Source organism: Chiloscyllium plagiosum, unplaced genomic scaffold (genome assembly GCF_037043375.1).
Source record: "Chiloscyllium plagiosum isolate Xiang-an unplaced genomic scaffold, Cpla_swu_hap1 HiC_scaffold_14, whole genome shotgun sequence".
NCBI classification, from domain to species: domain Eukaryota; kingdom Metazoa; phylum Chordata; class Chondrichthyes; order Orectolobiformes; family Hemiscylliidae; genus Chiloscyllium; species Chiloscyllium plagiosum.
In genome coordinates, this window is record NW_028270152.1 from 101441111 (window position 1) to 101513199 (window position 72089).

The 72089-nt window shown below is 43.4% G+C and overlaps 1 protein-coding gene across 1 annotated transcript; it reads left to right on the forward strand.

The window, feature by feature from the left end:
- The first annotated feature begins 23949 nt into the window (after positions 1–23949).
- LOC148148072 (G protein-coupled receptor daf-37-like) lies at positions 23950–27499 on the forward strand. The gene is made up of 2 exons (XM_087994009.1): positions 23950–24019; positions 26604–27499. Exons 1-2 carry the CDS (start codon positions 23950–23952, stop codon positions 27497–27499), a joined length of 966 nt encoding a protein of 321 aa, XP_087850135.1.
- The last annotated feature ends 44590 nt before the right edge of the window (positions 27500–72089 follow it).

Below are 72089 nucleotides of genomic sequence, written 5' to 3' on the forward strand. Positions count from 1 at the left end.
CTGCGAAACAAGTACTCATTTTTCATTTCGAAATACAGCCTTTTTCTTACATACACGGGACTCTCACTATAACATCAAGCAACAGAGCATTCAGAAATACTATTTTTATTCGATTTGTAGGTGGTTATTATTTTAAAATAGCTCGTGAAATGTGATCTTTGATCGCTATAGTGGTTGTTCAGTTCTATTCGCCTAAGTGATGGTAAAGGACGACGATCATTGTGACTATTTGCGAGGCCCTGTCAAAACAGACTTGATGCGTTGTTGTTTTGCATCTTGTAGTTATCGTTCATCACTTGTCATATGTGGCATTGGTGAAGGGAGTGAATGTGTTGCAAGTCGAATGAGTTACTTACCCAACACAACTTCGAGATTCTTCAGTGTTACTAGAGGTACAGTTGTCCAGGCAACTGGATGGATTTCCATTCTACCCGTGAGCCACACTATTTGAACATTGGACCTAAATTGCACAGACGGGCAGAATTTCTAGCACTGATGACACAGTACATTTTCTTCACAATGTTTGGGTCATGTTTTTGATACACAGGCATTCGGACAAGGCAGTTTCACAGCAAGGCACTTGGAAACTGGCTGATTGCCGCAATTTGTAATGGCCATTGCCTGACTCCGTCAGGTATGAGTGTTATATGTCAATTATCAGTACAAGCCAGATGCTTTCTTACAGTGTATGAACACACACTCTTTCAATATCTCAGGTGTCGTAAATAGTGCTGAACAATAGCTAGCAAGGTTTTCGACTTTGGAACTGATGCTGGAAGGATGGGCATTGATGGGATGTCTGCAGATTTTGTGTCCAATTTTATGATTCTGAAGATCTGCTGCACAGATGCATGACAACTGCGGCGATTCATCTATAACTGCTCGAATCACCTTCAGTATGAAACCGTAGAGTGTAATAATGTCATTGAGTCTGTTTTACATGGACTCATTATTCTGAAAAATGCATTCATAATTTACATGTTTAAGATCAAAACATTTATTTTAGTTATTAAAAATTAATTTTAAGATACTTACATCTTATTAAGTTAAAGATAATCAAAGCTGTTGTGAATGCAAATGGAACAATTCTGAGTGTGTCACGCTCAGAGTTAACTTAGAGTTTAACACTCAGTGTTTTTAGATTCGAGCACGTATTACTAAATAAAGTGTGTGATAACATTTGCAAACCCGCGTCAAGTCAGCCTGCTTCTCATTGTCGCATTAAATGAAGTGAAAAGATGTAAATTCTGGAAATAAAATTCGTAAGCTTTGTTAGTGATGTGAAATGCACACATGGGGGTAGAATCGAAACGCTTTGACAACGGAAAGTAACTCATTCACGATGCTCTATATTAAATGTAACATGTCCGAATACAAATGTATCCCCTGAACGTCCATCATAATAAACTAAACAACGTCCTCGATTAGGGCATAAAACATGATATTTTTTGTGATAAAAATAGGAAAATCATAGTTCCACAAATGAGACAGATCACGCTAGAGTAATTAATATGGAATTTTCATTACCACTTCGATCCCTCTGTCATGACAGAGTCTTGTATGTTATGGTAAAACACTTTGGGAATTGTCTGTTTGCTGCACTGATATCTCTGTCTGATGCTCTCCAATTCAATCATTAATCATAATGATAATATTGCAGGCGCTGAAGCGAGATACGTTACGAAGAAGGCATCTTTATTCATCATGCTATTTGTATTTTTATTATTCTTATTATATATTTTGTTAAAACTGATTGACGTACATTCCCGATAAAAACGGTTTCATTACAAGGAGAACACGCATGAGATAGCGAAGAGTGACAATCACTGGAAAATTTACTCTGGGAATGTTATGACTTACTGTTTCATAGCTGTTAATCAAAGTCTAATCAGCCATCAAATCTCGATACTTCTAGCTCCATATCGATTTTTATCCAGTCGAAATTATAGACTACAGTCACCACATGTCACAGTGTGTACTAAACGTGCTCTACGATTAATCAGTACGAAATATATTATTTGGGCATACAGAATGTGGCAACGACACGTTTTATTCAATTTGTATAAACGTTCTGCTGTTTTCTGCCCACAAGGAATTTCATATTTTTTGATTTCGAATGGTACATCCTACTTTGTAAACTTAGGATGAAGCGAATTCAATTAATTGTGAAGATTTTCCACATTGCTGTCCATTGTACCCCTAAAAGTCAACGTCAGCTCATTATTGTATAGAACAGAAATAAAGAATCCAACATATACGTATCATGGCATGATTCTTGGCATGTAATTGACCTAGTTACAGTTGCAGCTGGAGACTCCTTTTCATTTTGCTGCACACAAGCAGTTAACTTCTTTGGTCAGAAATACCGCCAAATACGTATGGCCACTGGTTAAGTTTTCCCTCTACACATTCTACCCGTACTGATTGGCAAACTTAGGAAACCCTAATAGATTGTAAATGGCCTTAGTCATTCGGCCATGACTACTTTCTATGCCTATAGCTGTCGTGCTGCCAGTTTATTTGGTTCCGTGGCTACGTGCTCAATGTTAAAAACTGAACAAGGTGAAATGGACTTTCATCAAATTCAATCATTTTTGCAAAGAGTTAGTTTCATTCTCTCCCTCGAGACCTAAAACGCTGCCACATCTCCCTACTAAAGAGATCGTACTTCCAAAGTGTTATCCAGAGATTTAAATGAAATAATATACTTTGGATACTATGGTTATGAATCATAAACAGGAATTGGTGTTTGAATTCAACACCTATGAATGAATTTGTCATTTATACTTAGGGTAAATACAGTGAAAAACTTCAATTGCTGCCATGCTGTGGCGCCATGTTGAAAAAAATCTTGAAAATAATAGAAAATAGATATATTAGTTGGAAGAGAGCCCATATTTGTTCTTGGATGGCTGCATCTGTGGGAAAAGAAACAGAGTTAACGTTTCAAATCAAGCGACTCTGGTTTCGATCTTCAGCAATGTTGTCTCATTTTTCCTCAGGATGTGCGCCGACAGTCGTGGTGCAATGGGCACTCGCTTCAAGCGAGGGAACAGTTGGGAAGAAAGTCCATGTGCAGTAGCCCTGAAAGCGCTCTGATGCTCAAAACTGTTATTAAATCAACATAGAATGACTCAACCAGAAAGGGCAGAAACGTACACTTTGGTGCATGTCGTCCCTTCTGACCAGATATCCCAACCCAACCGTGTTCCATTTGCGAACATTTGCCTCATTTCTCTCGAAACCATTCGCATTCTTATCACATCCAGATGTCTTACCAATTTTATAATTTTACCTGCCTTCACCAATTCTTCTGTTACCTGATTGCAAACTTGCTTCATGCACTGGGTGATCAAGTTACCCCTCAGATCGTTTTTTTTAGATCTTTCCCGTCTCATATTAAAACTACATCCTCTAGTTTTTGACTCCTCCACCTTCGAAAAAGATCTTGGTTACTCACCATGCCAATGGTCCTCCTGATGTTATAATCCTCTATTCTCTGAAATTCCAGAGTAATAAAAAACTCATTCTATTGAGCCTTTCCCTGTTGCTCAAACTCTCCAGTCCTTGCAACACCCTTGTAGATATTTTATGCAGCCTTCCAAACTTAACAACATCCCAGTTGTAGAGGAGCATTCAATTTTTTATGCAATGTTCCAAAAGTGATCAATGTCTTGTGCGACCATAATATCAAATTTCAACTGCTATGTGTAATGCTCGGGCAATTTAGCATGGACAATTCACCTAACCTGCACATCTTTTGGACTGTCGGAGGAAACCGGAGCAACCAAAGGAAACACACGCAGACACGGGGAGAATGCGCAATCTCCACACAGACATTTGCTCGAGGCAGGAAGGGAACACAGGTCTCTGGCGCTGTGAGGCAGCAGTGCTAACCACTGTTCCACCGTGCCACGCGGTAAACCTATCTGAACTAGCCTTACTAACAGGTTTGCTATTCAGAACCTTGTCAAACTCTTTCATGAGTACTATATTGAAACGTCTAACTCTGTGACTTGCTGAATCTTCTTTGGCTTACTTCAAAAAAACTTCAATCGGGCGAGTGAAACACAATTTCCCATGCACAATGACATGTGAAGCTAACTAATCAGTCATTGACTCTCGAAATACATGCATATTATGTCCCTCAGAATCTCCAACTACACGTGGCTTACATAAGGCTCAATCACCAATAGTTCTATGGCTTTTACTTCCAGCCTTCCTTAAACAATAGAAACACATGACACAAACTCCATGCTTTTGACACTAGGTTGTCCAGAACACAAATATTTTGGCAAGGGCCCCAACAATCTCTTCTGCAGCTAAATACAAAATTGTGGGTAACACCTTCTCAGATCTTGGAGATTTGTCTCTCTGAATGAGGATTAAGAACTTCAGCGAATCCTCCTCTTGAATATGGATACGTTTCAAGACATCATTCCTAATTTACAGAAGTTCTCTAGCTTGCATGTTCTCCTCTACTGTAAATCTTGACAGTTACTTGTTTAGTATCTCACCCATTTCCAGTCGTTCCACACTTAAATGACCTCGTTGATTTTCAGGAGTCACTATTTTGTCGATAATTACTCTTTTGTCTTTAATGCGTTTATACAATCTCTTTAGGTTGACCTTAATTTGAGTTCACAACACTATCTGATTTCCGCCTTCAGTGTACACCAATTGCCCTGACACGCTTGCAGGCATCAATTGATGCAAACTGCAATACCTAATTAATGCCTCATTTTTCCTGAAAAGAGACGAAATTTCTCTGGTCATCCAGCATTTCCTCTCTGTAATATCCTTGCCTTCAATTAACATTACCTTTCTGTATCTGAACTCCCGTTATCTCATTCTTCAAGGCCTCCAATTTTTGAAATGGCATCTCACGGGCGAACTGCCTCCCACATTCTCCTTGTGAAAGTTTCAGTTTAATTCCATAAAAATTGGTCTGGATCAAATTTAGTACGTTATTTTATTTGCTCTGTTCCATTCTTCAACATCATTCTTTAAAACGAATATAACTATAGAGCATAGAAGACAGAATAGTCCAGCACAATACAAGCCATTCGACCATGCATGTTTCGCCGGCCTTATAACTTAACATGAGATCAGACTAACGTAAATACCTTTCGTTGTACTATCTTGCATGTACCTATCCAAGAGTCGTTGATATGTCCCTCGTGTAACTGACTTTACTACCAATGCTGGCGATGCAATCCACGTAACCACCAAGTTCTCAGTAAAGAACCTCACTCTGACATATCCCGCAAACATTCCTCCAATCATGTAAAGATTATAACCCCTCGTGCTAGACATTTCTGCGAAGGAAAACGTCTTTGCCTATCCACTCTATACCTCTGAACATTGTGTACACCTCTAATTCTGACGAGGTGATCTAAAGTGCTCCATCCCGAACATTTTAATCACTTGCCTAAGCTTATGTCTCAACAGAATGTCAAGTATTCCTACTTCACTGGTAGTTACATCTATAATCTGAGTAAAAGGGAAAAAATAATAACTCTGTTACACTCTTAAAGAATTCATCTGCATCCAAGTCCTTGACACTACCATGCCCTTCCTGCATATCTGGAAATCTAAAATCCCCAACCATCACGTGTTTGCTTTCCAATTTGCTGCTAACCGCCGAAGGTTTATGTTAGAAACGTTGATTCTTCTGCTCCTCCGATGCTGCCTGATAGGTTGTGCTTTTCCCGCACCATATTGTATGACTCTGATGTACAGTATCTGCAGTGCTCAATTTTTCCCTACACTATCAGACTACCTATCCGACCAATCCGAGCTGTCAACCATTTCGCTGACTGCGTCCGTGGTGCCTCCACCTGCCGGAAAATGTTATCCATCGCATCCCGTTGCAATTTTTATATTTCACAGTTTCACGACTCTGTTAGTGTTGAAATTCCCTCTCAGTTCAGCAATGGATCGACATCCTCGAACTCTGAGGCTATGTTCTCTTGTCTTAGTTTCGTCTGCCAGTGAGAACATCAGTTTACTTAGAACTTTACGAGTGGATTCAATAAGATATAGAATTTTGAATGGATTAGACAAGATGTATGTTTCTATAAGATCCTATTTCATTCGATCAAATTCCAATGACTACAATCACTGTCTCATCTGCCTTTCCACATAAGCAAAAGCCCTCAGCTCCAAACTCAACTTATCAACCTCCTCTTCAACCCATCTAGTGCTGCTTTATCATTTATCATTTACCAAAACTGCGTACGGTACCGCATGTGTGGCCTCACGAGCACACTATATATCTGTCAGATAACCTCCCTGTTTTTAATGTCAGTCTCTTTAGCAATGAAGGTCAAAAATACATTTTCTTCCTTAGTCACTTACCGCACCTGCAGAACAGCATTCTATGAGTCATGCTCAAGGGGACCCGTTCCTTCTGCACTGCAGCATGCTGATTTTATTTTCAAATATTCGCACGTGTTATTGCTGTTCCTACTAATATGGATGACTTCGCATTTATTAACATCATACGCCGCCTGCAAGACGTTTTCACACTCATTCATAAAATCTATGTTCAGATCTATATTACAACATTGAACTGATTTTCTTGCACCCCTACTTGCTGAATATCACAGCCTTGTGTGTTAATGCTGTACAGTTCGCGAAAGGGGAGAACAAAGAACAAAGAATGTTACTGAACAGGAACAAACCCTTTCATTCTCCATGCCTTCACTGATCCAGATCCTCTACTTTAAGCTACTACCTATTTTGTCAGGATCTGCATCCTTCTGATCCCTGCCCATTCATGCATCTGTCTCGATAAATCTTTAATGACGATATCGTGCCCGCCTCTACAACCTCCACTGTGAACACTTTCAATACACCCAGCACCCTCTGCACGAACATATTTCCAAACATATCTGTTTTAAACTTTCCCCCTCACAGCTTGCAATCGTATCCCCGAGTTAATGATTCACCCACTCCAGGAAAAATGATTCTTGCTATTCATCCTGTCCTTTATTCCCACAATGTTGTCGACCATAATCAGCACCCCTATACTACCGCCGTAATTGTAATCAGAAAAATTAAAATCTACTCAACTTCTCTTCATAGCTAGCGCCCTCTGTACAAGGAAGCATCATGGTGACCATCCTCTATACGCTTTCCAGATCATCCACATCCATTTGGTAATGTACACAGTATACCAAATGCTGGCCGAAATAAAGTCCGACACAACTGGAACTTGATCTGCTAACTCTTGTATTCAATACCCAGTCTGATGTAGAAAAGCATGTTCTACGCCTCCTTGACCACCCTCTCTACTGACGTTGACTCCTTCTGGATGCAATGGACCTGACCACCCAGATCTCTCTGTAGATCGATTTTTTCCAGGCCTTTTCCATTTTCTGTAGAGTTCGCACTTGAACCGGATCTTCCAAAATGTATCTCATCGTATTTACCCTTGCTGAACTCCATCTGTCATTTCTCTGCCCAACTCTCCAGTCCATCTGTAAAATAATGCATTTTCTGACAGTCCCCTTCACTATCTGTTTCTTCTGCAAATTTGCTTATCAGACTACCGAATACTTCCTCCAGATCATTTCTGTATCTCACAAGCAAGAGGTTTCGCAACATGGGTCCCTGTGTAACATCACTGTCACAGTTCTCCATTTTCAGACGCTCCTTCATACTACTCTCCGTCTCCAGCTGCCCAATCTGATCTCTATAAATCTAGCCATTACAACATGGAACACATGCGTCTTCACTTTCTCCATCAGATTCCGGTGGGAACCTTATCAAATGCCTTACTGACATCCATGTATAAGACATCTGCACCACTTATCTCATTAATGCACGTGTTCACCTCCTCATGGAATTCTATTAAGTAGGCAAAAAATGAATTTCCATGTACCAAACCACGTTGCCTATCACTGGTAAGCCCATTTTCTTCCAAATGTAAGTAGATTCTGTCCCTCAGTATCTTATCCAGCAATTTTCATATCTTGACGTCAGGCTCTTTAGTCGATAAATTCCTCTATTGTCCCTGCGAAACTTTTTAATCAAGGGGAGAACATTAGCAATTCTCCAGCCCTCTGGGACTTCATCTGTGTTCAAAGATGCTGCACAAATAACTGTTAAGGCTCCAACTATTTCCTCCCTTACTTTCGTCGGAAACGTGGGATAGATCCCATCTGGATATGGGCACTTGTCCCCTTAATCACCTTCAGAATACCGAATGCTTCCCCCTCCTTATGCCAACGTGAACGAAACTAATCAAACATTTATCCTTCACCTCAACATTCGTCGGGTCCCTCCTCTCGGTGAATGCCAACGCAAAGTACTCATTAAGAATCTCACCTATTTTCTCTGACTCCATGCAAGACTTTCGTCGTTGTCCATGAATGGATCAATCCTTTATCGAGTTGCCCTCTTGTTCCTTATATACGAACGAAACGCTTTAGGATATTCCTTAACTCTGTTTTCTGAAGATATCTCATGACCGCTTTTAACTCTATACTTCCCCGATGTAGTTCCAAAGCTTCGTCTGTTTTCACTCGCCCAGGATTGATGTATGCTTCCTTTTCCCTCATAGATCGACACACAATTTCACCGTTTCGCTCTCTCAAAGTACTCACATGTTTCTTTTTCTGAACCTTCAAATTGAAATGGTTCGAAGGAACAGAAAAGCGTGTTTAAAAATTAGACATTTTCTATTTCAGCAGCACGCATTTGTATTTACAGAGAGCACTTCGGGCAGTGATGCAACCCAAGGAAATTCACAAGGACTTTTTCGTAACAAGGTATTGCAGCCAAACACATATTAGCTCATTTCAGTAAAGGTTTGATCGAACTCTGGAATGCTACAGCATGTCTTAAAGGTGAAAATGCGTAAGAAAGGGCAAGAGATTCAGGGAGAGAATTCCACTGAGTGGACTCTCAGAAACTGAAGACACCATTGTCGAACAATTGAACAGTAAATCCACATGAGAACGAATTGTTTGGAGTTCGGAGGCCTTGACTGTCCAAGAAATTACGGACATATAAAGGATTGAGCTCAGAGAGGAAATCAAATCAAGGGTGATAATTATAAAATAAGTACAATGCTTGAGCTGTTGTCAGTGTAGGTAAACGAGCAAAGAGGTAACAGAGCAACAACACTTTATCAACAGGAAATCCAGTGGATGGGCGATGTATTCAGCTCCTATTCTTTCTTTTCCAACATTCTGGGAGAAACGGTGTGTCCCATCCCCATTTCCCGGCTATTTTTTAAACAAAATCATCTCTGCAGAAATGTACCCATGATGCTATTTGGAAAACCAAAAGGGAATTCTTCCTGGTGAACGAGGAAAAGGCAGCAGTGGAATGTCACTTGATTCTGAATTATCCAGAACCACAAGTCAATGGTCTGATTTGGAATATAACAGTGACAGCTAATGAAAATAGAAAGGAACAAAACTCTGAATAAAAGCTGACCGAACACTGACCACGTACATACTGAAAATTGGCATGCAATCTCGTATGGTTCAGTGATGTATTCGGGGAATGATATCAGCCATTTTAACAGCCTGGTGATTGCATACCTACAGCAACGTGATTGTGTCTTAAATGCCCTGTTTTCAAAAAATTGGCGACAATTGCTGCACTTGGCCATAGAAGTCCATTTGCTGTAAACGGACGAAATTTTGTTCCATATTAATCCTTGAACACTGAACACAACCATTGACCATTATTCATTCTTCTTTTACTACAGAAGAAAATTCTGCTGTGTCTATCAAACTGAACCAACTCAAATTCTTGTGAATTCGACTTGAGATCATGACTTTGTTAATCGACTTTGGATTTTCCACAGGGAGCCACAACATGTCAACAAATTGCAAAATGGTGGCAGAATGGAAAGTGCAGCCAGAGCTCGTCTGCTCCGCTAGTTCTTCTTCATTTCATAGAACATAGAAAATTGCAACGCAACACAGGCCCAAGATGTTGCGCCGACCAATCATACCAACTGAAGCCCATCTAACCTACACTATTCCAATTACGTTCATATGCTTGTCCAATGACGACTTAAATATACTTAAAGTTGGCGAATGCAGGCGAAGCATTGCATACTCTTACTATTCTCTGGGTAAAGAAACTACCTCTGATGTCTGATAATATATCTATCACCTCTCAGTTTAAAGCACTGCCCCGTCGTGCTCGCCGTTACCATACTTGGATCAATGCTCTCCCTGTTCACCCTATCTAACCCTCTGATTATCTTATATGTCTCTTTTTAGTCACCTCTCAACCTTCTCTCCAACGAAAACAGCCTTACCTGGTAAGGCCTTCACTCCATAGCACGCAACATCCTAATAACTCTCCTCTGCAACCATTCCAAATCTTCCACATCCTTCTTATAATATGGTGACCAGAACTGTACACAATACTCCAAATGTGGCAGCGCCAGAGTTTTGTACAGCTGTTGCATAACTTGCTGGTTCTGGAACTCGATACCTCTATTAATAAATGCTAAAGCACTATATGCCTTCTTAACAACCCTATCAACCTGGGTGGCAACCTTCAATAATCTGTGTACCTGGACACCGAGATCTCCCTGCTCATCTACACTACCAAGAATCTTACCATTAGCCCAATACTTTGCATTCCATTAACTCTGACCAAAGTGAATCACCTCACAGTTATCCGCATTATACACCATTTTCCACCTCAATGTCCAGCTCTGCAGCTTAACTATGTCTCTCTGTAACCTACAATATCCTTCGTCACTATCCACAACTCCATTGACCTTAGTGTCGTCTGAACATTTTACTAACTCACCATTCTACGCCCTCATCCAGGTCATTCATAAAACTAACGAATAGCAGCGGATCCAACACCGACCCTTGCTGTACACCACTAGTGACTGGAATCCAGGATGAACATTTCCCATCAACCACCACACTCTGTCTTTTTTCAGCAAGTCAATTACTGATACAAACTGTTATATCTCCCACAATCCCATTCCTCCACATTTTGAACAATGGCCTTCTGTGGGGAACCTTATCGAACGCCTTGCTGAAATCCATATACACCACGTCAAATGGTTTCCTCTCATTTCTTCTGACTCTTCTGTTTCCTTCCTCTTAATGTCTTTTTTCCTATATCTTCTCTCAACTCTTCGCCTCCAGTGGTGTTTCCCAGTCTCGGTAGAGCGGTTATTTCTAGCCCTCCAGGGATAAATCCTGACCCTCTGCCAATGATTTCTTGCTCCTGGTGAGAGTCACGTACTGACTCCGGTGAGAATTCTCAAAATCCAGTGTATAAGGATGTCCTGCCATTTGGCTATGATTCCCATCCAACACTGAGATACAATTCGCCACCTTCCAGCGTACGTTCGCCCCCTCCAGTGAGACAGATGCCTCGCCTCTGCCGACTTATGATTCACGCCATCTGGCGACATTTCTCGCAACCTCAAATGTAATGCTTTCAGACCATCTGGTGATTGCTCCCGCTTCTGCTGATGACTCCCTCGCCCCAGTGATATCTTTCAGCCTCTGGCAATTTCTCCCAAACTAGTGCAGCTGCCTCTCAATGTGCTGCGGCAACATTACAGCTTTCCACGGCTCCTGGCGTAGCATGGCAAACAAATGACTGACGGACGCACCCAAAGGCATCTTAGATTAACGTCCTCCAGCTGTCGCAGCTTCGGCCTAGCTTGGCGGTCTAAATCGATCTCCCACCCCAATGATCCTCAGAGTGAAGGCTGTCACAGTTTCGAGCCAGGATCCTGTGTGAACGACAAGGTAGGTTCCTGTGTGATCTACTGTTCTGAACTTGAATTTCTTCAATGCTGCACATTTTGTTTCTCTATTCTTTAAGATCGTTTTACTCAATAATCTGTACCGAGATACGACACTGGATGTGTCTAAATGTAACCTTTTTACCCTGTCCATTGATTATATGTGACAATAAAGGAAATTTCTAATTCTACAGTAGTAACGCTGGCAGCAGAGGAGTAGGCAGCATATGGACTCCAGTGCCAAGGTTTACCCTCTTTGTCCACATCTTTTTCTCTTTCTTTTTCTTCTTCGACTTCTTTGGAAATCAAAATTATCTGATGAAGACAGCTCTAAATCAATAGATTCCTTCGAAGGGTTCCAAGGAGCCAACGGAATCTGGAGGCTCATTGCAGCCTCAAAGTTGGCCAGAGGGTCTGTGAAACCTCCAGAAGGATTATAGTTTTTCCAGGAAATGGACGACTGCTGGCGGCATAGACTGGGCTGTGAAGCCCGGAGTTGGACTTTGGCAGTGGCATGCTGCAGCAGTGTGGAAGAAAACCTTGGATTGCCTTTAATTTACTTTTACTTATTTTATTCTAAGATAATGTGAATGATGCCGATGTATTGCGATGGTACAAACATTTGACTCTACTTTACATTGAGTACAACGTCAAAATAAAGGATGCTCTTTTCTATTATAAATATTCGTTAGAGACCCAGAACGGTTTAGGGACTTCATTGCTAATATTGCTTGCAATATTTCATGGAAAATTGCTTCAGACATTGTAAGGCACAGGTTAGATTCCTGTTACTATACAACATAGCGGAAGGATAAACAGTTATGTCATTTTAACTGGGTCTCTGAAAGTGTACTAGATCAATAGATGCTTTTGTTGATTTTGCAATTCTACTGTGTTCCATTTTTTGTTAAATACGCGTTCGAATGTTGCCTTTCAGTGTGCAATCGAGCATTCATTCAAACACCACGTTTAAGAGCACAAAGGAAAGGTTAAAAAGGTTCCTTGTTGTCCTCAATCAAGTCATTTACGTACTTACATGAAAACTTCTATGTGATCCAAGCACAATGTCGGAATTTCAATGATGTTTTCTGGTTTGGCAGGGAATGTTCCACAAAGTGATCCACACATCTGCAGTAGAATAAGGTACATGAGATAGCTTTACAGCTTTCACCATTTAATGAAACAGTTGAGGGTAGTGAGTGCACATCAACACATTCTTGACATCCTCACGGAACTTGCTTTGGGCGACAGCGTAGATGAATATGTTGTTGCAGGAACTGAGTAACTGGAGCATGTTGGTCGTCTTTGAAGAATGCAGTCTGGGTCATTGTAATCCAGGCCCGTGAAAAACGCCTCACCAGGAATCCTAACACAGAGAAAATGAGCCACATAGGTTTACCCACAGGAGTAGGAAGCTGAGTGATTTGACAAATAGCAGGATGAATGACTTATTGTGGTTGAATATTTCCTGCTCTCCATGTGTCTCAGTTCCACGGAGCCTCTTGCGAGCCCTGCTGGCTATTAGGATGTGTCTGGCAGTGAGGGCATTAAGCAGCAGAATTAGGAGGAATGGGATAAAGGGCGTCAAGATGTGATCTAACCAGTCGTGGGCCTTCCAAACTAGGGAAGTGTAATAGGTTGGCTTGATCTCACAGAGCCATGACATTCCATCAAAAATGTAAAGAATTTGTCAGTGAAGTAGAATGGGATATTCTTGAAAAAGCTCAGGTTGCCGACAATGGCTATGACCAGCAATGCAGTTTTCTCAGTGCAGTATTTGGTCTTAAGTCTGTGACAGCAGATGGCCACCAAACGGCCGATAGTGAAAGCCACTGTCGTCCACACGGAACCATCTCGTGTCACACATACCACCACAATGCTGAGCTTGCACACGGGAGTGGTTGACAGGAGAATGTACCCGAAGTGCATATCTCCAAACTGATTAAGGCTGACAGCAGTGATGATGATGAGAAAATCGGTTACTTCTGTCGCCAAGAGACAATAGGTGATGCACAGAGAGAGACCACATCGACCTCGAGAGAGGATTATGATTGTCACCAGGTTTCATGTGAATATTCAGATGAGACCATTGTTATGAAGGGGAAACCAAATACGAGTGAATATCTTATCAAAAATGTGACTAAGCAATTTCTTTAATCATCATTTTATCAAAGCAGAAAAGCAACTCATTCAAAGCCATCTGTCTGTTTGCCACATGTTATGTTGAATTAATTATTTGCTGAGACGGGACTCACTGCAAAACAGGGTCAATGGAAAATCCAATAAATGTGTTAATCCACATGACCAGCTATAATACCCTTTAACCAGTTCAGAGATGCTATGACATATCTCTTGAGAAGTGTTGAGTGGAAAACAGGGTAACCTCGATTATCTGAACACAATGGGCTGGCACTATTTCGTTCAGATTATCAATTATTCGGTTAATCGAATAAATACCTTTCCTCTGGGGCTCGGAGTTATTAAAGACTGCTTCCCGTTCAGGGGTCTACCAGCAGCACACAGCGTGTGAGGCCCCACCCCCGCCCCAACCCCGTACAACATCGTCTCCCTCCCCAAGATCTCAACACCGAAAACACCAGTCCCAGCCCGAACCCCATCCATCACAGCCCCCATCCCCGCCCCAGACCCATTCAACACTGCCCACCATCCCTAAAACCCCTCACTCCCAACTTTGTCTACCACTGCTCCCCGCCCAGCCTTCAAACCCTTACACACCCGCCCCCTCTCTGCACACCAAGTGCCAGTATTGAGTCAGTCACCGTTGATAGAATTGGAGAGGTCCAGAAAGGGGAATGAGGTGTCTGATTTGGGTGAACTTTAGGTCGGAGTCAAATGTGTTGGTGAAATTGGTGAACTTTTCAACCTCATTTTTGGAACACGAGGTGGCGCCAATACAGTCATCAATGCAGCGGAATATATGGTGACGAGTTCTGTGGGGTAGGAGCAGGCCTAAATGATGGATCAGCTTCAGCTTGTGGAACTTAGGTCGAAGGTAGAACCCGGCAGTGCGGGGATTCTGAACTATGAGTTTGGAACCTGTGCGTGGGACATGCGCTGATGTGATGAGGTTGTGTATTGTCTGGAAGATGATGGATTGTTGACTGCAGGTGAGGTCGTGGCCATGGGAATAGTAGAAAGAATTTTTTTTGATTTGGCACCTGGCTTCAGCTTTGTAGAAAGTAGTGTGCCAAACTACCACTGTGCCCCCTTGTTCGTCGGTTTCATGGTGAGTTTGGACCTCGAGCTGAGTGAGTGGAGGGATGCACATTGCGAGGATAAGAATTTGGAGGTTTTGAGGTGGGTGGACAGATTGAGGCAGTTAGTGTCCCAGCGGAAGTTGGAAACAAATAAACTGAGGGCAGCGAACAGACCAGCACGGATTATCGAGGTGGATGGGTATGTTGGAGGCGAGAGAAGCAGTCCTTGAAAGGTGGTCGGGTGTTTTATTTGAAAACGTAAGCATCGAAACAAGGACGGGAGAAGAACTGCTTGATTGTCGCAATGCACTTTGAATTTAGTGATCTGGAACAAGATAGGGATGAAAGTAAGGCCTTTGCTGAGAAATGATCGTTTGTCCTCAGTAAGGGGGTGGTCTTTGGGGGGGGGGGGGGGGGGAAGGTGAAAATACAGCAGGACTGGGAGCGAGGATCAGGTATAGGACTGGAACTTGGAGTGGGGGTAGAGACTGGAACTGGAGTGGGTGTGGTAATAGAGGCACCAGCTTGGCGCTTTTTGCGGAAGTGCCGCTCACCCAAGGCGTCAAGGGCAGAAGTGGTGACTGTGGGATCTGCAGATGGCTTATTATTGGCGGTGTTCAGGTGAGTGTCATCAGTGGGGACAGAAATGCTTGTGACTCCGGCAGTTATGGAGGCAGAAGTGGCAGAATTCGTTTTGTAGTTATGTTAGTGGTTCAGAAGTGACTGCGGTCGCAGCAACAACGGGTACAGAGGTAATGTTCTGGGTCGGTCTCACTTTGATTTAGGCGGCGGTGGATCTTGCTGCAGTTGCGGCAGCGGGTGATCTTGTAGTGGTGGCGACAGGAGTGACTGGCTAATGGTCGTGGAGGTGGCATGTTCAGCCGTGGCTGTGGGCTGTCGGTCAGCGGGGACTGAAGTGACATGATAGTTTGTCACCAAGTTGGTGGCTGAAGGGGCCAGATGGCTGATGGAGGTCGAGCAGTTCTGGAGGCTGTGGAATGCTTCTGAAATGATCGAATAATCCCGACTATCATGGCCTTCACATGCACAATGATTCTCCTTGCAGTTTTTGATGTCTGACATGTTGTAGAAAAAAAGTACAGGTATGAATTTTTCTGTTGAGGTTAAACAACAGAGATCCTTTGCAGTTCTGAGAAAGTGTGGCCCTCAGCTGAGGCAAGCTGAGAGATAAGGTGATGATGTATAGCTGCAAGTGAGGAGTAGGGCATCTAGAAGAAGAACCATTTCTGGAGTTTTTGAATTTGTAGTAGGTACTGGCTGTCCCGTTCTGATCCAAATTGACTTGGCCTGAATCAAGTTCGTAGTCCATGTTGGATCAGTCGGTTTCATAGGCAGGCACTGAGGGTGGAAATGTAGCTGTGGTAGCGAGTTTGCTTCAGGACGTGGCTGAGGAGCTTCAGGGCAGTGGAGGCAATCTGCTGCTTGCAGTGAGAGACAGACACACTGAGGTGCTTGTAGAGAGGGGAGAACTTCTTCAATGCAGGCATCCTTGAAAAATGCTTTGTGGTGAGGGTAAATCAACTAGGTGAAAGTGAGGACTGCAGATGCTGGAAATTGCAGTCAGGATGTAGAGCTGGAAAAACACAACAGTTCAGGGAGTATCCGAGGACCAGGGGAATCGATGTTTCTAGCAAAATCCCTTATCGAGGTAAAAAGCTGTGAGCGGAGGTGTTGGAAAGATAAATGGGGCACGGGTTGGTCTGGGGGAAGGTAGGTGAGAGCATGAGAGTTAGATGCAGAAGAGGCTAATTGTGAATGTTCGAAGAGGAGGATGGAGAGGATAGGTGGGATGGAATATGGACAGGTAAGAACAGTCATGAGTGCAGTAATGAGTTGGAAGGTGGGAACTAGGATATAATGTAGCGAAGGAATATTAGGGAACTAATGAAAGCCGCATTGATGTGTATATTTGGTGGGTCCTGAGGTGGAAGACCCGCCATTCCTCCTCCAGGCGTCGTTTAGTTAGGGAATGGCAAATGGAGGAGGCCCAGAACCTGGGTGTCCTTGACGGAGTGGGAGAGGGAGTTGAAATGTTCGGCCATGGGGGTGGTGGTGGGGCTCGTTGGTGTGGGTATATTGGTGACGTCTGTGAAGCGGTCTGCAGGTAGACGTCCTGTCTCCCCAATGTAGAGGAGAACGAATCGGGAGCAGCAGATCCAGGAAATGACATGGATAATCCTTTTAAGCTCAATGTGTGTTTGACCAGTGTCCTGCTTTGAATTTCTGAAAAATTGTGTCTCGGCTTCTGGCACAAGCTCACAAGCACTTCATTCGGCTTTCTTCACCTCCTCATAATCCTGAGATACATCTTCTGTTAGGAATCCAAGCTGGTCGACGTACCAGCTTTTTAGGAATAACCAAAACAGTATGTTCATTGGCCTCCTCCTTTGTTTAGCCACATTCTAAAACGAGATGAAAATGGCTTCAACACCTTTCGAAGCACATTATGTATTTTTGAATATTGATCACATTGATCCTTTCCTCTCTCTCTCGTTCCTCTTTTCCTTTGCTCTTTTTTTCCACTTTCTTCTCTTTCTTTCTATCCTTCTTATCTCTTTTCACCATTTGCTCTGCTGGCGCGTAACCCTCCTTTTCTTTTTTTGTTTTACTAAAGTGATTATTTCTCTTCTTTTTTTGTTCTGCGAGGGCGATTTTTTTTTAATTTTTCTGTTTGCCTTTAATCGCAATCCACACTGTTTAGTTTCATTTTCATGTTCAACCGCCATATCTGTAATTCGATTCAGGCCATTTTCAAAGATTGTGATGGTGTTTCCAGTATGTTTAAATGCTGAGCTATTGCTGTAGTTATCTTTCATTTCTCAGAATGAAGACAACATCAACTCCAGCTTGTTTAACAACTCAAGCAACTTTACCTTGTTCACATCTTGCAGGACGATTCAAAATCACTTCTTCCCCCCAGAAAACTACTGGTTTAAGAAAGAGCCATTAGTACAACAAGCACTGTTTATACCAACTTTATTCAACACCTGAACAAAACACCCAACACCATTCAATCGCCGACTTTCAGTCCAACAACACTAAACCCGAATTGGAATTATCCAATAGGCCCAGAAAACAGCCCGCAATACTTTATGACCAGAGACCGACAAAAATGTACGAAGATAGCCCAGAGCCTAATTATAATTCAGAAAGTAAGGAGTTATGGGATATAAGGAAATGTGGCTGCCTGAATACAGAATTGACTATCTGAAAAAAGTCTGTGAGTGGTAGTGGATGGAAAGTATTCCACCTGCAGCTCGGTGATCAGTTGTCTCCCGCTGGGATCTGTTCTTGGGATTCTGCTCGTTGTTGTTTTCATCAATGATTTGGATAAAGAAGTGAAAAGGTGTATTGGTAGGTCTCTGGCCGTGGTAGTGGATGGAAAGTATTCCACCTGCAGGTCGGTGACCAGTGGACTCCTGCTGGGATCTCTTCTTGTGCTGTCGATGACACAAAGGTCAGTGGAATTAGAGATATTCATGAGGGTTTTTCCAGGTTACAGCAGGATATGGAAACGATACAGAGTTGGAGTGAGTAGCGGCAGTTGACATTCAATCTATATTAATGCCAAGTGATTCATTGAGGAAGAGCTGAAAATGTGCTGCTGGAAAAGCGCAGCAGTTCAGGCAGCATCCAGGGAACAGGAGAATCGACGTTTCGGGTCTAAGCCGTAGCTTAGTTGATTAAACCGCTGTGGCGCCGTGGCTTAGTGGGTTAAAGCGCTTGCCTAATAAACAGGAGATACTGGGTTCAACTCCCAGTGGTGCCTACTTGTTGCATTCATTGAGGATGGTCGAATTTGAATTTTGAACACAGCGTTAAAGGCAGGTTTCTGGGCAGTGCGCAGGAACAGCCGTAACTTGGGGTCCATGTACTTAGATCGCTCACACTTTTCATTCAAGTTGATGTAGTTGGTAAGAAGACATGTTTTTTTTTCCTTTCATTAGCAGGGTGATTGAGTATAAAAGCCGCGAGCTTTTGCTGCAGCTCTGTATAATCTGGTCATACCACTCTTGGAATATTGTGCCGAGGTCTGATCGCCTCATTATAGGAAGGCTTTAGATGATTTAGATAGCGTGAAGAGAAAATTTACGAGGATGTTGCTTGAATTGGACGGCTCGTCTGACGAATTGACAGTGAGTGAGCTCGGGCTTTTCACACTACAGCGAAGAAAGAAGACAGGTGACTTGATAGAATTGTACAAGCAGTGGAAGTGATAGATAGAGGAGAGAGACAGAGATTTTTCTCCAGGGCTGAAAGGCCTGTCACGAGGGGTCATAAATTTAAATTGACTGAAGGAAGGTATAAGGGAGTTGTCAGAGGTAGGTTCTTTACGCAGAGATTAATGGGTTGGTGGAATGCGTTGCCAGCAGTCTGAGTACAGTCAGAGACACTAGTAACATTTAATCGACTGCTGGACAAGCAGATGAACGGTAATAAATTGAGGGGTGTGTAGTAAGCTTGACCTTAGATGAAATTAACTGTTCGGCACAACACCATGGGATGAAGGGCCTGTCCTGTGCTCTGCTGTTCTATGCTATATGTTCTGTATTTTAGGTTTTTTTTTCTCGTAATGTGTGAAACTGGAAAAGCATAACCGATCAGGATCAGCATCGGAGAAACAGAACAATCGACATTTCGGGCACAAGACCTTCGTTTAAAAAATTCCATTCATCAGGAAGGAAGGGCTTATGGCCACAAAATCGATTCTCCTGGTCTTCTGATGCTGTCTGACCGGTTATGCTTTTCCAGCAACACACACGTCGACTCCAATCTCCAGCGTCTACAGTGATCACTTTCTTGCAAGTTGATTTTCGTTTCAAAAACAGATGTGAAGTGATTGTTCCATTTCTTTTTGCTACAGTTGAGCAGATCACGCGGCCTCAAGCAAAACATAATTTATTTTAAAACTACAGCTAAAACACGAAAAAATAATGCAAATGTAAATTAGAATAACCTAACTAATAGAAAATCCAGCAGACTCGATGGATGAACTTAGCCAAGGATCTTTACCAATTCTCGCAATATTAATATACACTTTGATAAAAGATGAGTTCAGACACAATTCCTTACAAGTAGTCGAAACACAGGGAGAACATTTAGCCAAAAATCATCTGCTGTAGCATGGAACCTTCTTTCAGTGCATTGCAGCAGCTTCTCTGCCAGAACTCAAACAAAATGGACAAAAATGTGAACTGGGAGAACTCGCAACTCTTCTGCCATTAAAGATTTGCATCTCTTGGCACCTCTGCCTTTACGAACTCTCTTGAGAAAAAAAGAAAGGGAAAATTAACTTTGTTAAAGGTACAGCAGCATCACACCTCAATCATGCAATGCACAATTTAAAAATGTTTTGATATCGACTCGTTATTCCTTATTTTTCTGGGGAATGTGGAACTGCCCGGTTCACCTCATCAAATCAGATTAAATGTCATTAAATTCTTTCGCAGGTGTAGAATAAGTTACAAACGGAACATAAGCAATAGAACCTCAGCAGGACGTTTCACCTTCTCTCCTGTTTATCATTTAAGTAGAATCACGGCCGAACATTTGCAACATTCTACCGTCAAAGTAAATTCAGAAAACCAGCCTTCGTTTTGTTTATTATTCACAACGTGTGGAGTCCACCACCATATTTTTTTAATATCTGCAACAGAAGAAGAGGGTTCTAAGCTCACTTTTTTCGATCACAACTGTCATTCCTATGGATGAGCACCAACGAGATTGCTTGGAAGTGTTTATCAGTAGTTTGAGTGAAGGATTGGTGATGCAGTTCCATCTCAGAAGAAAAGTGTCGAGGAATTTGCGAGTGCTGGTGTTTCCATGGGTGTACTGTCATTGACATTCTAAATGCTAACGTTTCAGAAAGTGATGTCAGAAGATATTAATTAGTTATGTTTGAGCAAAGAAACATGGAAGCTGGATGCTGGATGCTGCAATAGTCCACAGTCGAGTCGAGCATGCTCAGCCATTCATTATGACCGTGCCTGATCTTGCATATCAACGCCATAATTCAACATTCGTTCCAAACATCTTGATGAAATTCGTCGTGTTTTTCTTCAGAAAATGCATATATGGGTTACGTTTTTAAAGATACCAGTGACAGAATATGATAGCCTGATGTGTTTGAAAAGTTCAGAGTGACTGAAAATATCTGAACTCTTCACTGAAATGGCAGACCGCATATTCTGAAATTCGAAGCACTGTTCTAGATTCTCCAATAATGGGGAACTTTCTTCCTGGATCTAGTCGGTCGATACATGCCTTGGTTTTTATACTTTGCTTTCAGAACGTTTTCATTCTTCTCACCTCCGTCCTGGACAAAGCTGTACACATACAATGTCACCTGATTGAATCTGCACTGGAGCATACTTATTTAATTTAAAACGTGTACACTTGCTGCATATGCATATTATAAAACGTCAACCAGATTATCAAACTATTTAAAGTCCACAATGTCAAAGAGTTTGCATGGAAAGACTTTGCACCAGAGTTCACGAGCGGCGGTGACATCAACTCACATGAGGCACTCTAATTTCCATTTTAAAAGAACAAAAAAAAACAATAAGAAGTAAACGGGAAAGCGATCTAGAAATATGAAAGAAGATTTCATAAACTTTATTTTTGACATGTAACCAAGGAAAGGAAAGTTTAGTGTAGACATTGGACCATTTGAAAATGACACGAGAAGAGTAGTGTAATGAACAAGAAACGGTGAAGGACTTGAATCAATACTTTTCATCAGCCTTCATGGTGGAAAGTTAGCATACCAGAAAGTATCGATAGTCAGGGGACAGTGATAAGTGCAGTGAACATCACTGAGATGAAGGTGGTCGGGAAACAGAAAGTTCGGAACGTAGATCAATCACATGGACCGAAGTGATCCAATCCAAGGTTCTGATAGACATCGCTGTCGAGATATTCGAGATACTATTGTTGACCTTTTGACAAACAATGAGTTCGGGAGGTACCAGTGGCCAAGTAAATGACTAGCGTCACATCCCTGTTCAGGAAGGAAGTGAGGCAGAGGATGGAAAATTGTTGTTCGGTTAGCCTGGCGTCGTCCCCTATAAGATTATAAAGTTAATTGTGAAAGGTGAGATTGCAGATTACTTGGAAATGTGTCGTAAAATAGTGTTTGAGAGAGAATAGCTTTTTCAAGGGAAGTTCATGCCTGATAGATCTGTTGGAAAACTTTGACGTCATAGCAACCAAATTAGACAAAGGAGAGCCAGTGTTCACAAACTTTTCATGACAAAATGGACCACACAGAAGTATGTCAAATTTAAAGCAAAATCCAATGGTACAAGGAACTGGATTGGCTGAATGGCAGAAGGCAGAGACTGGTCAAAATGGATCTCATTTCAGAATGGCTATCAGTGCGCAGTGGAATTCCACAGTGTCAGTGTCAGAACTCCAACTTTGCAAATTGCATCTTGATGATCTGAGCAGAGCACCAACAGTGTTGCTGCTCAGTTTGCAAATTGCACATTCATGCTTGGAATGTCAGGGAAATTTGGGGAAGCGGGGAGGCTGAAGTACACTTGGACAGGCTAGGATGATAGGTAAAGAATTAATGGATGTAAAACACTGTAGGAAAACATGGACTTTATCTAGAAAGAATAAATGTTCGGACGATTTCGTCAACTGGGACAGGCTTTGGAAACGTGAAGTGTAAATGGACTTAAGAGTTCTACTTCACGATTGTCTTATGATAACATTCAAGTTCAGTTCTGTGTTACGGAGGCAAACACTATTTTGACATTCATTTCTCAAAAGGCTAAGTTTCAAGAACAGGAATGCACTGCTCAGATTGTATAAATCTTTGAGCACACTATATTTGGAAACATATGAGCAGTTTTGCTCTCTATAATTTGGGAAGGATATGCTGTCTTTGTTTGGTGGGTGGATTCAGAAGACAATTACAATATTGATCCCGGGAATGAAATGTTTGTCATGTGAGGAGTGGTTGGGTTTGTGCATCTAGGAATTTAGCGGGATGAAGGGAAAGCTCATTGAAATTTACAGAATTCTGAGAAGTCTGAAGAGGGTGGATTTGAAGAAAACATTTTCGCTCTTAGGAGGAACAGTGACCCATTGGCAGAGTCTCGGCGTGAAGGGAAGAAACTTAAGAAATGACTGAACGACATTTACCATTTGCTTCTGGTCAGTGAACATGTGGAACACATTTCCATAGTTGGCTGCACAGGCTAAGTGTGCCTAAGTTACAGACGTAAATGCGACGAATTAGTTTGGGGATCAAACATTAAATGGACAAAGCAGGAGGACCAGGTTGTGAAACATATCAGGAAGATCTAATGGTGGAGCAGACTGAGTGGACCAAATGAACTAATTCGCATCATGTATCTTATGGTCCAAAACTCGACTTCTGAGCTGTACTCGTTCAAAACATTATCATGTGTTTGCCTCAGCATTGGTTCCTGGATTTCATAATTGCCTCTTCGCCCCCCTCACTATACGATGCTGTGGTGATCTCATTTTGTTATCTTTGAATAATAATCTTGCTTTACCAAATTGTTTCCAACCGTTTAACTGTAAATCTACACAATAAGGTAACGTCAGCAATCAAATAAATGCACGACTTAATCTAACGTTTTAACTGCCAAAAACATGAGGAACCTGGCTGAAATAATGAGAAGAGATTGTATTCGAAATACTACCCATCGTCGTTATCTGCTATCAGCCACTTCGGTGGGCATACTCAGCGTGATTATGGGGAAAGAGAGCCACTGAAATGAATATAATAGAACCCTTCCCTTGTCAATGCTTCAAATGTAAAACAATGTTTTTTTCTCTTTGTTCATTGATCTAAAATTGAGAGCATGATGCAGTTTAATTGCTCCCCGAGACTTTCAGATAAAATAAATGAAGGTAACGTTGAATCTTTTACAAAATTAAACAGCTCAGCTTCGAAAAGTGTGTTACTTTCGAACGGTCATGCATGGGCCATTGAAAGGGCTCTTCTATGCCATTACCTATCCCATTGTTGCCGTTGTTGGAATCCCAGGTAAGAAATGAATTGCAAAGAAAGTACTTAGTTATTTGGAAATCTTTACAAAAGTTCTTTTTTTACCTTGCCCATTTTTCTAAGGTTCACCCCCCTGTAAATATAAGCGATATAAACCAGGAACATATAGAGAGTATTGCCATTTTGTTTATTGCACGTTTTGCACCATTAAGGAGAGTTCCAGTGCATTATTTGAACTTATATCATCGAGCAACGCAAGATTATATTCAATGATTTATATAACACATTTCTGTTAATAGATTGTGCAAATATGAATTAATGAATAGCATTGCCTGAACAGTAACCTGTTGTATTATTCAGAATTAAATTTAACTTTACACCAAAATAGATTCCAGAAATTTAATGACATATGTGCTTGCAGTTTAGTCAGGTGGTAAAGTGCATTTTCCTGCACTGATCTTAATACATCCACGCTGATAAAGAAGATCAGCCATGAAGTTGTTGAAAGGTACGGTGGAATGGCTGAATCTATTACCGTATAAATTTCTGCAGGTTACACATTGTGTTGGATATAATGAAATCAACAGTTGTGTGCAGGGATTGAAATACAAGTCTGCAATCCTGTCTCATTGAGTACTGAAAATGTGTTGCTGGAGAAGCGCAGCAGGTCAGGCAGCACCCAGGGAACAGGAAAATCGACGTTTCGGGCATAAGCCCTTCTTCAGGAATGAGGAAAGTTTGTCCAGCAGGCTAAGATAAAAGGTAGGGAGGAGGAACTTGGGGGAGGGGATAGGTGGAAAGAGGTCAAGGTGAGGGTGATAGGTCATACTGGGGTGGGGGCGGAGAGGTCAGGAAGAAGATTGCAGGTTAGGAAGGCGGTGCTGAATTCGATGGATTTGACTGAGACATGGTGGGGGGAGGGGAAATGAGTAAACTGGTGAAATCCGAGTTCATCCCTTGTGGTTGGAGGGTTCCTAGGCGGAAGATGAGGCGCTCTTCCTCCAACCGTCGTGTTGTTGTGGTCTGGCAATGGAGGAGTCCAAAGACCTGCATATCCTGGGAGTTGAAGTTTTGAGCCACAGGGTGGTTGGGTTGGTTGGTCCGGGTGTCCCAGAGGTGTTCTCTGAAATGCTCCGCAAGTAGGCGGCCTGTCTCCCCAATATAGAGGAGGCCACCTCGGGTGCAGAGGATGCAATAGATGATGTGTGTGGAGGTGCAGGTGAATTTGTGGCGGATATGGAAGTTATCTCATTGAGTAGTTAATTACGTAAGCTGCAACGGATCAACTACCTTGAATAGTGTAACTAATTAATATTTGATACTTTTTGCAGAGGTGAATTAAAATAAAATGGAATTTGTTTCATTAAGGATTTTGGCTTTTCGTTTGCATTTGGCATTCATCTTGCAAAGTTGTGTTAGTTATTCATCAGTAAGCGAGTTGACGGATTTCTTTCACCTCTTGCTCATACATCTGAAACATGGAGTTGCTTTAGTTTGCACATACTGCAATATGAATGTTGTGGTATACAAAGGAAGTTTCGTAAACAGGTTTTACACAAAGAGAAACTGGAGAAGAATAAGAAGAATAATAAGAACTGGAGAAGAATAATAAGACTTGAAAGGGTCCAGAAAATATTTACAAGGATGTTGTCAGGGTTGGAGGATTTTAGCTCTCGGGAGAGACTGACGGGTTTGGGGCTGTTTTCGCCCGGACGTCAGAGTCTGTGGGGTGACCTTATACAAGTTTGCAATATTATGAGAGACATGGATAGGATAAATAGACAAAATCTTTTGTCTGTGTTCGGGGAGTCCTGAAGCAGATGGCATAGGTTTAGGGTGAGAGGGGAACGTTATAACAGACACCTAAGGGGCAACTTGTTTCACACAGAGGACGGTACATGTATGGAATGAGCTGTCAGAGGAAGTGGTGGAGGCTGGGACAATAGGAACACTTAAAAGGCATTTGGATGGGCAGATGAATAGGAAGGGTTTGGAGGGATATGAGCCGGGTGCCGGAAGGTTTTATGAGATTGGGTTGGGATATCTAGTCGGCATGGATGGGTTGGACCGAAGGGTCTGTTTCCATGCTTTGCATCTCTATGACTTTATGACTTTAAGTTTGGATATGAGGAGTGCTACACAGAAGGAGGGAGAAAGTGCGCTTTGAAGAAGGAATTCAATTTCGATAATTGAGGCATTAACGTCACATCTGGAATGTTAAATACCATAATTATACAAGAGGGTTTAATTGGAGAAAAAATGACATCTCAGATAATAATGGGAAACTGAACGGTCACAAGTAGCAAAACGAAAGTGAACAATGAAATTATTTACTGAAGAGAATAAATTGCCACCTGTGGTGTTAATTTGTAAGTTAGCAGAGGCCTAATACCCAATGCTTGAGATGTCAGTTGTGGATACTTCTGACTATTCTACTCACAGTTACCTATGAACGTTGGTTAGCCCGCGTCTGAAGGTGCCACTGTCGTAGATCAGAAGGGTTTCAGTGTCAGATAGGGCGAGGTAGTATATGTTCCTTGCGGTCCACCAGTTGACATCTAGGTAATGCCATTCTTTATACTTGGTATTTCAACAAACTATTTAACTTTTTTGTCCAGCACAGCCAATTTGGTAGCAATTCTGTTCCGAGGGCGGTGTGGACTCTCCAGGTGCATCAATTACTATTTGATGGCCATAGCGATAACAGATTTCTTTGTTATTGTCACCGGATGCATACTTAACCGAATCAGCCGCATTTACTTTAGCTACAGTGTTCTGTCTACCACCCCCATATGCAGACTGACTACAATTCTGTCCCGCTGCAGCCGGGATGGCTCCGTCTGGCTAACTGCAGCCTTCACCATCGACCGTTTTGTGTTCATTTTCTTGCAAAGCCTGAAGATCAGATGCTGCACCGAGAAAAGCGCGTCACTCATCATAGGAATGATCTGCGTCCTATGTTGTGTTAAAAATTTCCCTTTGTACATCATCTACAGACCCTTCTACATCCTGGATGGGGTCGCCTGGTTCTGTGGTATAAAGTCTATATTTTATACGTTACCAATCTGGCAGGCCTACGACTGGATGGATCACATCTTAACTCCCTTTCTCCCATTTATCCTCATCCTGCTACTCAATGTCCTGACCGTAAAACACATCATCACAGCCAGCAAATCCCGTAGGAAACTTGTCAGTGCTGAAAATGGCATTGATCCAAAGATGGAAAACCGTAAAAGATCCATCGTCCTGCTCTTTGCCATTTTCCTCAGCTTCCTGCTGTTGTGGGCCACCGAAGTTGGACATTTCCTGTACTTGCGTATTAAAGGTGATGCATACTTCAACAACGAGAATTTCAAAGACTTAACCTACGTCCTGCAAGAGACAACGAACTTGTTTCAATTACTCAATTCCTGCAAGAATGTATTCATCTATGCGGTATCCCAGAACAAGTTCCGTAAGGAGTCCAAGAAGGTGTTGCTGTGTCCTTTTGCTGTGCTCATGAAATGCTGTGAAAAATAAAATTTTCATAAAGCAAGGTGTTTGCCCTCAATTTATTTACCGCAGCATGTCCCACTCTCAATCTAATTCAGCAAGTGACGGATTGTAGTTACAACAACTAAGAAATATATGGCACAAAATTCTATGACCACACATTTGCACTGAAGCAATGTTAATGTATTATTGATGATTTTTTTCAGATATGATTACAGTCTAATTCTAATTTGTGGGACAGAATGTAAATATCCTACTGTCACTGACGCAAATCAGAACAGAAAGTGTTCGCTCAGTCGCTCTGGGTTTTAAACTGCCCCGAATTCAAGACCACTCAGAGCAGTTTTCTGACGATAGGTTTTAACTACTTTTCTACAGTCCTACTGTGAACATATCTCCTGCCACGTTTATTTGTTTCACATGGCCAAAATGCTTAAATCTGAAAATGTGTTGCTGGAAAAGCGCAACAGGTCAGGCAGCATCCAAGGAACAGGAGAATCGACGTTTCTAGCACAAGCCTTTCTTCATTCCTGAAGAAGGGCTTGAGCCCGAAACGTCGATTCTCCTGTTCCCTGGATGCTGCCTGACCTGCTGCGCTTTTCCAGCAACACATTTTCAGCTCTGATCTCCAGCATCTGCAGATCTCACTTTCTCCTCAAAATGCTTAAATGCCTATCGAAATTGTGCAGTCAGCATTCGTTAATTGAAATTCCGTCCTTCCTTCCTTCCTGCTTTCATTCCTTCCATTCTTGCATCTTCTTCCCTTTCTTCATCTCTTCCGATTTTCCTTTCTTCCAAATAATAAACTCCTGCTCAGTATTCTTGCTGTTGTCAAATATTTACGTGTATGGATAAGACAAAACACGAAGGTTTACCAGCGCACCTCAATCCTCCTGACTGCATTTATTCACTTTGCAGTTTTTAACTGAGTTCTCGTTCAGTTCGACAAAGCTAAGTCACAAGAAATGCCTGCAAACTGCACCCAGATTTTCTCAACGTTCATTTATTTACATTGAGGAAACTCGGGTTTTGAAGAAGAATCATACTGGACTCAAAACCTTGCTGTTGTTTGTCTCTCTGCAGATGCTGAGTTTCTCCATCATTCATTGTATGAATAGCTTATTTCATTCAACACCTCCAATTGCACCTCTCTGAAAGCAGCCCTGCAGAATGAGTTGTACGGAAGTCCTTGTTTCCACGTTGCGTAACATTATGACATCCTGTTCTGTCAACTCTCGCACCCAATCATCATAAATAACCCAAAAGATCAATAGTTAACACACTTTGCTCCAATGAAAACAATTCTGGCCTGGAGACTCTCTCCAACAAACTACATTTTCTCATATCTGGACGAAGTCCAACGCAGAGATTTCCAAAGATAATTTGCGAAAATATTGCGAAAATATGGAAATATGTTAAGGAAAAACAAAAGGAACATCCAGTCACCAACTTTTTAAATACTTAGAAACTTTTTTTGAAGGGAATTCAGAGGAGATAGAGGGCCAACTGACCAAATTGGCAGAGACATTCAAAGGAACATCTTTCACAGCCTGAGCCATTGCATCCACTGTTTGGGTAGTCATGAAGTGTTATGATGCATTGAAACTACATTCATTCCATCACCTCAGACATTCAAACTTCATCTCGGCTCTGAAACAATGAGGAAATTTAGGAACAGAACGATAACTTTGAAAAGTTCGAAGTAAGACAGCTCTGATTGTAGGAGAGTTGCTTTCTGTTGACAAAAATGAGTCTTCAGAGCGGCAATATGCATCTTGAACCCACTGACAGCCTGCTTTCAGAGTTCATGGAAATGGTGGAATTATCTATATTTCTCATGCGATTGATCAGTATATTCTGCTACTAACCAAGAGGAAAATCTTTCAGTATCCAGTCGTCAAGACCAAGGATTTAAGATGGTGACTCGTCTGTGTAAGTCCTGACCCATCGTCAATAACCCACTCCACCTCACTTAAGTTCACATGATGTGTCTTTATGGACAGGATTTTATGGCGATGTGTTCCACAGATTCACTGTCCTCTTGATCACAGTTGTAAAGAGTTGTCCATTCATTGTGACATTTTGCCCTTACATTCCAGGCTGTACAACTGATGAAACTGTCTTCGCCTAGTTCACTCCATCCAGACTTCTCAGCATTCCACAAACAAAAATCAAGCTTCTTTGAGTACAGACCCAGAACCCTCAACCATCCCTTACATGAAAGCACTTTCATTCCCGAGCTCATTCTTCGAAATTACTTTGAACATTCTCCAAGGCCAGCTCATCTTTCCTTAGTTGCAGAGTTCAAAATTGTTTACAAAAATGTGAAATATATTATAACCAGAGCCTTATACAGTCTCAGCGATATGTCACATCTTATCTAAGTAGGCCCTCACTAAACGAATGTTTGCTTTAGATTTGCATTCCGAACTGACAACTAACCGACATGTTAACCATAGGAAAATCCAGATTAAACAATGCTAAATCCCTTTTGAACTTCAGATTACTGAAGTCGTTGTCAATTTGGAATAGTATGTGCCTCTATACTTCCGACCAAAGTACTGAACTGGGCTTTCCATATTTTATTCCACCCGTCAAGGTTTTTATTTTCTTTCATGACAGTCATTTTTCAGACTGCTCGCTTCACTAATGTTACCCGTTCCTACATCTTTCGGTTGAGTTATCAGCAAATTGAGCATAAATCATATCTGTTCCTCCGTACAGTTCCTTACTGTTTAATGGATACCTGCAAAACTCGAGTAATCACCTTTTGACTTCCAGAAAAGGAAAAATTTATCTGTCAGTCAACAAATGCTTGAGTTATACCAAAAGCAGCAGCTGATGGGAAAGCTCAGCAGGTCTTTGCAGCATATGTGAAGACAAATCAGAGTTAACGTTTCGAGTCCAGTGACCGTTCCTCAGGACGGTGAACCTTCCTCCTTTATCTTTGACAGTTCCATGCTCCGCGTATCTTTCACTCGTATCTGTTTTCAGCTGATACCACCCGAGGACAACTACTGATACAGCCTTCTGGCAATACAAAAAAAGTCATCGGCAGAAGTTGGCACTGCAGATGTTGGAGATTAGTGTCAAGATTAGAGTGGTGCTGGAAAAGCACAGCGGGCCAGGCAGAATCGGAGGAGCAGGAAAATTGACGCTTTGAGCAAAAACCCTTCGAGTAAAAGCATCATGCTAATCTTGACAAATATTGTCATTGCTTGTTCAAGTAAATGCAACAGGTTTCGCAGACATACTTTTCCTGGAAGTCGTACTGATTCTAAAATCTTAGCAACAACAGAACTTGGGCTAACTGGCCTTGACTTCCCCGTCTTCTGCTTCCCATCCTACATAAACAAGAATATTGCATTAGCCAATTTAAGTCTTAGGACTCCATTCCTTATTCCAGTGATTTCTTGTGCACGACCAAAAGTGCTTTTGCAATTTATACAGATATCCTCTTAGAGGCTTTTGCCTAATCCATTTGGTTCGAATATTGTATCAATATTCAGACCTTACAGCTTGCCCAGTACATTTATCGTAGTCATAGTCACGTCACACAGCTCTGCCCTTTGACATGTTTGAAGTTCTGGTAAACTGCTGCTAATGCTGATCACCATGGAGACTGTTGCAATATACAATTTCTCTGTTATCCATTATTGCTTCCCCGGCATTATCTCTCAGTGGTACATTGTCCGCTCGTTTCTCTCCCAACGTTTAAACGTACATAAGAAAAACACTTGCAATATTCTTAAATATAACTGGATAGCTTATCATTTCATCTTCTCTTGCATATTGTTTCCTTAGTTGTCCTCGGGTGTTTAAAGGCTTGCCAAACATCTGGCTTCAACACATTGTGTAAGTTTTCATTTATGTTTATGGTTCCCTGAAGTTTTTGACAATCATCTTTGCCTCGTTCTCCCTTGAGTATGCTTCGTGTTCCTTGACAAATTTACACTTCTTGAATTGCCCGATGAAACTCTGCGATTCCAGGTCTGTTGTTTTCACTGCTCGGCTACCCTTGCAATCAATTCTGGATAGCTCCTCCTTCACTTTTCATTCTGTTACATTTGATTCAAAATTCCTCCTCTCAAGTTGTCGAGTGAAATCCTAATATAATATTTCCCTGCCGCCAAAGGTCCATTCACTTCGCGCTGCCGGATCAAGGCTACCTCATTTCACTTTGCTTAGTTAGGCCACATTCGGGGTACTGCGTCCATATCTGGTCGCCACATTGCAAGAAGGATGTGTGGGCTTTGGAGATGGTGCAGAAGATGTTTACCAGGATGTCGCCTGGAGAAGAGGGTATCATCTATTAGGAAAGACTAAAGAAAACGTAGATAGTTTTCTCTGGAGTATGGAGGTTGTGCAGAGTCTTGATAAACGCCAAAACCATTATGCGATGCAAAGATTGACTTGACTGCCAGAAACGTTTTTCCCCCAGAATTGATATGTCTAAACCTAAGAGGCATGCATGTAAGGTCAGAGTGGTGAACTCGCAAGAGATCTGAGGAACACCTTTTATCTTGTACAGGCTGTGACAGGAGTCCGGAACGTACTGCTGAGGTGGGGTGGTGGAGGCAGACACACAGAGCTGATAAAAAGTGCAAGTGCATGAAAATCCAAGGAATGGGGGTGGCATGGACCAAGGGCAGGCAGACGTATTTATTGAGTCGTTTGATTTGGGGCCATGCACAGCACAACATCGTTCCTGTACAGTATAGATCTATGTGCTATGTTCTCGTTCTGGTTGGCTTTAGTATAAGCTTCGCAATAAAAAAGAAAGTCTGATCCAAGGTCTGGGAATTCATTTTCTTAGGATCTATGGCCAAACTGGTTGTCGCAATCCACCTGATTACTTCAATCTCCACGATTATTGCAACATTGCCTTTCTTACATGCCTGTTGCATCTGTCCATTTATTTTCTATCCCATGCCCCGCTACCGATCCTGGCGGCACGTACAACCTTCCATTGTAGCCTTTTTTCGATTTATTTTCATTCCCATGCATTTTCTCAGCTCTATCCACAGAGCCTTCTGAAGCTGTATGGCTCTTTGTTATCGACTTCATTTTTATTTATTTCTCGGCAACGCTATCCCAGCAGCCTATCTGTCTGTTCTTTCAATGGGATATGTTCACTTGGCAATTGATTCCCAACTCTTATTCTTTTACGGTATCATCTCGGTGATGCCCACAACATCATACTGACAATTTCAATCTGCACGACAACGACATTTAAAATTTGTATGCTGTGAATGTTCAAGTATTAAACCTCAGTCCTGCATTTACCACTCCTCTTATCATAGTTGCCCTCTTACCTGCTGTGCTGACGGTTTGTTTCCTGAAATTGCCAATATTCTTTGTCCTATCACTTTTTCCAGAAACGCTAAAATCATCTCCAAAGCCTACGCACCGCACCTTCTCACCTGGTTTAATGAGATCAAAATCTTCATGACCACCTCATTTAAAATTTTCGATCGGCTTCTGGTTCCAGATTAGTTCAGGTGGAGTGTATTCCAATATTTCCAACTCCTTCCTGCCGCAAGACTGATGGCAGTTCCCACCAAAAGAGTGCTGCTTCCATATGTTCCCAGTTGCCCCTTCACTCTCACTACACACGGGATATGTTGATATAATTGGTTGATGATGGGGAAAGGTGAGGGGATGGTGAGTTGTGCCATGTATCAAGGGGACGGCCTTCATCGGAGAGGCCACCCTTTCTTTTTCCATGGAGACTCGAACATAGTGGGAATAATTGACTGCTTCTGAATGAAGAGGCTATGGAAGCGACCAGGACTGCGAGGATTCACCAACAAAGATAGACTCGTTAGCTCGTTAACATTTCAATTACCTCATCCATCAAATATATCATTCGTGACTGAATGGTGACATTGATGTTGACATACTGGAAGATGTAGGATATGTCATCCATTCCTGCCTGGAAAGTTCCGGATCATTAAAGATGAATGAAACTGTGCTCCTAACAGACACTGGCAGCACCGTCCTCCCCATAGTGTGAAGTTGCAGATCGTGTTGAAGAAGGTGACACCACTCTGTGCTCGCTTCCTTGTTCAATCAGCGTTCCTAAGCACACTGCTCCCCAATTACTGTAGTTTCGGAAGTTCGTCTCTCTAAACCCCAGGTGAATACAGCAGATCTCTTTACAGGGTAACAACAATGACTGCAGATGCCAGAAACCAGATACTGGATTGGGGTGCTGGAAGAGCACAGTATTTCAGGCAGCATCCAAGGAGCTTCGAAATCGATGTTTCGGGCAAAAGCCCGTCATCAGGAATAAAGGCAGTGAGCCTGAAGCGTGGATAGATAAGCGACAGGAGGGTGGGGGTGGGGAGAAAGTAGCATAGATTACAATGGGTGAGTGGGGGAGGGGATGAAGGTGATAGGTCAGGGAGGAGAGAATGGAGTGGATAGGTGGAAAAGGAGATAGGCAGGTAGGACAAGTCCGGACAAGTCATGAGGACAGTGCCGAGCTGGAAGTTTGCAACTCGGGTGAGGTGGGGGAAGGGGAAATGAGGAAACTGTTGAAGTCCACATTGATGCCCTGGGGTTGAAGTGTTCCGAGGCGGAAGATGATGCGTTCTTCCTCCAGTCGTCTGGTGGTCAGGGAGCGGCGGTGAAGGAGGCCCAGTACCTCCATATCCTCGGCAGAGTGGGAGGGGGAGTTGAAATGTTGGGCCACGGGGCGGTGTGGTTGATTACACACACACACACACACACACACACACACACAGTAGTCGTTGTCCTTATGGATGTCAGTAAGGTATTGAACACAGTTCTTCACGGGAGACTGGTTAGCCAGGTTAAAACCTATGGACACAGGGAGAATTGGCCATTTGGATACAGAATTCACTCTAAGGTAAAAGACAGTGGATGGTGGTGGAGGCTTGCCTTTCTGACTGGAGGCCTGTAGCCAGTGATGTGCCACAAGGATCGGTGCACTAATTTTTTCAATTATATAAATGATTTGGATATGACAATCGGTGGTAAAGCTAGTATGTTTGCAGATGAACCAAAGTTGGAGGGGTAGAGGGCAACGAAGAAGCTTACCTCAGAGTACAACGGTATCTTGATCAGATGTGCCAAGGGTCCAAGGAGTCACGGATGCCTATTCATTCAGGTACATATGAGGTACTGCACTTTGGAAAGACAAATCAGGTCAGGATGTATGCACTGTAATGTAAGGTGCTGGGGAGTGTTGCTGAATTAAGTGACAATAGAGTGCAGCGTCATAGTTCATTGAAAGTACTGTTATGGGAAGATCTGGAGAGTGAAGATGCCATTTGATATGCTTTCCTTTATAATTCAGAGCACAGATTTGGGAGGTCATGTTGTGGTTCTACGGGACATGGGTTAGGTCACTTTTGGAAGATTCTGGTCTCCTTCCTGTCGGAAGGATGTTTTGAAATTTGGAAGGGTTCAGAAAAAGATTTCTAACAATGTTGACAGCTTTGGAGGGTTGAGCTGGAGAGAAAGCCTGAATAGGGGATCATTGCTTTCCCTAAAGTGCCGGAGGTTGACAGGTGACCTTAAAGACGTTTATAAAATCATGAGGGGCAGGAAGAGAGCGAATAAACTAGATCTATTCGCTGGGTTGGGGGAATACAGAACTAGAGGGCATACGTTTAGAGTGAGGGGGAAAGAATGAAATGGGTCATCAGTGGCAAATTACCACGCAGAGGATGGAATAAGCTGTGTGATAGTGGGAAGGCCGTGTTTTTGGATGGACCTGTGTGGGTGTATGTGGGGGGATGATATGTGCTGGAAAACCGACTCTGTGTGTGCAGGAGGGCTGTGTTGTGTGTGATTGGTACTGTGTGTTTATGGGCTCGGTGTGTTGGCGCGACTGTGTGTGTGGAAGGGACATGTGTGTGTGTGTGGGCTGTGTGTATGGAGAGGGCCGTATCATCGGGGTCTATGTGTGAGGAGGGCAATGTATGTGGGGCTTTGTATGTGTGTGAACAGTGTATGTGGGGGTCTGGGTGAATAGGTTGTATTGTGTGTGGGGTGTTGTCTTTGTGCGGTTTGTATTGTGTCGAGGGGCTGTGTATATAGGTCCGCTGTGTGTGGCACGGGCTATGTTATTGGGGCTGTGTGTGTGAGGCAGCTCTGTGTGTGAGTGGAGGGCTATTTGTGGGGAGCTTTGTGTGTAGGTAGCTGTGTGTTGTGGCTCTGTGAATGGGGTCTATGTATTGCGGCTCTGAATGGGGGTCTGTGTTAACGGGGGGGTTACATGTGTGCATGGGGATGAGCTGAGAGTGCGAAGAGCGTGCTTGAGCTAGTGAATGTGTAGAGGTAGTGGCTGTTTTTGCTGGGGATCTGTGTGTGGTGGGCGATATTTGGGGCCTTGTTGCTTGTGAGTGTTGCGTGTGGCGGCGCTTTGTGTGCGGGGGGCCCTCCGTGTGCAGATTAGAAGTTTGCATGGGTGTTCTATGTGTGGCAGAACGCTGTGTGGATACAGGGCTGTGTGTGGATGCGGTGGGCTATGTGTGTGGAATCTGTTCCTGTGTGGGACGCTCCGTGTGTGAGGATCAGATGTCTGGGGGTTCTGTGTACATGTGAGGGGCTGTGCCTGTGTGGGGTGGTTGTGTGTGAGGCGTGTTGTGTATGTGTGACGGCGCTATGTGTGTGGGGAGGGCTGTGTGATACCGGGGTTATTTGGGGAACAATTGTGTGTAGTGGGTATATGTGTGTGGGGGCAGGTGTATGTATGAGCTCTGTGGGTGTTTTTGGTGAGCAGCGTGTGTTGGGGTTGCTAAATGTGTGCGCGTTGCTGTGTGCGAAGTGCTTTGTGTGGAGATTTCTGTGTTTGAGAGTCTGCATGTGTGAGGGGCTGCCAGTTTGTTGGGGGGTCTGTGTGTGGGGGCGGTGTCAATGTGGGTAAGGGGCTGTGCGACGGGGTGTGAATGTGTGGGCAGCTGTGACTGCGTGGGTGGGATGTATTTGGGGGATCGTGTGTGTGAAGGGGTTGAGAATGCGGGTGTATGCATTTTGTGTAACGGAGGCTGAGTGTGTGTAGTGATAAGTGTGGGGGAATTCCGTGCTTGTGGGAGTGTCTGTGTGTGGAGGGCGATATGCTAAGTGTTGGGGGATGTTTGGTGTTTGTGGGGGGTGTCTGTGTGGGGGTGTCTGTGAGTGTATGTGCTGGCTGTGTCGTGGGGGCTCTGTGTGTGAGGACTGCGTTTTTGTGACGGGTGGCTGAGTGGGGGCGACAGTGTGTGAGGGTCACTGTGTGTGGGTGTCTATTTGTATTGGGGAGCAGTGTAAGGGTGCAGCTGGGGTGTGGGTGCTCGAAGCGCTGGGGGATACGCTGGAAATGTCTTTTTGTCTGCTGTGGCTGTGTGTGTAGTTACGCTGTGTGTGGAGGGCGCTGTGTTTGTGAGAGGATTGTGCGTAAGGGGTATGACGTGTGTGTAGGTGTCTCTATGTGTGGGGAGGTGGCTGTATGTGTGTCTGGAACACTGAATGAGTGGAGGGGCTGTTTGTGGGTGCTGACCCCATCGGGGCTGTGAGTGCGAGATATCTGTGTATTGGGGCTGTGTGTGCATGTGGGGATTCGATATATGTGGCGCTATGATTGTGGGACGGCTGCGCATGTTGGCATGGGTGTATGTGTGGGTTTGGATGATTGTGTCTGGAGTGCTTTGTGGAGTGACTATGTGTTTGGCGGACTGTGGGGGTAGCCTCGTGTATGGAGACTGCTAGTGTGTGGGGGCAGGCTGCGTATGTGAGGCTTTTTGTGGGGATACAGTGTGTGGAGGACGATGTATGCGGAATTTTCTGTGTATTTGGTGTTCTGGTGTGTGGGGAGTATGTGAGCGTGGGGGGAGGCTGTGTGTGCAGGGGGTGTGGGCAGTATGGTGCTGTGAGTCTTGGTGCTGAATGTATGCAGGAATGCTGTCTGCGGTTTAGGGTGTCTATGCCATTGGATGGCTGCGAGTGAGCGGGTTTCTGAGTGCGTGGGGCGTGCTGTCTTTGATGGTTGGGTCTATATGTGGTCAGGGCTCCGTGTGGTCGTTTTGCTGTATGTATTTGGTGTTACTGTGTGAATGGTGGTGCTGTGTATTGGGGTGACTGCGAGTATGGGGTTCTGCATGGGGGCTGTGTATGTGGGAGTGGGGCTGCATCACGAGGGAGGTGGACTCTGCGGTCTGTATAGGCTCTGTGTGGGTCTGTGTGTGGGGAGTGCTGTGCGTCCGGTGTTCTGTATTTGGGGGTAGCCTAGTGTGTGGTGACTGCTAGTGTGTGGTGGGAGGCTGTGTGTGGAGGAGAGTATATAGGGTAGCTTTGTGCGGATAGGCTCTGCGTGTGGGGAGTCTATTGCACCTGGAGGGAAGGCTTTGGTGGGGAGCGTGTGTGGAGGTGCTCTATGAATGAGGGAGTGCTGTGTATACGTGGGCGTCTGTCTGTATGGCTGATCTGTATGTGAGCTGGAGATTGCATGTGTGGGTGGGATATATATTTGCGGGAACTGAGTGTGGGTGGGGGCTGTGAATGTGGTCTTTGTGTATGCGAGTACAGGGCTGTGTGAGTTGGCAATGTGTGCGCCTGAGTTGGGCGCTGTCTCTGAGTGGATGGGCTGTCGGTGGGGGACTGTGTTTGGGGGAGTGCTGTGCATATTTTGGGGTTGTGTGTATGATTGGATATATGTGAATGCACGGCGGTTTTGTGCGTTTGTGGGTGCATGTAAACAGGCTCTCTGTGTGAGGTTCTGTGTTGTGACTCTTGTGTGTGGTAGTCTGTGTGTATTGGAGTCTATGTGTGTGTGGGGGTGCGCTGAGTTTGCGAACAGATGGTTATGGGGGACTGTGTCTGTGTGGGCAGTATGTGTGGTGGGCTGTATAGTTGGATTCTGCTTTGTGTGTGGGTGTGTCTCTGTGTGTAGGAAGGTTGTGCATGAGTATAAGGACTATGTGTGCGCGTGGAGCGGTGGGCACGGGGCTCTGTGTGCGATGGAGCGGTGTATGTGAGAAGGGCTGCGTGATAATGGTAGGGCTGTTATTTTGTGGTGGACTGTCTGTGTATTTGGGGGTGCTGTGTGAGCATGGAAGGTGTCTTCCGTGTGTGGGTGGGACGGCTGTCGATGTGTGTGTGTGGTTGGTACTGTGTGTTTGAGGGGTTCTGTGCGTGGGAGTGCGATGTGCATGTGGGCTATGTGTGTGAGTTGTCTGTGAGTGGTGGGATTTTTGTGTGTATGTGAGGAATGTGTGTAAGAGGCTGTGTGTGGGGGAGCTGTGTGTCTGTGGGGTCTGTGTGGGGGGAGTCTGCTTGATTGTGGGAGAGATGCGTTTTTGTGGGGAATTGAGTGCATGAGTCGTTGCTATGTTTTGGAGCTTGGAGTGGGAGGTCCCTGTGTGTAGTGGGGGCTGTCGAGTGCTTCTGTGGAGGAGTCTGCGTAGGTGGGGGATCATGTGTGTGTGGAATTTGGCTGTGTGTGGGTGTGGTCTGTGTGTGGGCGATCATGTGTCTGTGGCCATGGTTATGTCTGATGGGGATATGTTTGTGTGAGGTGATGTTATTGTTGTGTGGTGTCAGCGGGGGCAGGGTGTGTGTTGTTGGGTTTGGCTGTGTTTGTGAGTGCGTGTGTGTGTGTATGGGAGAGCTATGTCTGTATGTATTGGAGAGCTGAGTTTGTGGCTGCGCAGTGTGTGAGCAGGGGTATGCGTGTGTTTCGTGGGGGTTGTGTGTGGGGTTGAGTGTTCGGAGTTCTGTGTCTGTGGGTGGCTATGTGTAGAGGGACTGTGTATGTAGGAGCTATCTGTGGAGAGACGTGCTTTTGGGCACTGTATAGAGGTCTGTGTGTGTGAGGTGTCTATGTCTGTGTTGGGATTGCCTGCGTGTGCGAAGGTCTGTGTAATGGGGATTGTGTTTGTGCGGCGGAGCTGAGTGTGCGGGCGGTGTTGTTTGTGGCTGCGCTGTGTTTATATGGGAGTGTGGGGCATTTGTGTGTGTGGGTGCTCTCGGTGTGTGGGGGATGTGTCTGTGTGGAGGGTTCTGCGTTGAGTGTGTATGAGGCGGCTGTGTGCTTGGGGAGGCCTGAGTGATCGTGGGAGAGCTGTGTGATAGTGTGGGGAGCTGTGTGAGAGGGGCATGTGTGTGTGGTTGTAATGTATGTTTGGGGATTTCTCTGTGTTGGAAAGTGTGAAAAGTGCTGGATTCACAAAGACACAATGCTGAGAAGGCCCGGACACACAGAGACAAAGCCCTGAATAGGCGTTTACCAACAGTCACACAACACTGAGAGTGCGTTGAGTCACACAGATACAACTCGGAGAAGGCCGAGACTGTAGACAGAACCCTGATCCTCGAGAGCTAAAACCCTGAGAAGGCCTTGACCCACAGAGTCACAACCCTGCCAAAGCCCGAACACACAGAGACACATCCCTGAGAAGGCAAGGACACACAGACGCACACCACCTGTGAAGTCCTGCAACCACAGAGAAACAATTTTGCGAAGGTCCAAAACCACAGAGACACATCTGTGAGAATACCAGTGCCCACAGATACATAACCATACAAGGACCAAGATCGACAGCGAATCAGCCCCAACATGGCCCCGACCTACAGAGACACAACCACAAGAAAGCACTCATACATAAAGGCACAATCCCGAGAAAGTCAGGACGCCCAAAGACACAACCCTGACGAGGTTGGGACCTACTGAGATAACCCTGAGTCTGCTGTGCCTGACAGAGACAATACCTTGTGAAGCAGGGACCTAGAGAGACACAGCGCTGATAAACCCTGGAACGAAAGAGATACAACCCTGATAATGCAAGGATCCACAGACACACACCTCTGAGAAATCGCTGACGACAGAGACAAACCCCTGACATATCCTGGATTTTCAAAGACACCGACCGTGATACGGCCTGGACCCCCCAAATGCACAATCCAGAGAAGGCAGCGACCAACTGGGACACAATCCCAATAACTTGTCCTGGCATGAACTCTGACCGCATGATGTCCTATTCTAGCGAAGGCTTAATCTGTCAAGACATGATTCGCTCGCGTCCTGAAGCTGTACAATCGCATCATCGGCTCCCCGAACATCCGGGTGCTGAAAACCAACAAGGAAATGGGGAAAATGTGTTTGACTGCAGGTTAGACTGAAACAATATGGTTTCGTGTCCCCTTGACTGGCAAATGTCAGATCACTCTTCCTGGGAGTCATCCCAGGGAAAACGATGAGCCTGGAAAGTGTTACCCGTTGAGCACTCAGATCCAGTGCAGACCAGTTCGCGGACATATTCACAAACATCTTCACCTTCTCCCTCCCACTAGTTCGAAATCCTAACCTGGTTCAAGTAGATCACCATCATCACCGTAAGTGAGAAAACACATGCAATGTTCCTTCAGGACTACCGCCTAGTGGCTCTGAACTCCAAAATCATGAAGTGTTTCGAAAGGCTGGTTATGGACCATTTCAACTTCAGTCTTTCAGGCTGTCGCAATCCCCCACAATGCGCCCACCAACACAACGGGTTCACAGCGGACAGCATGTCCCTAACCCTGTACTCAACCCTGAACATTTGGAAAACAAGGACACCGAAGTTTGACTCCTGATAATCATATAGAGCTGCGTCTTCAACACCATTCTCCCCTCAAGACTGATTTCAAAACTCAGTAAGATTTGAGATTTGTCTCGGCTCTTCTCCCTGCAACTGGGATTTTTCAGCTTTCTGACTCACAGATCGCAAGAGTGAAGATAGGCATCAGCACTTTCTCCACAATAACTCTCAACACTGGAGCTCCTGAAGGATGGATCCGCAGCCCCCTCCTGTATTCGCTGTATATCCATGGCTATGTCTGCAACCCCCTACTATACTCCCTTACCCACATAGCTGCATCCTCAGTCACCTACTGTACACCCTGTATACCTACGGCTGGGCCCTCAGACCCTACTGTACTAACTGTACACCCATAGCTCTGCTCTCAAATGCCTACTGAAGCCTTTGTGCACCGATGACTGTATCCTTCGCCCTCTACTGTACACCATGTACATCCATGGCTGTATTCTCAGGTTCCTATCATTCTCTCTGTAAACAATCGGCTGTGTGCTCAGCCTCCTGCATAAATCATTGTAAACCCCTGGTTGTGTACGCAGCCCTCTACTGTACTCCCTGTAAACACACGGTTGTGTTTCCAGCCCCTGACAGTACTCACTGCACACGAGGCTGTGCCCTCAGCCACCTGCTGTACTCACTGTGCATCCACGGCTGTGTCCTCATTGCCCTACTGTAATACTTGTACACCCACGGCTGTGTCTTCAGACCGCTGCAGTACTTCATGTACTGTCACGGCTGTACCTTCAGCCCCAAACTGTATTCCCTGTACACCCACGTCTATGTCCTCAGCCCACTAACTCTATTCCGTATTCACCCACGGCTGTGTTGTCAGCTCCTCAGTGTGCTCCCTGTACACCTACAGCCGTGCCCCCAGTGCACTCCCAGTGCTCCCAGTGCTCCCACAGCTGTGATGTCAAATTCCGAACGAGCACCATCCACAGGTTGGCTGATCGTAGTGCCATAGGAGAACAGATACCAAACAACAACGGGCCAAAATACAAAACTGAGTTAGAGGGCTTTGTGACGTGGTGCAATGAGAACAATCTCTCGAAGAACAAAACTCAGACCATCACGGAAGAGAACCTTCCATCTGTGGATTCCATTGATATGGTTCGCTGCCACAGAAAGGCTGCCAGCATTAACAGAGACCACTCCCACCCCAGTATTAATCTCCTACAACCTCTTCCGTCAGCCAAACAATAGAGCCACATGAACACACTCACCAGCAGGTTCAGGAGAAGCATCTTTCCTGTCAATTTTAGACCAATGCTAACGTTGGTCTTGTCTAATGACTGCTCTATGTCATGTATGCCCAAATCTAAGTTTTCGTTTCTCCCTCTGTTCTATAAGTGCTTGTATACTCGTTAGATTTCACTGACCAGTGTCAAAGAATCTGGAAGCACACATAATACCGGCACAGAGTGGCTTATTATTCAATCAAAAATCTTTTAATGCAGTGACAGAACTAAAGGATCTTCCTCGAATCTAGCTTTGACATGAAAGCATAGTGGTTTTCTTAATCTTCAAGTCAGATCAGAAGAGCGATCAAAGACATACTCTGATTTTACAGTAAAAAGACAGTATTTTTATACATTTTACGTTCCAATGCTCGTACACAACGTGCTAACTATACCTTCCCCTTTCCTTCTATGGGAGCAATCTTGTGAAACACCTGATTATTAACGAATACTTCGATGGACAGCCGTTGGTTCTTCGTTATTGTAGGTGAAAACGATTTTTGTAACCTCTCGGCCTTGGGATGTTTCTACGCTGCATTCCAAAGTAAATGGCTGTACTCTTTTTGTTCTATTCCGTCCAATTTTATTTCGAGAGACTCCTTGCATTTTAGTCTCCATTGTACAGGCCATCTCTTATCAAATTCAATTAGCCCTTCATTTAGACAAAAACAAGTGATTCTGCAATTTACAAAAAAGCTCGTAATACTAATAATAATATGTACAAATATTTCGATTGGTAACTTCTTTTAGCTGGAGACAAATACTGCAGATGCTGGAATCCAAAGTAGACATGTCGGAGGCTGGAAGTACAAAACAGGCCAGGTAAAATTAAGAGGTGGAGAAGTCAACATTTCATCAGCAAGCCTTCTTCTGGAAGTTTTGTTTTGGCCAGATATGTCTGATATCTCTTTAATGTTTCACAATTATGTTGAAATCTGTCTCCGTGATTATTTAAATAATATTTTTTAAAACTTATTACTGTTCAGAATAGTTTCAAAAAAAACTGTTAATTGCTGCTGGATAAGTAGATCTGTTCTTTTTATGGCTGAACACATCTGTAATAAGATTAGACTTAGTTAATTCTGGAGGGATCCTTCAAAGCTGTTGAGTTGCAATTTCATTATTTCTACTATGAAGGAAGATTACAGGGCTCTGCGATTTCCATGTTCCTGCTCCATGAATTATTTGAGATTAGTCTGCAAATGCAGCGTGCGGTTTGGAAGGTAAATGGAATGTTGCTGCTTTTGGCAATGTGTGCCCGGCTTAATGTGAACTGTTTCACTGCATCTGTACAGGGCATTGCTGCGACCACAGCTGATACATCGTGTGCAGTTTTTATTCCTTAAAGTAATCTAAAAGATACAATCCTTCTCGAAAATTTTCAAAATTTTTTCCCTTTCCTTATTCCTGCAATGAAGGCCATTTGTTATGGAAGGTTATCAGTTAAGATCTCAGATGAAACATCTTATGGAAATACGACATTCTGAAATGTGTAACAGCTTGATATATGTTTTCTTCTGTTAAGGAAAGGTAAGCTAGGGAATAAATGTTATGAATAAGATTTATTGATACTAACGCATAATAGTAAGATTCCAAATCATTTTTTTAAATTTCACGGACGCATATAAACATGTAATATAATTATAAAAAAGGGACATATTTAGCTTATGAATGGCGCTGTGTACGATAACAACAATGATGCACCTGCATATAGTCCAAAATCATACGTTCCAGGCAATGTTGAAAGGGAGTGCACACGGTGCAGTTTGATGTTCAGTTGGCATTATTGCATGCTTCCACACAGAGAGGGGGGGAAAATATTACCCACCTGAGAATCAGCAGCCGATTGCTCCCTCTCTCTTACTTGCTTCCGCCTGACAACAGAAAATCCGTGAGTCATCTTTACCGTTCTTGGAGGATTCCTCACGAGGATTCATTGGCATCGTTCCACTATCTGAAGCAAAGGGATTCATCCAAATGCAACTGTTCTGCGTAGCTTATTTCCAGAAACTTAAGTGGGCAGAATAATTTTAAAGGCAGAATAACATTGGGAATACTTTGCAAATTTTACTATTTCTTACGAATTTGTTTATCGTGCGCTTTTGTAGAAAATGCTCCAGTCTGCTACTTGTGTCGTTCTGCATATCACTCAAATGGATACATTTAAAATTTGTTGAAACCAGTTGAGGAGTGGGGAAGAAAAAGGCATTGGTGACGCTGCAACATTGGTCGGGACACTAACAAGACATTCTGAAACGGCGATTCAAGTGAGAATTCCCTTTCTCAGAGTTTTGTGGTGTCTGGCAATTTGCATTTGATCAACGTTATATTTGTTCAACATTTGACAGCCAAGTGAATTTCGGAAAGTTGTATACATACAAAAACGTGCTTGGGAGACCGCAGTAAGATCAGACACATGGTCATAAGTGTCTGGTGGAGCAGTGACAAGTGTCTTCTGAGCCACACTTGCTACTCAGTCGAATGTTTCTGTTTTACTCAGCTCCTCAAACCACCTGCACAGGTGCAGGTGGAGTCTGCTTGCTCCAAATATCTGTTCCACAGTAACAAAGAACATAATTCTGTCCCACAAGACTGTCGCCCACAGTTTGTGTGGGTTGGAAAACGATATTGTGAAACCCAGGCTAGTTTTACATAACCTGTTATATATTGATAAAATAGGCTTTATAAAACTAGGCTTTATATTGACACTTCATCGTATATAGGGAAAGTTGAAGTCTCCTATAACTAGTAACCAGTTACATTTGCTCGTCTGCAGAATTATGTTTGCTATCCTTTACTCGAGGTCTGTGGAAATATTCGGAGACCCTTTGAAAACTCCCAACAGGGTGACTTCTCCTTTCATGTTTCTGACCCCAGTAGGCGAGTGCTCAGGAGAAATTAAACTATTTCAACTGGGGGGTGGGGGGGGGGGGGTGGGGGTGGAAACCTAAATTCTTGTTTCAGTGTACAGGAGGTTTAGAGTAGTGCAGTCATGGACGAGTTTCAAGGTCACAGGAGTGGACGGGTAGGCAGGAAAGTGGCTTGAAGTGTGTCTACTTCAACGCCCAGAACGTTCAGATGAAGATGCGTGAACTTGCAGCATGGGTTCCTACACAGAACTCAGATCTTTAGGCCATTTCGGAGACATGGATAGGAAACGGACAGTAGTGGTTGTTGCATGTTCCTGAATTTTATTAAGATCAGGAACGATTGTAAAAGTGAGTGTGGTGTGGAATTGTGAATCAAGGACAATACTGCAGTGGTTGAGAGGACACTTGAGCACTCGCCTACTTGAAACGCCATTAATTTTCCCACTTGAGCCATTGATGTCTACATGGACAACGACTTGGAGTGCTCCTTCCCATTAATGATTCGAAAAACACGATCCGAGACATCACAAACCCAAGAACCAGTGAGGCAACACAGCAACTAAGAGTTTGTCTCGTTCACCCGGAGATTTCTATCTGTCCCCCGCACTCTGGAATCACCAATGACGAACGCTCTGCTCCTCTGCACCCTTTCCTTCTGAGCAACACGGAGAGACTCTGTGCCCAAGGTCTACCTTATGACTTGTCCCCGGGAAATCGTCCCCCCAGCAATATCTTAAAGGGTATACTTGTTATTGAGGGGAACGGCCACAGGGGATCCCTGCACTGGCTGCCTGATCCCTTTCCGACCCATTAATGTAAGCTAACTTCCTCCTGGACCTGAGGTGTAAGTACCTCCATGTAACTTCTCTCAACTACCTTCTCAGCCTCCCGAATGAACCAAAGTTCATACAGCTCCAGCTACAATTCCCGAACATGGTTTTCAAGGAGCTCAAATTGGGTGTACTTCCAGCAGATGAAGTCAGCAGGGCACTAGTGTTGACGCTTACCTCCCACATTCGACAGGCGGAGCAGTCAACTGCACTAAACTCCATCACAACCGTTCCAAATTTCGAAAGAGGCGATTGGCAAAAAACAAAACTTAGCAATATGGCGCACACATAAATGATTTATTATGTTAGAGGAGCAGGATGAGTGGGGGACACTACCTAATTAGCGTTTCGGGGAATGCAACCCCCAAAATATATTACTTCACGTAATCGGCATTCTCTTGTCCACTTTTGCTCGCCATGCACTCCTCCTATTCACGAGGTAAGTATTAACGTCTTTATTTAATTTCCCAGCAGCCCGCTGGTTCTCACTCCCGCTGTCCCTGCTGTTACAAAAGGAAGACCTTATTGCTCGAGGTAAATATTTAAAGGCTTCACATTCTTTGATGGCAGCTCACTATCCTCGGGCCCACTCTTCCTGCTGTAAAGCAAATGACCAGCCCCCACCATCACGCTCATTTTTCAGCACATTCCCAAACTGTCACGCGCACTCCACCACACACTCCTGCAATGTCACGCTCACGCCCTGCACAATTCCCCACCATCATGCGCACTCCACTTTCAGACTCCCTATTCTGAAGGCTGATCTGTGAACTCCTCCCCAGTTAATCCCCTTGACATGTTTTTCTTTCTCCATCACCACTCTGTTCCCGGAGTAAAAGACAATGGTGACACACAATCTGTTCTTTGTGGAATAGCCTGCTCTACCACCCCCACTCTTTAGCCCCAGCTACAGCGTATGGCGCCATCTCAACAGCTACCCCCAGTAACGGTCAGTGTTCTCATACCCACTGTGTCCGTGAACAACTCCATTTGTCCCAAGCGCCATACTGTTAGACTAGCAATGCCGGGAAGCTACAAACTAACCCAAGAAATTATGTTCATTGGCAAATGAAGGTGAAGAAGAATTTGGAAAAGTTTTTTGGAGAGAGAGAGAGATTGGAATGTAGACTGTGCAAGATAGAGAGTGAAGGAGAATGTATAAGGGAAGGATAGTGAAATAAAGTGCGTAAGTGGGATTAGGAGAGAGAGATAGAGTGACAGAGTGAGACTGGAAGCGGTACATTGGTGTGGGGGTGGGCAGGGGCAAAGGGAGACAGATAACAACTGCCAAAGGCCAGTTCAAATTGGGAGATCCAGAGGTGAAAGCAAGGACCGAGTGACTTTAAACCAACTGCAGAGCTCAGTTCCGGTCCCCTCCCCTACGCTGAGGACCAGGAGTTGGAGATTATTTTATGTCTCTCCAGCTCAGCGTCTTCAACACAAAGACAAACCATAATGCCGTTCACTCTGCTGCTCAGCACTTTTTAATGAACATCTTTATTATTGACAAATTGAAGTGATAGACAGAGTAAGTGGGATCGTGCCTTTTCTCATTGGCCCCTGAGTTGAGAGAAACATTAATATATGTCCCTGTAATCCCCTGTTGGATGAGGTTGGCAAACCATTACTGCACTCGACCTTTTACCATAGCGACAGGTTCCTCCATTGCAGAAATATTGAACTGAAATGATATATCCCCGGACGGATTGATTAATGAGGCAATTTGATTGATTGATTAATTTGGGTAACGGTATATTTCAGCAGATTTTTCATCTGCTTTCCGAACTTAGTCTGGGTCACGGCAAAAATCACAGTGTTTGTGCAGCAACTGAGGAGTTGCAGCATGAAGCCCCATTCCCGCACATAGGGATCAAGATGCAAAGTGGTATCCACAATATTCAACATACGTCACCAAAGAGAATACACCATTGACGTTGACCATAACAGGATGAAATTAGCTGAAATCACAAACAGTAAAATGATGGATTTTTTTCGATTTCTCATTTCTGTGTCAGACTGAGCGTCTCCATTGGTGTGAGCTCGGAGTCTCCTGCGGGCTCTGCTGGTCACTAAAATGTGTCTAACTGTGGAAACATTGAGCAGCAGAATCAGGAGAAATGGGAGAGCCGGATTTAGAATGTGATGGAGGAACTCGATTGTGACCCAGTCACGGGAATAGTAAACTTGATCTGTTCCCTCACAAAACCAGGGCTCAATCTCCAGCGAATACCAAGGTGTGAGCATAAAATACCAGAAAATATCAGACAACTCATCACAGTCACTGTTCCCAGAACCACAGTCACCATTTTCTCAATGCAATATTTACTTTTCAGCTTCTGGCAACAAATGGCCACAAACCGATCAAAGGTGAAAGTGACGGGCAACCAGACAGAACAGTCAGTGGCTGCATAAAGCAGGACGGCGTGAATATTACATACGTCAAAGTCCCGCAGGAAATAAAACTGTTCCCGATAAACAATGGGAATGTGTCTCATTGTCAAGTCAAGGATAATGACATGTAGATCCGCTACTGCCATCGACCCCAGGTAACGTCTGATACATGGAGACAATCCACAATCTTTATAAAGTAGGATGTAGATGGTGACTACATTGGCTATGAGTTAAGAAACAAACAAAGCATACATCAACCTGGAGATAAAGTGATCGATTTCATGAGAGTCGAGTGACACTTTCCAATGTGTCACTGTATTAAGGTAATTATTGATGTAATTGAAACTGAAATAACAAATGAAAAGTCTGAATTACTTGCAAAATATGATATAAACCACAAGAAACCCTCCTCCCTACACAACAATACACACACCCACCCAGAACAACAAATTGTTTCTAGTAGATTCCCACACAAAATAGGGAATATGGAGGCTCTGGTCAAGAAATAAAAGGAGGCGTAAGTCAGATATAGGCAGCTGGAATCAAGTGAATGTCCTTCGGAGCATGGAGGGTTTAGGAGGGATATGTAGAGGCCAAAAAGGCGCATGAGATAGCTTTGGCAAATACTGGTCAACACTATTGAAAGTGATTGCACAAGAATATTAAGGGTAAAAGAGAAACTGGGGAGAGTATAGGACTTCTTAAAAATCAATCAGTCATCGATGTGTGGAACCACTGAAGATAAATAACGTCCAATGGGTGTATTGCCACATGTACTCACATGAGTACAGTGACAGGTTTACATATCGCCACATGTGATGTAATCTTAGGTACAAAGATACTCTCGCTCCGGCTACAGAATCTTGGTGGAAAGCAGAAAATCAACGAAAACAAAGTTAAAATATAAAACATTACAGTCATTCCTGCAAGACTGGAAAATCACTGAAACACGTTAAGAATTCAACAATACAGTCCATGAGAGCCTGGCCATGCTGGGTTCACACTCCTCACAAGAACTCCACCTCAACCACTCCTCTGCCTTGCAGAGTTTTCCTGCTGGATGGGAGAGATCTTATATAAATATATCGCGTATATATTTATTGCGTAGATAAATATGGAAACTCCAGAACTCGAGAAATAAATAAATATAGTGATGATTTGAAACGAGGGCACATTACAGAAGAGAAAGTGCTAGAGATACCAAAAAACGCAGAACCGTAGATACATACCCAGTACCTGTTCAAGTGTAGCCGAGATCCTTGTGGGAAGATAGGGAAAAAATTGTGTCGCGGCCTTGCTGAGATAACTGCATAATTCCTCAGAGTTCTGAGGAAGGGTCATTGGATCTGAAACGTTAACTCTGATTTCTCGACACAGATACTGCCAGACTTGCTGAGGTTTTCACGCAGCTTCTGTTTGTCTTTCTGATTTGCAGCATCTGCAGATTTTACATTTCTAAAATGTATGTGCGAAACGCAGGAACATCGGCTGAGATCACTTTAGGAAACCTGGTGAGCATGGACGATTTGTGCTGAAGGGTCTGTTTGCATATTGCATGACTCTAAGAGTCTATGTCTCTCGAACTCTGAATACAACAACAAATCGGCAATTCACTCAATTCACTTCCAAGTCGAAAATCCATGATAAATACTTTCAATGATCTAGCTCAGTAAAATTTCTTCAATAGACAATTCTGTATACTGATGTGGTGCTGTAGATTTGTTACAACAGGACCGTGAACCCTTCTGTGAATTAAACTAAACACCCAAAAATGCTCACCTCGTCTGTTAATCTGCTAAAATATGCGTGGTAGAGAATTCCCACATTCCACTATTTAAGGAAAGTATTATCAATTTATTCTTTACCTGTAAAAATAAACATTAAATAACTATTCACAAATCTCAGCCCCTATTTCTCTTGACTGCTTATTACATACGTCAAACTCGATATCCATATACTGTTGAAACAAAAACACTTATTAATATTACACAACTTAATTGAAAAAACATGCAGCCGCTAACGTCTCTACTGTCCATCTTCTTCCCGTAGAAGATCTCTCTGAATCGTCTTCTTTCCTTTACAGTGAAGCGGTTTCAAATGAAAAGGGACATTTGATAGAGTATTTCAATGTCTTGGATCTCTCTTTGTCCATCTTGATGGCATCTTCTCTGTCTGATTTTTAAACTGCTTCATTTTTACATCCCCAACATTAGATTGCTTTATCGGAAGTGTTGGCAAAGAAATAAAAATGAAGTCAATTGGGTTTTCATAACCCGGAGAATAATTTCAACTGATTGGTTAAATTCAAATTATTGCCAAAACATAAGCCAACTCAGGTATCCATTTCACAGACAAATGTTACATACTTTCAGTTTTCCAGTGCACTGAGACTGCCATGTGATAATATGATACAGGTGCTTGTTAGCTCTCAGTGCAGAACAGCAATTACTCCCTCTTAAAGGTACAGTACACAACTTCAACTTTATAACAGATTTATGCAGCAATCGTATTCAATGACAATGCGTATTTTTCCCCAGAATAATCCCTCAGTCTATCAGTATCAACAGGCTAACGTTTTGTTGAGTGACAAGTATGGGTGAAGATGGCAGTGTCAGAACGATGCCCACCTAAAACCGTTAAACCTGCCGCACTTAACTGCTAACGTTTCCAACAGCAGAACTAACATCTGATAGAGGAGAGCGAAATGATCCCAAGACGAGTAGATAAACAATTCTGACACATTCAGTAATAAATAGTGATGGACGATTAAACAACCATGTATTTTACATATCATGGATAATGGAAAAGCCTTGCATGTCAGTGTAAATTTAAGGAAGTATATCTGCACCGTCCTCAGGCAAAAGTGTGGAGTGAAAGATTCACCTCACCCTTGTCACCATGCCCACAGAATTTCCGATGACACTCTTTAACTAATTCAATTCGTGGCCCGTGACATGAAGAAACACCTGAACACAGTGGATTCGGCGAAGGCGATTGACTCCATTCCTTCAATCGGACTGAAAATTTGTGCTCCACAACAAGCCGTGTCCCTTGGGAAGCTGTTTCGATCAAACTTCAAATCTGACATCTGACTGGCAATTTGAAAAATTACCCTACATGTCCAGTCATCTAAGAGGTAAATAATTACAATAGTAAAAATTGCCACTCACTCAGTCTAATCAAGATAGTTAAATCATTGACAAGCAGTGCAGAAATAACCTGCTCGAAGTTGTATCCAATAGCTCCCTATGTGGCGATGGCGCTGTCTTGAAATATCACTGTATAATCAGTCCAAGCTAATAGTCTGCCAGCTGGTGGAAGTTAAAATCAATTCATCTCATATCGAAATCTAAAGTCTTGGTATCAGTAATAATGACTTCAAAACCAATGGCGATTGTAAACACCATCTTATTTCACCGATGTACTTTAAGAAATTGAATCTCTCGTGCTTTCCTGGTCGAGCTGATAAGTGACTCAAGACATGCAGACATGTGACAAACTCTTCAATGGTGTCTGAAACGGTTAAAGAAGACACTCAAATTTATCAAAGTTTTTCGAGATCTTAAATAATATAACTGGGCAGAACACCTGACATGAGCCTCAGTATCGGAAAAGGAAATGGGAAGCAGAGACCGGTATACCCGACAGAGACGTCCTACCTAAAAACTGAGAGCTTGTGCCTGCACTTACAGGGGTTTCACACCGAGTGCACAGAAACGTCGCGAAATGTGTCGTCCAATCAATATATTGAGACTTTAATAATGGCCGAATATCTCCACAATGCAATTTTTCCACAGTGTGTACATATCCCTTGATGTGAGTGAACATTGGAAACTGTAAAACAGTAACTGCGGTGATCCCTTCGGTCCATCGATTTTTCTCCGCAATTTTATATAATGACAGCTGATTCTTTGTCTCCTCATCACACCCCTGTTCTCTCCTCATCTGTTTCGTGATAGAAATCCTTATTCATATTCAGTGCCTTGGATTCCACAGGTTATGTGGTAGAACATTCCCAGTTTCACCAGTCGCTGAGAGCAGACAATAATCCCTATCTTAATGCAGAGTGGGCTGCTTGTAACTCATGTTGTAGATGCTTGTTTTATATGTCCCAGCGAGACGAAATGCCGACCTTTTTTCCAATCTGTCTTGGACTTTCAGTATTTTATACATTGCACTTAGACATTAATTTATTTTCCTAAACCACTTAGAATAAAGACCCATTCGACAGAAATTCTGCTCACACAACAACCCTATCATCCCAGAGATCTGTCTGGTCACTCTTCACTTCAATTCCACAATATCAGATTTGTTCTTTATGACTAACGAGACCAAAACTGCACACAAGACTGCACGATGTACGAGATTCTGTACCTTCAAGGACATGTACAGATGCAGTAAGACATCCTTACTGCTGAACTCAAATCGCCGTGAAATGAAGATCAACATACCATTTATCTTTCTCATTGGTGCCGTTTCCTGCAATGTTGCTTTCAGTTACTGATGTATGTAGTGATCCGGATCATTTTTAATATTACAGGTACCCACATGGTGGGGTCTATCTACAATGTCATTGTCAACGTTGATGTCTGGTTTCAGGACTCACTTACCTCCACGTACCACGGAGGTCTGCACGGAAGGAAACAAACCTACATTCCCTTAATTCATGTGCACACCCAAGTGATGGTTAAATGTCCCTAATTTATCTGATTCTGCATTACAGACACCAACCATGCTCTGGTAAAGGATCATCATCTTCATCTCCGCTGAACCTTCCTCCAATCACCGAAAAAGATGCGTCACTTGTGACAGCCAAATTCCCAGAGGAAAGCGTTTCTTAATATTCACTCTATATAGCACTCTCTTCATCTTGTACACTTCTATCAACTCACCTCTCATCCATTCTCGTTCCAATGAGAAAAGCCTTCGCTGCCTCAAATTTTCTTCATGCAACATGCCCTTCAGTTGAGGGAGCATTTTAGCAATTCACCTCTGAAGCCTCCCCATCCTTCCTCGCAACCAGAACTGAATCGAATATTCCAAATGTGATCTGACTAGGGCTTTAAAGAGCTGAAGCAGCACCTCGCGGATTTTCAAATGGAACTCCCTGTTCAGGAAAGCCAACACGTCATACAACCTCTTTACATCCCTATAAACATGGGTCACAACATTGAGGGATCTATTGATGCTTCTGTTCCGATACATTGCCAAGAATCCTTTCTTTACCCTTTTTTTGAAATCAGGTTCAACTATAAAAAATGAATCTCTTCACTCCTTTCCATGTTGAATTCCACCTATTACATCGCAGCCCACTTCTGAATCCTGCAGTGCCCTGTTGCAAACTGTAACAGCCCTACACTTTATCCACCACGACTCTACATTTATTTTATTGTAAAGGTTACGAACCTACGCTTCCATTTCCTCATGCACGTCATTTAAATATTAATCACAAAGAACAAAGGTCCCAGAGCAGAGAACGATGGAAAACCACAGTTCTATGTGCTGCAGGTTCAGTATATTCCATCGACTACCACCCATCTCTCAGCATGCAACTTTCCCTGTCCCTCATGCCTCTTTAGTTTGTGAATGAGCGGACTGTGGGGAACCTTATCAAACGCCGTCCTAAAACTCTTGTGCACCACAACCATTGTTCCACCTTCATTAACATGGTTGCCACATTTTCAGACAATTAAATAAGTCTTATGAGTAATTACCTGAATCTCACAAAGCCATGCTGACCATCTGTAATCGTATCCAAGTATTTATAAATCCTGAATAGTCTGTAATTCCCAGAGTTAAGCATATTTGCCAATATGCAATACCCCAAGAGAAACATTTGCTACAGTCCCAACCATCTCGGTCTTCTCCAATGGACAATTATGATGCAAAGATTAGAGTCGAGAATGTGGTGCTGGAAAAATACAGCAGGTTGCGCAGCATCCAAGGAGGAGGATAATTGACTTTTCAGGCATGAGTTCTTCATCACGCATAAGGCCTCATTCATGATGAAAGGCTCATGCGCGAAACGTCGATTCTTATGCTGCTTGGATGCTGCCTGACCTGCTGTGCTTTTGCAGCACACACTCACGATTCTGATCTCCAGCATCTGCAGTTCTCACTTTCTCCAGGATGCAATGATCAGCCAAATGCACAGCAACTTACTTCCTTGCTTCCCGTAGTAAATTTGAGTACATCCGGTGTGGCACAGCGAGACTTATCTACTCTAATCGTTTTTTTTTCAAAGTTTGCAGCGCACCTTCCATCTTAACATTAAGCTGATCGAGCGTATCAATCTTTTTCCTGCTGTACTCAGCAATGACAATATTCCTCTCAGTAGGGAATACTGAAGTAAACAATTTATTCAGGAACCTCCCCAGATTCCTGCCACAAGTTCCCTTCGCTATCCCTGAACGGCCCGACACTCACTTTATCCATCCTTTTGTTCCTTACATAAATGTAGAAGAATTCTCTCTAACCCGAGCCGATCATGCCGCCTTCTAGCTCTCCGAATTCCATTTTCAGTATCTTCCTGGATACCTTGTCACCCTGGACAGCCCCGCCCATTTCTTCTCTCCTCAAACTTCAGTAAACTTCCTTGTTCCTCTTGACTAGATGTCCCACATCTCTTGTCAAACAAGGTTCCTTCAAACTGCCATCCCTTCTTTGCCTCAGTGGGATATTCCTCTACATTTCGGTCATGCATTTTCCTGATACATCTGTTCTCAATTTAGGCGCCCCGTGCCTGCTCAACAGCATTGCAATACCCCTACCACAATTGAATACTTTCGCATACATTCTGCTCCAATCACTATCACCGAAATTCTCTCTCACTGAGGTGTCTGAAATCTATCCTGTCTCGTCGTCAAGCATCAAATCCAGTATTGATTCCACTCTTGTCGTCTGATCTACAAACTGAGTCAGGTTTCCTTCCTTGACAAACCTGACAAAAACTGCTGCAAACAACGCAATTAAACTACGGAGGCTCCAATCAATATTAGGCCAGTTGAAGTCACCCATGACAACAGCCCTATTACTTCTGCACATTTCCAAACTCTGCCTCCCAAGCTGTTCCTCCATGTTTCTGTTGCTATTTTGAGGTCTACAGAAAACTCCAAAAACCAGACGGCTTCTTTCCTTTTTTCTGAATTCACCCATAGCGAGTCTGTAGAGAACTTCTCATTTGCAACCTCCTTTTCTGCAACTGTAGTACTATCGCTGGTTAGGAATGTCACTCCGCCAACTTTTTTATCTCCCATTTTTCCTGTTGAAACATCTAAACCTTGGAGCATCTAACAGCCATTTCTGCCTGTATAATATGCCAGTCGTAATGGCTGCAACATAACATTTGCAATTACAGTTCCATGCTGAAAGTTCATCACCCTTATTCCTGACACTTCTGGCGTACTTGCTACTTCATCCTGAGATCCATATCTTTGATTCCCTCCCCTCCGCCAAACTGATTTTAACCCTCCCAAAGAGGTCTAGCAAACCACCTGCCCAGGATATTGATGCCCCTCCAGTTTAGGTGCAAACTTTCCTTCTTGTACAGGTACCCCCTTCCCCAGACATATCCCAATGACCCACACGCCTGAAGTCCTCCCTCTTGCGCCATCCCTCGTAGTCACGTCTTCATTTTCACTCGCACTCTATTCCTAACATCAGTAGCCCGTGAAACTGGTAGCAATCTTGAGATTACTAGGCGAACTGCCCTGCCTTTTAACTTTTAACCTAACTCCTTAGAATCACTTTGAGGTCTACATTGCCTTTTCCACCTGTGCTATTGATGTGTGCCAAGATTACTGGCTGATCTATTTCTCCCTTTAAACGGAGACTAATCATCTTCAGAGGTGAATAAAAAAGTATTGAGCAAACTTCTGAGATTGATGACAAATTGTTAAATCCTTCATTAAGGAATTCATCACTCCTTAATATTCGCAAAGATTCGCAAAGTCAGACCACACTCCATGGGGGTCAGCTTGGTTTTATGAAGGAGAAATCATGGTTGATTTATTTGCTTGACTTCTTTAAATATGTGACAATTGAGGTGGATAATGGGGATTCTGGTGATTTATTTAATGTAGATCTACGAAGTGCGTTTAATAAGGTGCTGCATAAATGTATAATCAATGGGATAAGAGCCTTTCCGGTTACAAATAACTCATATGCTTGGACCGAGGTTTGGCGAAACAACAAAATGCATTGATATTGAATAGGGATGTCTAGTTTCCTGGATGGCAGTTTTGGGGTCATAGAGTTCAGGCCATTTCTATTTTAATCTACTTCATTACGTAGGAGGGGATAGAAGATACTACAGACAAATGTTCACATCAAACTAATTCAAGTGCAAATGAAGATTGCACTGGTGATTTGACAATTTTTAAAAAATGGATATTGATTGGTGACTTGATTTCAGCAACATTTGGCAGTGAAATCTAACGTGAATAAATATGTAGTTATCCATTCTTTTCAGCCGAACATAAAGGCAACCTATTACCTGAATGGTGCGAACATTCAGAATGCTAAAGTTCAGAGGAATTTGGGTGTTCTCGTGCTGCTTAGAGAAAATCAGCATGCAGGTTCAGCAGATGAGACAGTCAATTGAATTTGCAGCGCTTATTTACAAAAGAATAGAGGAGAAAGGGAAGACAGTGTTGCTGCAAATACGAAAGGCATTAGTGAGATCGTAAAAGGAGTACTATGAACGTTCTTTGAGGAGAGATGCCGTTGCATTCGAAGCAATTCAGAAATGATTCACTCGATTAATTCCAGAGATGAGCTTTTTCGTACAATGAGAGATTGAGGAATTCAGGCATTACTCTCTACAGTTTAGAAAATCGAAAGGCGATGTCGATGAACTGTGAAAGATGCTAAAGGGAATTGACAATGTAGTTGTGGTTATGGATATTTCCTCATGTGGTTCCAATCAAAACAAGAGATCACAATTTAGGGATAGGCGGAGCAGAGGTAAGGAGAACTTCCTACACTGAAAGGGTTGTGACTCTGTGTAAGTCACTGTCCCAGAATGCAGTGGATCTGGGAGATGGAGGAAATGAAGCGTTATTGAGAGTAAAGTGGAACCGTGGCGAAGGTGACATCATCCATAGTTGTATTAAATTACAGAGGATGTTCGAGGAGCTGAAGTACCGACGGATCTCGCCGTTATTATTCAGCTTTTCGAATGCGATGCACAGGAATGTCTCAAAGGAGTTAACCAGTAAAGAAATTGGAAGGCCACGGCCTCGGGATATGAGCAACTGACTGCTAAATGGGCGGGCAGTGAATGGTTGACTGGTGTTATCACGAGACTGTTAATGCCAGCACGCAAATAACGCTCTACGGATCCGAGTCCGAATTCATCTGTGGCAAATAATATAATATGAATTCAGCAAAATCAAACGTGAATTGTCTAATAATGACCGTGAATCCATTGTTGGAAAACCCCATCTAACTCACTGATGTTCTTTAGGGAGGAACCGTCCATGTTTAGAACATCGAACATAGAACAATACAGCACAGAACAGGATCTTCGGCCCACGTTGTTTTGCCGAACCTTTGTCCTAGCTTAAGCACCTATCCATATACCTACCCAATTGCCGCTTAAGGGTCACCAATGATTCTGACTCTGCCACTCCCACAGACAGCGCATTCCATGACCCCACCACTCTCTGGGTAAAGAACCTAACTCTGAAAGAAATTTACCCTTCACATTAAATTTATGTCCCCTTGTAACACTCTGTTGTACCCGGGGAAAAAGTTTCTGACTGTCCACTCTATGTATTCCTCTGATCATCTTCTAAACTTCTATCAAGTCACCCCTCATCCTTCACCATTACAATGAGAAAAGGCCTCGCACTCTCAACCTATCCTCGTACGACTTATTCACCATTCCAGGCAACATCCTGGTAAATCTTCTCTGCACCGTCTCCAAAGCTTCCACATCTTTCCTAAAGTGAGGCGACCAGAACTGCACACAGTACTCCAAATGTGGCCTAACCAAGGTCCTGTACAGCTGCAACATCACTTCACGACTCTTGAAGTCAATCCCTCTGCTAATGAACGCTGATACACCATAGGCCTTCTTACAAGCTCTATCCACCTGAGGGGCACTTTCAAAGATCTATGAACATAGACCCCAAAATCCCTCTGCTCCTCCACCTTACTAAAAACCCTACCGTTAACCCCGTATTCCGCATTCATATTTGTCCTTCCAAAATGGACAACCTCACACTTGACAGGGTTGAACTCCATCTGTCACTCCTCAGCCCAGCTCTGCATCATATCTAAGTCTCTTTGCAGCCGACAACACCGTCCTCACTATCCACAACTCCACCAATCTTCGTATTATCTGCATATTTACTGACCCACCCTTCGACTCCCTCTTCCAAGTCATCAATAAAAATTACAAACAGCAGTGGACCCAGATCTGATCCATGCGGAACTCCACTTGTAACTGGGCTCCAGACTGAATATTTGCCATCTTCCACCACTCTCTGACTTGGAACAGTTAGCCAGTTTTCTATCCAACTGGCCAAATTTCCCACTATTCCATGCCTCCTGACTTTCCGCATGAGCCTTCCATGGGGAACCTTATCAAATGCCTTACGAAAATCCATGTACACTACATCCACTGCTCTACCCTCATCCACTTGCTTGGTCTCCTCCTCAAAGAATTCAATAAGACTTGTAAGGCAAGACCTACCCCTCCCAAATCCGTGCTGGATGTCCCTCATCAAGCAGTGTCTTTCCAGATACTCATAAATCCTATCCATCAGTACCCTTTCCATTACTTTGCCTACCACCGAAGTAAGACTAACTGGCCTGTAATTCCCGGGGTTATCACTATTCCCTTTTTTGAATGGGGCATTACATTCGTCACTCACCAGTCCTCTGGTACCACCCCTGTTGACAGTGAAGACGAAAAGATCATTGCCAACGGTTCTGCAATTTCCTCTCTTGTTTCCCACACATTCCTAGGATATATCCCGTCATGCCCGGGGGACTTGTCTATCCTCAAGTTTTTCAAAATGCCCAACACATCTTCCTTTCTAACAAGTATCTCTTCGAGCTTACCAGTCCATTTCACACTCTCCTCTTCAACAATACGGTCCCTCTCATTTGTACATACTGAAGAAAAGTACTCATTCAAGAACTCTCCTATCTCTTCCGATTCAATACACTCTCCCACTACTGTCCTTGATCGGACCTACTCTCGTTCTCGTCATTCTCATGTTTCTCACATACGCATAAAATGCCTTGGGGTTATCCTTGATTCAACCCGCCAAAGATATTTCATGCCCTCTCTTAGCTCTCCTAATCCCTTTCTTCAGCTCCCTTCTGGCTATCCTGTATCCCTCCAACGCTCTGTCTGAACCTTGTTTCATCAACCTTATGTAAGCTTCCTTCTTTCTCTTTACAAGGCATTCAACCTCCCTCGTCAACCAAGATTCCCTCGCATGACAATTTCTTTCCTGCCTGACAGGTACATATATATCAAGGACACGTCGTATCTGTTCCTTGAAAAAGTTCCACACTTCCACAACATCCTTCCCTGACAGCCTATGCTCTCAACCTATGATCCTCAGATCCTGTCTTAAGCATCGTATTTAACCTTCTCCCAATTGTAAAACCTACTCTTTTGCACGCACCTATCTCTCTCCATAGTCTAGGTGAAGGTCACAGAATTGTGATCACCATCACCAAAATGTTCACCCACTAACAAGCCCATCACTTGTCCCGGTTCGTTACTAAGTACCAAATCCAATATAGCCTCCCCTCTGGTCGGACAATCTGCATACTGAGTTAGAAAAGCTTCCTGGACACACTGCACATACACCGCCCCATCCAATCTACTTGATCTAAAGAGCTTCCAATATTTATTTGGGAAGCTGAAATCGCCCATGACTACTACCCTGTGGCTTCTGCACCTTTCCAAAATCTGTTTCCCAATCTGTTTCTCTACATCTCTGCATCTATTGGGGGGCCTAAAGTAAACACCAAACAAGGTGACTGCTCCTTTCCTATTTCTGACTTCAGCCCATACTACCTCAAAAGACAGATCCCCCTTGAACTGCCTTTCTGCAGCCGTTATACCAATTCTAATTAGCAACGCCCACCCCTCTCCTTTTTTACCACCCTCCCTCATCTTACTGAAACATCTGTAACCAGGAACCTCCAACAACCATTCCTGTCCCTCTTCTATCCACGTTTCCGTGATGGCCACAACATCGTAGTCCCAGGTACCGATCCACGCCTTAAGTTCACCCACCTTATTTCTGATACTCCTTGCGTTGAAGAATACACACTTGAACCAATTTTTGTGTCCGCAATTATTCCCTGTCAGTGCTACCTTCTCCACAGCCTCCGTATATTCTTGGACATCCTGACAAACAGCTAGCCTACTTGCTGGACTACAAGTCCGGATCCCATCCCCCTGCCAAATTAGTTTAAACCCCCCGAAGAGTGCTAGCAATCCTACCTCCCAAGATATTGGTGCCCTTCTGGTTCAGGTGCAACCCGTCCTGCTTTTACAGGTCCCACCTTCCCCAGAATGCAGTCCAATTGTCCAAATACCTGAAGCCCTCCCTCCTACACCATCCTTGCAGCCACGTGTTCAACTGCACTCTCCCTGTTCCTTGCCTCACTGTCACGTGGCACCGGCAACAACCCAGAGATGACGACTCTGTCCGTCCTAGCTTTTAGCTTCCAGCCTAACTCCCTGAGCTCCTGAATGACCTCCCCACCTCTCTTCCTACCTATGTCGTTGGTGCCAACGTGCACCACGACATCTGGCTGCACACCCTCCCCCTTAAGGATTCTGAAGACACGGTCCGAGACGTTTCAGACCCTGGCACCCAGGAGGCAACAAACCAGACGAAAGTCTCGCCCATGTCCACAGAAACGCCGGTCTGTCCCTCTGACTACAGAGTCTCATATAACTGGCGCTCTCCTCCTCTCACCTTTCCCTTCTCAGCCTCAGAGCCGGACTCCGTGCCAGAGACCCGATCACTGCAGCTTAACCATGCTCGGACGCCCCCCCAACAGTATCCAAAGCCATATACTTACTGTTGAGGGGAACGACCACAGGGGATCGCTACACTGCCTGCTTCCTCCCCTTCCCATCTCTAACTGTTACCCAGCTACCTCTGTTCTCTGGCGTAACTCTGTCCCTGTAGCTTCGATCTATCACCCTCTCAGACTCCCGAATAATCCGCAGTTAATCCAACTCCAGCTCCAGTTTCCTAACTCGTTCTGTGAGGAGCAGGAGCTGACTGCCTTTATTGCAGATGAAGTTGGCAGGAGCATCGGTGGTCACCCCTACCTCAAATATCCTCAGGAGGAACATTCCCCTGCCTGCTCTGCCATAACTCTACACTGAGTCTCCAAAACAAGAACACTCAGTAGCTTACCTGTGGACTTTAAAGTTAGGTTAGAGGAGGAGGATGGGAGGGTTGCTCTACCTTGTAGGGCCTAGTACACACCAACTCAAATATCAATCACTTACTTTCCCGTCCAGCTCTGCGCTCCAACTTCACTTCCGCCCAGCTCCCGCCGCTCTCTGCTATGAATTAATCGTTGGCGTCGAAGTAAATTCTTAAATGTCAATCATTTACCTTCCCGACCAGCTCTGCTCTCCAACTTCACTTCCGCCCAGCTGCCGCCGCTCTCTGCTGTGAAAAGCATGTTTACATGTGACTCCAGACTCACAGCAAGATGTCTGAGTCTTAACTGCCCTCCTGGCAATGAATGTTAGGCAATCCAGCGCTGCCCTCATCCCATGAATGCATTTAAAATGAAACAGTGGAGTCACACAGTGACAATCTCTGCGTCTTCAACTAGGTACAATCTATAATAATCAATTGGAGGAATGGAAGAACTATTCTGTAGTGAAGATTGCGATGGCACTACGATGGTGAGGATTCTGCAAATAGATACAGATGGATAAATTCATTGCATAATAGTTTGATAAATAGAACACGAAGTGAAAAGCAATCTTTCTTTTTCAGAAAGAATGGAAGGTACTAAGCTTCTCAAGTGGAGAGAGATAACGAGACTTATTGAAAAGTTGGGTAATGGAAGATTCACGCTGAACCATTCAGACAACGGATGTGTTTACCGGTCTCTATGACTGTCTGCTTCCTGATGTTTGCAGTGGCCACATTGCTCTCAGGTCACACGGGATATTTTGATGTGGTTTGTTGGCACTAGGGAGTGAGGAGGGAGGGTGTTTTTAAACGTGCATCAAGCCTTTATCCGAGAGGCCATCCTTTCATTCTACGTGGAGAAACGAAGACTATGGGAATGACTGATTGCTTCTGTATGAAGGGGCTGTGTCTCCTGGCAAGAGAGTGGGCATTCACATGATGTACTATGTATTGTAAAAGTGCAGCATTAATGGAGTGACTGTTCATTCGTTTCCTTTACATCTTGGATGTAGGTTTACTTGTCAGAACCTCAACCTGACTTACAAATCTTTCAACACACACTTCATCTGCCTTTCCCCATTGACATGGAGACCCCGCTTCGCCATCTAGACCAACAGGAATCTCCATATTCTGGAAAACAAGGATACACTCGGACGCCCCCTGCTGAGAGAGAAAACATTCACCTCATCCATCATATACTGTGTGTATATCTTCCGTCACCAAATGGTGACACAGATGCTGACATTCTAGATATGTCACCAACCCATGCTGGCAGGTTTTAGATCATAGAATCTGAATGAAAAGAGTGGACGAAGCACCAGCACTAACTTCTCAATAACAAGAATCCGTCAGACGTCACTCAGCTACAAGCTAGATGCCTGGTCCATCACAATAACACTGGAGGGGCTTCCTTATTTCACTGACCAAACTATTACCTGCGAGGGACAAATACAGGCGTTAATTGGGCAGGCACAGACAAGTCTCCGAGATGACTGTCAAAGCTGGCGAGCTCTTTTCTACCCAAGTCCAACATGCAGCACCACATGCGACACAGAACATTTGATTGCTTCTGTATGTCACGATGCCAGCACTCGATACACTACAGAGCAAAACCCAAAACCAAGGAAAGACACAGAGGGACAGTGAAATGCATATTAAAGATAGAAACAGACAACTGTTTAATTCAGAGCACCTTGTGGAAACATGGCAAAGAAGACAAGGTAGTGGGAATAACTGCAGCAGTGAGACCTTAAAGCATTTAATCACAAAAATAGAACATTGCATAAAGGCATTGCCAGATTAGATGAAATGGTTCGTTACATCAAATTCCAAATATGCATCTCGGAACTAACCCAGACACCAAAAATTGGGATAAGGTAACAGCCCAGAATGGAGAACTGTGCAGACTGTACTCGTACATTGTTCAGTAAACGGGACTGCCTGACCAACATTTGCAGTATTGAAAACCTTTGCCAGAAAATTGGCGCTTTACTTGCACGATGAAACTGCCTGGCATGGGAAATTTGAAAGTCCTGCTGTGAGTCACAGTAAATTGAACTCCCAACAATTGATGTCTCTATATCTCGGTTGCACCAGAACAAGGCTGTGTGTAAAGTTTAGGATCATAAGGCGATAAGAACTAGATGTGGAACTAAGGTTATTTGGCACATCGAGTCCACTCTGCAATTAAATCAAACCATTCACAGTTTGTCTGTGTATTTATGTGTCCGTGTGTGCATATGTGTGCGCGTGCACGTGTGTGTAATCTGTTGAAATATTAACAACTGGCAGGGGTTTTGGCAATTGACAGAGAGAAACTGATGGATGTTTCATAGACAGATGTGTTGATGTACTTGAGAATATTAAGATAATTGCCAGATGCGATAACAATAGAGATTAGTTAGCACAAGAATGAGCGACGGGTGGATGGATTTTTAGTGTCAGTTCGGATACAGGCCATGAAGTATCGACTAGATTTGCTTCTACAGGTTTGAAGATGGGAGTGCCAACAATAGAAAATTGCCATCAATAAGACTGTATTTCGCAGCTCAAGACTGAAATAGAAGATCGGATGAGCCCGTTCGTTATATTTTGGAAGTTCGAGTGTATAAAACTAGAAATGGCCAGGGTATGGTGTTCGGAATCAGACCATGGCCAAAGGGATCACCATCGTTGTGATTCGTCAATTTCAGCCTCATACATTGGCCAGGGATTGGACAGCGTCAGAGGAAGGAAATTGACTTTTTAAGCAGAACAGAAGGCATTGACCTCTCTGCTGCGAATATTTAAATGACGATGGCTGTGACACAATGAATTACAGTTCACATCTGAAACTGAGCAGGTCATGTTAGAGACCCAAGAAGAACACTGCCAGAAGCAAAGACCGAAAGTAGAAATGAGCGATTTCACTGATGAAGTTAGTGGTGGGTTATAGATTGAATATCTGGATTCAAGTCACAGACAGAGAAATAATATCAGCAGGGCGATTCGAATAAATGAGAACAGCAGTAATAAATTTAAACATGGTTTATAGAAGTACTTATGTAGAGAGATACTTACCAGGAAAACCAACGATAGCCAGGATTGGATAATAAAAATATTGAATAATGTAAAGTGCATATTCGATTCGATACGAGAATGGAAACCAAACGTATGTTGAAAGAAACCAAATATCCCAGGATAAACTTTTATCCATTGTTGTAACATTCCAGTGTTTTGTTCTCAGATTCTGATCCATTGTTAGAACATTCCAGTCTAATGTTCTCAGATTCTGACCGCTGCTTCGACTTTCTCTGGATCGACTGATCCCCATTAGTGCTGTCAATGATGTTCCTGCTTCTACTGTGGGCATGCACATTGAACAGAATATATTTAAAGATGAAAATACTCAACCAAGATAATGAAAATCCATGGAGACTGACATTAATCACAGTCGCTGAACCAGATTCAGTTAACTCTTTCCCGACATCACTTTTCTACCTCAACAAAGGGAACATTTGAGCAGTCTCGATGGAATGGATGAAAGTTACCGACAGATGAACTATCAACCTTTTCAATGTTTCTACCTTTTATGTGGCGGTAGTGGCAGAACACTGGAAGGTTGTATATGTTTCACCGTGTTTATATAAAGAGGCAGAGATAATATAACGACCAGCTGCATAAAATGACTTTTTGTAGAAGTCCCCAGATACTTTAACCATATTTGTTGCCCATTGACTTCATGTAGTGCTGTTCCTAGTTTTAAATGCACTGTTATAAAATCTTTTCTTAATCTTGAGGCATCATTCAGAGCATTGGAACGACTGCTCAGGAACAGGAAAAAGCAATTATGTCGGTATATGCCTCTTAGAGATTGGAGGTGGCCATTTAATACTCACGAGCGTATTTGTACTAGAAAGGTTGGGAAGATACTTGGTAGTGTGAATGAGCAGAGGGATCTTGGTGTCCATGTACACAGATCTTTGAAAGTTGCCACCCAGGTAATTTGTGCGGTGAAGAAGGCATATGGCGTACTGGCTTTTATTGGTAGAGGAATTGAGTTCCGGAGTCCTGAGGTCATGTTGCAGTTGTATAAGACTCTGGTGCGGCCGCATCTGGAGTATTGTGTGCAGTTTTGGTCGCCATACTATAGGAAGGATGTGGAAGCACTGGAACGGGTGCAGAGGAGGTTTACCAGGATGTTGCCTGGTATGGTAGGAAGATCGTATGAGGAAAGGCTGAGCCACTTGGGGTTTTTTTTTATTGGAGAAAAGAAGGTTTAGGGGTGACTTGATAGAGGTGTACAAGATGATTATGGGTTTAGATAGGGTTGACCGTGAGAACCTTTTTCCACGTATGGAGTCAGCTATTGCGAGGGGGCATAGCTTTAAATTAAGGGGTTAAGGTATAGGACAGATGTTAGGGGTAGGTTCTTTACTCAGAGAATCGTGAGTTCATGGAATGCCCTGCCAGTAGCGGTGGTGGACTCTCCCTCTTTATGGGCATTTAAGCGGGCATTGGATAGGGATATGGAGGGTAGTGGGCTAGTGTAGGTTAGGTGGGCTTGGATCGGCGCAACATCGAGGGCCAAAGGGCCTGTACTGCGCTGTATTCTTCTATCTTCTATGTTCTAAGATAGCGTATTCGCAAATTTTGCAATAGAAATCACTCAAAATAAGAGAAGTGTTACGGCAGCTGGACGAGTTGCTGTGGAGAGGGCATTGTGTTTTTTTTAAAGTTTCTGTAACTGAGATGCGAAGGACCCCCATTAGAAACAGTTTAAGGACTACTCATCATGCACAGGTTACCTTTTTTAAAAAAAGAGTTGGACCTGTTACAGAAGAACAGAGGAAGGATATTCAGGCTCTCGAGTCTGTTACAGAGGGTCAGGAGAAGACCAAGGGCGGCATGGTGGCACAGTGGTTAGCACTGCTACCTCACAGCGCCAGAGACCCGGGTTCAGTTCCCGCCTCAGGCGACTGACTGTGTGGAGTTTGCACATTCTCCCCGTGTCTGCGTGGGTGTTCTCCGGGTGCTCCGGTTTTCTCCCACAGTCCAAAATGTGCAGGTCAGGTGAATTGGCCATGCTAAATTGCCCGTAGTGTTAGGTAAGGGGTAAATGTAGGGGTATGGGTGGGTTGCGCTTCGGCGTTGTGGTGTGGACTTGTTGGGCCGAAGGGCCTGTTTCCACACTGTAAGTAATCTAATCTAATCTCGGGCTTGTTACAGAGAGACAGGAGTTGGCCATTCAATCTCTCGAGTCTGTTACATAGGAACAGCAGGAAGCCATTCAGCTGCTTTAGCCTGTTACGTGAGTCCATTCAAACTTTCGAATGAGTTTTGCGGGAATCATTAGTTGTAATATACTGATGGAAAAGCCTGACGCAAACATTAGAATGCTGAAATGGATTGAGGCCAACTTTGAATGTGTCGGACAAACAAATTAACAATCTGATTAGGAGACGCTTTTCATACGTCAAGGGATGGTTCGGAAATGAAAGGCATTCAAAAAATGTATAAAGACAGTCCAGAACATATGCGTTCATATTAGTGAGACCGGCAAGCCTGGTAGTTTCAGGGAGTGCTAGATAACTAGCGATATTGAAGCTCTGCTCAAGGAAAAGGAAAGAGGCATATGTAAGGTGAAAATCTTGGATCAAGTTAATGTCTAACAGAGCATAAGGGCAGAAAGGAGCATAGTCAAGGTGGAAATCAGGGTGGAAAAAATGAGGCATGAGATGGCTGATGAAATACGTTAACAAGACTTTGAAGAAATTCAAAATATCAATTACTGGCAAAATAATAACTAGGGAGAGAAAAGTCCACCTTAAGGATCAGCCAGCCTTTGCATGTATTAAACTGCAGGAGATGGGTGAGATACTACATGAATATTCCCACTCAGTAAATTGTTTGGTGTAGGTTCCAATAGCGAGAGATTTGGGGAAATATACAGTGACATCTTAAAAATTATGTGAACTACAAGAAGAAATGCTAGACATCTTAAAATGCATAAAGGCACATAAATCACTGGGAGGTTGTCATTTCTACCTCCGAACTTTGCGGGAAGCTAACGAAGTGGTTGCTCAGCCCTTTGTTGATATATTTGTATCATCGAATGTGATAAGTGACGTGGCAATAAAAATGGAGGATGGTTCATGTAGTGCCATTATTTAAGAAAGTAAGGAAAAATCAGGGAACTATTTTGTGGATAGACTGGCGTCAATGGTGGTGGCGTTGCTGAATGTGATTCTGAGGAAAAGAATTTATATGTATTTGGAAAGATAGGACCAGAAGAGAGCATTATACATCGGAAACCATGACTCACTAACTTGATAGATGCTTTTTGAAGATATGAAGAAGAATATCGATGAGGGCAGAGCAGTGAACATTGTCTTTAATGAATTCAGTAAAACATCCGACAATGTTCCGAACACCAACTGGTTACCAAAGTTAGATTGCCTGGAATACAGGGAGCCATAGCCACTTGGATACAAAATTCATAGAAGGTTGGAGTCAAAGCGTGGCAGTGGAAGTTCGTTTATCGGACTTGAGGTCAGGGATAATGGGCTGACTGCAATAATCAGTTGTGTGTGCACTGCCATGTGTCACCGTTCTAAATTATTATGATTTGAATATACACGGCATGTTTAGGAAGTTTTTAGATAATTTCCAACTTGTGGTGTGGTCGACAGTGGAGAACATGTACTGACATTACAATAGGTCCTTGCGTCAGTAAGATGAGAGGTGTCAAATGGAGTTTATTTCGGTGAAATGTGATGTGTTGCAGTTTGACGAGATAAATCAGGGCAAGACTTATAGGTGGGGTCCTGTCAATTGTGGCCAAAAAAAGAGACCGACATAGAAATTTCAGAATACCTACAGTGTGAAAACAGGCCATTCAGCCCATCTAGTATGCAGCGACTCCATGAAGAGCATCCCACCAGACACACCCCTACCCTACCCCTCTGACCACACATTGAGTGGCGGTATTTGGCGGTGAGGGAAGCTCATAACCAGGACAATACCTCTCACGTATGTTTAATATAAGCATCCCATGAACAGGTTTCTGTTAGGAGTTACAATTTCTAATTCGCTCGGGGTTCTTCAGAGGAAGAAGTATGTGGTGTAGGTGAGGCTAGTGAAAAGCACACCTACAACGATTGTACTAGTGCACCCACTTCCAAATAACCTCCACACAGCTACTTTACTCTTTCATATTATAGAGCCTGTTGTCCGTGGAGAGGGTTGCAATGCATGCTGAAGGTGCATCAATCCGTTTTTCTACTTCTTTTTTCTACATACATTTAGCAGGTCTGCCTCTAGACTGCAGATACACTAAGTCTCTACCTGGAGATAGCATAAACGAAGCGCTAAAGTACGTTAAGTCGTTATTTTGGCCTTTCGCCCCTGGAAGGCATGCCCCACCCCATGTATTGTGTGATCACAACGTCTCTCATATCCCTTTATTGCACCAATGTGATCTATGAAGGAACAGAATATTAAGGAAATGAACTGGAGAATGCATCCTGTCACAGAAATAGTGAAAGGTGGATCCATTGCTTCTGAGAAGGCCATGTTGAGAAAACTAACAAGGTGGGAGAGCATCCAGAGAGAGTGGGGAATTGTGTGATGGAAATGGGCAAGGGAGAGGCTAACGTTTGTTTTAGGGGGTACGTCGGCAGGACTAACAGAAGTTAGAAAAGTTTGTTTTAGCAATTGGAACAGGAGTGGTGCTGAAGAAGAATTGAAATGGTCTGTGATAAGGTGGAATCTGCAAACTTTAAGTGACAAAAGATTTCATGGAAACAAATCTAAACGGATTGCTGACTGGTTCAGGAAAGAAAACAAGAGCCCAGTAACGAGCAGGAGAAGACGCGTTTATTCGATCTGTTCCATTAGTCAATATGATTGAGGCTGATTTCAGACTTCAAATCCAGCGTCTTCTCCATTTCCCATGATGCTTTGAGATACCAGAAAGTTGTCTATTTCAGCCTGAAATGAACGAAGTGGGGGAGCACCCACAATCCTCAGCGATATCAAATACCAAAGACTCCGAGATACTTTGAGGAAAAAAGGCGTCACCTCCTCTCACTCCCAAATAAGCTTTTCGTTGACTTGAGATTGCGTTCACGTGTTTAAGATTACCGCACCTGCGGGAATAATTTCTCAGCATCTCCATTATCAAGCCTCTGTCGTTCAGAATCTTATGTATTTCAATTGAATCGTTTCTCAATTTTCTGATAACTGAGTTTATGGACGCATAGCATGCAATCTTGACAGCAAATAGTGAAATGATTTTATAATTTATTCATGGGGTTTTGGCATTTCTGGCTGTCTGCTGGCTTTTGTTCCCTATACGTAGCAGGTCTGGAGGAAGTGGTGGGAAGTTGCTTTCTTGAACGGTTGGATTCCATTTTGTGCAGTTAAATGCACAGTACTGTAAAGAAAGCAGTTCCAGGATTTTCAAACAATGGCACTTTTTTGGAACTGATGATTGTTCAAGCCAGGGTGGTGAGTGGTTTGATGTGAAATTCTCAATTGGTGGTTTTCCCATTTATCTGCTGCACTTTGCATTACAGATAAGAGTGCTGTGTGTTCAGAAGTTGCTTTGTGTGGAATTTCTGCCGTGTATCTTGTCTATGGTACGCATTGCTACTATCGGTCGTGGAGACAGGGAATTTGTTGCTGTGATGCTGAGAAAGCTGCACTGCAAGTTTGTTCTCCCTAAATATTGAGCGCACATCTGCTCCATGTGGTTACACATTGCCACTTTGGCAATTTTATTTTCGTTCAGATTGTTTACTTTCTTGCAGGATTTTCGTTTAAAAATAAACACAAAACTGTGGATAAACTCCGCTGGATGGAGAGAAATGATGCAGGAAACAGCAGGAGTCAGTCCTTGCCCATTAGAAAAGGAGTATTGTCGTGTTTCTACTCCTTCTTATCCTTTCAGTCCTTTCCTCACGTAGACTCCTCGTTCCATTATTTGCTGCATCTAATCTTGTTTCTCAATTACTTGGATTTATTCATTAATTGAATTATTTTATCACTGGATATTTAGCAGCATACTTTATCTGGTCTCTGAACTTTTTCTGTGTCACCGCATAAATAAATGCATTTGTGCAGCAGCTTAAGTTCCGCAGCATAAATACAATTAGTTCAAAGAGACGATAAACAGCATAATCCAATGAATAACCAGCATTAAAGTAATATAAAATACAGCCCAACCAGAGGAGTATGAAGCTGGCAGATATGGCAAAGAGTAAAATCACAGACTTCCTTCTGACTCTCTACCTCTGGATCGTTCTCTATTTTTCTCTGATTCCCCATTTCTTCACGCACCTTAATAGCCTGGAAGATGTGTCTGACAGTCAGAATATTGAGAAAGAGAATAAAAATGAATGGGAACATTGGTGTTAAAAATTGTTCAAAATATCTGAAACTTATCGACCGACGGTCGTAATAATAACTGGACCAGACATGACAGTACCATTTAATGTTGTTTATAATCGTTCCAGGTTTAACTCAAAAGTACGCGGGAATGTTCTTTAGCGAAAAGAAAATACAGATGATTACTAAAACCCTCATTACAGTTTTCTTTGTGCAATACGTAGTTTTCATCTGATGAAAACAAATGGCGACAAATCGATCGAAAGAAAAGGCAACAGTGAACCAGGCAGACCAATCAATGGTCAGGTGGTGGAGGACATTGAAATTACTGCAAACCGGAGTGATGCTCAGGAAACACCGTGGATAATAATTTTTTTGAAATCGGAGTAGTACGACATAAAATACAATGAACAGTTGAACAGACGTTGCCATGGCCACCATGTAGATAGTGCTGCATGTGGAAAGACCACATTTGCCGCGACCTGAAATTACAATCACCACGAAGACTAACTGGAAGAGAAAGGACAAGAAGAGATGTCAAGTTGCTGAGGGAGCATCATTCATGTCTACTGGATGGAAAGACAGAAAGATGATTGTTGTACCCTGTAATATAAAGTTTAAAGGATCTGAACCATATAACAGAAAACACATTCTAAATGGATCATTTGTACTTGTAAAAGACATAGTGAAGAACATGATCAGCGGATTGCTCATGAAAACACGATCTTTTTTTTTGTGGTGCCGGCAGTGGTTGGTTTAATAGGCTTCATAGACTACACAGACTGGCTGGGGTTTCCCATATAACCACAACATCCACCACAAAGACAATTTAGATCAGTTAAGCAAAGAATGGGAGACACCCTACATACATATGGATTGCAAAATTTCTGCATTTCGTTTTGAAGCCAATGCTTG

What these genes read in the sequence shown, in the direction of transcription:
- LOC148148072 (XM_087994009.1), top strand. Translation starts at nt 23,950, where the DNA reads ATGCATGGGCCATTGAAAGGGCTCTTCTATGCCATTACCTATCCCATT. An exon ending in TGCCGTTGTTGGAATCCCAG is followed by an intron (nt 24,020 to 26,603) that starts GTAAGAAATGAA and finishes TGTCCAGCACAG; the next exon opens with CCAATTTGGTAGCAATTCTG.